A 72089-nucleotide genomic window follows, 5' to 3' on the forward strand; every position below is an offset into this window, starting at 1 on the left:
CACCTCTTACACCCTTTCAACATTCCAGTTTGTGCGAGCACCAAAATCTGCATGGATAATTTTGCTGTTCTTCTTGCCTTCTTTATCTCAAAAGTAAAAAAGGGAACCATGGGTCAAAAGCCAAAAAATAAATCACCATAAAGGTTGTTCCCTTGAAGGCTGAACTCTCTGGCTCTTCAAGAAATTATGAAGACGTTCTCTTTTACATTTCAGCCTATTGTGAAAATTAGCAGCACTAACTAAAATAGAGTGTTCTGGGAAAAACTTTCATATATCACAGATAATTGTGAGATGTCACAATCAAACCGAGACACCATATCCTATCCCTGTAGGAACCTCATAGCCTTTTAACAGAGAAATATAAGTGGAAACAGCAGGAATGTCATCATAATAAAACTAAAAGGAATACTTGAACTGAAACATCTATAGTACATAGTCTATATAAAATCTATACAAAACCTTATTTCTGTAAACAGCCTGATAAACAGACAAAAACAGTGTCTGCTTTATATTGCATTTTATATTTGCATATAATTTGAAGTGTGATTATTAAAAAGATATATATCAGCCGAAGATATATATGCTTTCTTAAAATAGAATAGAATAGAATTCTTTATTGGCAAAGTGTGATTGGACACACAAGGAATTTGTCTTTGGTGCATATGCTCTCAGTGTACATAAGACGACAAGATACACTCCAGTAGTGGCAGTGGTGGGTTCCTCCCAGTTCCGCCGAGCCGGTAGCGGTGACGATATGACGTCACTGAACCGGTTCTGCCCCCCCCGTGCCCCCTGCATTATTCTTACCTTTTATTTGGCCCCACCTCCAATCTATTGCTGCCTCCTCAGTCCCAGCTGATCGGATAGAGGGGAAAAAACTCTGTTTTAAACTCTGTTTAAACTCTTGCCGTGGGGCTTCAAAGGGCTGCTGATCAGTGTTAAAAGAAAATGAGTAGACCGATGCCTGCAAGAACAAATGAGTAGACCGGTACAGCTCTGCAAGCAGTTAAAAGCCTGGTAGACCAGTACCTCTGCTAAATCCTAAAGAATTGTCACATCACCATCAAGCCATGCCCACAAAATAAGCCACGCCTACAGAACCGGTAGTAAAAAAAATTAGAACCCACCCCTGAGTAGTGGGTTTCAAAAACTTTTACTACCGGTTCTGTGGGTATGGCTTGGTGGGCATGGCAGGGGAAGGATACTATAAAATCTCCATTCCCTCCCCACTCCAGGGGAAGGTTACTGCAAAATCCCCATTTCCTCCTGATCAGCTGGGACTCGGGAGGGAGAGAATAGATGGGGGATGAGGGCGGGGTCAGTCAGAGGTGGTATTTACGGTTCTCCAAACTACTCAAAATTTCCGCTACCGGTTCTCCAGAACTGGTCAGAACCTGCTGAAACCCACCTCTGATACACTCGTCAAGAATCATAGGGCACAACACCCAGTGACAGTCATAAGGTACAATAAGCAATCAAATCATACTAGGAAACAATATGAATAAAAATCACAAGGATACAAGCAACAAAATTACAGTCATACAGTCATAAGTGGGAGGAGATGGGTGATAGGAACGATGAGAAGATTAATAGAAATGCAGCCTAATGTGAATAGTTTGACAGTGTTGAGGGAATTATTTGTTTAGCAGAGTGATGGCGTTTGGGAAAAAACTGTTCTTGTGTCTAGTTGTTCTGGTGCGCAGTGCTCTATAGCGTTGTTTTGAGGGTAGGAGTTGAAACAATTTATGTCCAGGATGCAAGGAATCTGTAAAGGACCAACTTTCTTTAAAAAGTTATGTAAAAAGAGCAAAGCTGGTATTTTTTTCAAACTGGAGATCAAATGAAGTTCTCTAACCAAAACTTGTATTTTTCCTTTATAAAATCAGAACTATAATTAGGGGTTTAATACATCCACTGAAAATTTGTGAAGTTGATAAAAATTGCTTATGTTGATAAAAATTCAAACACAAAATTGTGCTTCTAAGTAGCAGTAAATTGAGAGAAAGTTATCTACCTTTGTATAAAATGTACAAAAATGTTTATATAATAGATGTAGAAACAAAAAAGGCCATTAAAAAAAACCTTACAGAATGGTAAACCTACTGTAAGCTTTAAAAAATCCATAAAAATAGAAGAAATTCTATTCTGTTGTTTTGTAACAGAACAAATGAAGATTTAGAAAACAGAACATCTGAAAAGAAAGTAAAACTAAGAAACTAGCATGCACTCATGGTGAATTTTCAGCATTTCACATTAATAAAATTAAAATTAGACTAAAATTAGCCAGGTTATATTATTAGAACAAAATTATTTATGCAGACAAGATTCAAAAATAGTTTTATAAATTATGCTGTTGCTAAACGTTTTCTGTTGATGTCTAGTTTTCTTTTGCTTTTAAAATCAACTCTCCCTTTTCCTGTTTGATTCATAATATACTATGTTTAAAAATGGGATTGTGGCTATCATGTTTAATGTGAACACAAGGCAGAATCTCCCATACAAATTTTTGTTTCTGAAAACATCCAAATGAACGAAGTATTTAATATACTTAAAAGAAGCAACGGATATTTCATTTTATATATATTTTATTTCAAAAAGGAGTCAAAGAAATGTTTTAAGAATACCTATATTCTTCCTTTTTACACTTTTTATTATTAACATTTACAAAAAACATTCAAACACTGAGGAAAAATTAAATAATTTTAGAAGCAGAACCCCTTTTGTTTTCTGCCTACATACATACAACAATTCTGAGCTGCTGACACAATCCCCCCCACATTCATAAAACCCTTAACAACTATTGTCAAACATAAATAAAGTAAATCATAGGCACTAGTTTATCATATTCATGTTTCCACACTTCAATATACCCAAACCTCTAAAACACAGAAAGTCATAGGATGTCATGGCAATCAAATAAACTGACAATGTGAAAGTCTCCTCTAAGTATCCCTTTTTCAGGAGTCTAAATTTGCTGGATGTTTATTGCAATGTGGCGGCCGGGGGGGCGATGCCCTTAAAACTTGATGCATTATCGAAGTAATGCAAGGATGAGCTTCATGGAAAACACATTTATAAATCAAGGTGATGTAGCTTGGTTAAAAAAGGCAACATCTGGATGTTTGAAGAAAATATTCAGTTTTTTTTCTTTTTTGTAGTAAAAGTAGAAATGAGAATGTTCCCACTTATAAAGACTGCTTTGCTAGAGCCCCATTTTAAAAATTAGGCTAGGTAAAAGTTACCTAAAAAATATTTAGATCTCTCATGTTTTCTGTTCGGCGCTTTAAATAGGCTGGACTAACAGTGCAACACAGCTCTGTTAGCTGCTTTTCCTACAATGATTGGCTACCCTGATTTAAGACAACGACCCCAGTTCAATTCTTCTTGTTCTGACTTGACTGTAAATTAGGATGTGTTGATAGTAACGTTCCCAGTTAAAGGAAAATCACTTTCCTCTGCAAAAATCTCCATGATGCCCATGTCTTATTTGCAGATGATCATTTACGTCTGAAAGACCTATGTTGTGCCTTCAGAACCCAGCAACTAAAGATCCCAGAATCCCATCCCTTACACAAGACCACAGAAGGGCCATTCCTTTAAATTTATAAAAAAGAAAAAGAAAAAAAGAAAAATTGCCTGAGTGCTAGGAACAGATGTCTAGTCCTATCCTCCCTTGGTCACATTTCCAATTCAAGTAAAAATTGCATGGCTTTTAATCCACTAATCTAGGAAGGCTACCTAAATAATCAAAGATCGGAATCCCCAAACCACTTAACTCTTCTTTTTTCTTTTTTTTGTAAAATTCAAAAGCACGCATTTTAAGAGGCAGGCATGAATGAGGTTTTCAAGCTGCAAACAGAACGTGTTTGGATGTTCAGTCCTTACCAAAATGGTATCCTAGCTAAAACTTTTTTTTTTTAAGCTCAGTACTTTAGACAGCAAAAGGAAATGTCATTCTTAAGAGACTGCCTTTTCTTTCCTTAAAAAGAAAAATAATTCTTGCAACCAACTTACTCCAAGTTTCTTTCTGGTGAGCTTACCTTCCGTCTTCCACTCCAACATAAAAGCAACTGAAAAGGGGAGCTGCAATCGATGGGGCTTTGAGTAGTAGTATTTTTCTACAGCATGAGGGGATACCCTGACAACAAGGACCGGCAAAATAGCGAAAAGCTGACAACTGTTAGAGGAACAAACCACTTTGTAAACATATGTGGCAGAGTTTTCTTTTCTTTTCTTTTCTTTTTTCTTTTCTTTTCCAAACTGTTACCAACAATGCAAAATACAAATATAAGGCAAAGTACATAGTTAAAATATTAATAGGGGCAATAACCTCAGTGGAAGTATTTACAATTTTAAACGCACCTCTAGGAAGCTGATCTTTTTTTTAAAAAAAAAAAAAAGAAGAAGAAGAAAGAAGACTCCCTCATACCATGAAACATTACCCACATGAATAAAGCATTTGGTATCAGCAGAACAACTGATTTACTTAGAACCTCTGGACAAGAGCTGCATAGTTGTTTTTCCCTTCATGTTAACTACAGGCCTGCTCAGTTGCACTCCAAGCATTAAGCACGCGGCGATATTTCTTCATCCATTCTCTTCCTTTCTCTTTCCAGGAAAGCTTGCTCTAAAAAAAGAACTCATACATTTAAAAAAGATCGCTGCAAAAGAGAGAGGGGGGGGAAGAAAGAAAGAAAGAAAGAAAGAAAGAAAGAAAGAAAGAAAGAAAGAAAGAAAGAAAGAAAGAAAGAAAGAAAGAAAGAAAGAAAGAAAGAAAGAAAGAAAGAAAGAAAGAGCTATTTTCCTGAGCCAGGAACAGCTAGTTTTGGGATTGTACAACTGAAAACGAGCCCTTTTGGCAATCGTAGCATTATACAAAAACCTGATATGACAAGTCAACATAAAAAAAGAAATGCAACCTATGCTTATCGAGTCTCAGAGGCCTAGGTTTGTTTTAAAAGAAAAAAATATGGTACGGACTCGCCTACCGCTCCCATAGTGAGACTCCAGAGACAAGGTTCTGTTGTGACTCGGTTTCTCCACGCACCTCTTCCACAATGGTCTCAAACAATTTCACCTAGCCCAGTAGCATTTTTTTACAATCCAATTTTCGCTTTGATCAACATCAATATTTCTCTTCTACGTGTTAAAAAAGAAAGCCTTGCTCTTTAAAATCCACTAACATGTGAGCTTTCAAGAATTATTATTTTTTGCTTAACATTTTTACGTGCTGCTTTTTTTCCAAAATGGATGTATCTTTGGCATATTAAGATATCTGCCCTGGATTGAATCCATGTGGGCTGTTTTAGCCATGTGAGAGCATTGATAACAATTTTAGGAAGCAAGGGAAGCAGAGCTTCAGAAATGATACGTGATTCACGTAAAAATGATTTTGAGTGATCACCAAGTATCTGATGTTAATGTCATTAAAGTGCTGTTTTATAATCTCTGCCAGCTTGTGCTAATTAAAGACAGAGAGATCTGGAGAGTTTCAACCCCTCCATCCCAAAGTATTTTCCATCAGTCTGTATGTTGATTTAGCCTGGTGAAGACGGGCGTGCTGAGTTACAAAAAGCTTTGCTGTTCAGTAGCAGCCATCCTTCCAGCTCTCGTCTTTTGTGCTGCTGTACGTTTTGGGAGTTGGCAGAGATCTGAAACAGAGAAAATGAGATTCATCAGAAAGTTTCTCCCAGACATTCTGATTCATTATAGCCTATTTGTCTATTTTTTTTTCTTTTGATGTAAAGAACAAAAATGAAAATCATCAAAGATTCTGTACTGCTCATCTCCTAATGCCAACAAACTTTAATAATATTCCACAGTGCCTTTTCTTAATTCCTCCTTTCGGTCCCTTAATTATTCCAGTAGTCTGGCACATGGAGATGACACACGTACATCTGCCTTATGCCCTTTATTGTATAATAATTTTTGTATTACTCTTTAAATTTAAATGATGAGCCTTGGTGGTGCAGCAGACTAAAGTGCTGTTAAATAGCACCAACTGCCTGCAATTACTGCAAGTTCAAATCTCACCAGGCTCAAGGTTGACTCAGCCTTCCATCCTTTCGAGGTAGGTAAAATGAGGACCCGGATTGTGGGGGCAATAAGATGACTTTGTATAAAAAAGAACACCGCTTAGGGGCCCCCAAAAGCCCTACTAAGCAGGTATATACAAAAGTATGAAGGCTATTGCTTAACGCATTGTAAGCCGCCCTGAGTCTCCGGAGAAGGGCGGCACAGAAATCGAACCAATAAATAAATAAATTTATCAGTTATTTAAATTTTGCCATTTTGAGGTTAGCTCTGTGCTTCCTTTCTTGCTTTCAGGGTTGACTTCTGTGTACATACAGAGCCCTCAAATGCACAGCTGCTTTGCCATGCTACCCCTACAGTCTGCCCTCAAGTTGTATCTTGAACATAGCCATGTTGTGCTACTATTTGTAATTCCTCCTAGCAACACAATAAGGCCAGCAATTGGTGGGTTTCTTTCTGGCTAAGATTTAAGGGTCCTGAACTGTGGAAAAGCCACTACCTATCACCATACAGAATGTGGCTGGAATTGTGCCTGGTAGGGTCAGGAATTCCATTCCATCCACTTTTTCCCCTAAAGGAATCACTAGATGGCAGCAAAAGAGCAAAAATTGTGCAGATCCACAGCAGCTGCTGCCAAGTGCTTTTCCACAGAAGAGTTTAGATCCGTGATGGCGAACCCATGGCACATGAGCCACAGGTGGCACACTGCGCCCTCTCTGTGGGCACGCGAGCCGTCGCCCCAGTTCAGCTCTGCTGTGCATGTGCACGCGCCTCCCACCGGCTAGCTGGTCGTCGGGTCTCTGCTGCATTTAACACTGAATTCTGTGGCAGAGAGAATGCTAACTTTTCTCCGTCCATTCAGAACAGAGCTGCTGCTCCCTTTGTGGTTCCCTCCTGGCCCCCTCCCTCCTGGGGACTACCTTAAAGGGACAGGCTGCAGCAATCCGTTCTGAATGGAGAGAGAAAAGTTAGCATTGTCCCTGCTGCATTTAACATTGGATTCTGTGGAATATCAAGCGGCCACAAGAGGTGAGCGGCGACCGGCCGGGTGTGGGTGGGGCCAAGGAGGGGTAATTACTACCGGTTTGGCGAACTGATGCCAATAATCCCTAGCAGTTCGCCCAAACCTGTCCGAACCAGTAGGATTTCACCCCTGGTCTAACATTGTCATGAGCCAGAAAATGTCTTTGCAGTGAAGAATCTATGTAGGATTCCTCAAAATTAGAAAGACAGTGATATAATAGAGTAAGAAAAAAAAACCTTCAAGTATAGATTTAAGTCAAAATGTACACATGGTAATGATTATTTAAAATTAATAGTTACTTCATTCAAAAGCAGTAGTGTAAAAAATGTTAAATTTCTCCCAAAATCTGAACCATAAGAGTTAAGTATGAGACAAAGGTAACAAGTTAAAATGGATGTTTCAGCCATGAAATCACAAACTACCTAATAAAACACCCAAAATTACTTTCCGCCTTCGTTGATATAAAAACTGCAGTGTCCATAAAACATTCAGCTCTTTCAAGTCTACCCATACTCCGCCCCATCTTATCCCAAAATACTTATCCAAAGGCAGAAAAGTAGATTTAAGTCCCCCTCCACCAGATTACACACAAAATAACATTCCTCTCTATTACCCGCTTCTCAGAAGTACCAGATATGCACCACTGAAAATACATTATTTTTGATAGAGAAAAGTGTTTCGTTTTCAGAATAAATACATAAGAGACACAATCATTCTGGTTATGTAAGGCTAGGCTTACTGAGTCATTAAAAAACACAATTAGTCCCAAAAAACTCTATTTTATTGCAACAGTTGAAAATTACTTTCATTCTCAGCGGAGTCTCAATTAGTTGCAAAAAAGTCCTTAGGAAGAAGTCCTTCGGGATAATCACCAACCTTTATCTTCTTTGACACGTTGCCAAAGGCCTTACTTGGCAAAGCCCCACGGAGTTCAGAAACAAATAAGAGATGCTGACTGGAAATAGAGTTAGCAACGTTGCTTTCCTGCAAAAGGCCCAAGTGCCTTTGTTTTTCTTTTAAGCCTTATGGGAGGGGCCAATCATCTCCTGGCCTTACTCCCGAGTTGTCCCTTTTGCTTTAGCTGCACTTGCCTTCTGGCAGCTCTGCGCATGCATGCACTAGGAACAGGTCCCTCCTGTTCCTCTGCCTCTCTGCTGCCCGACTCTGAGGGCTCCAGAGTCCACGCATCACTCCCAGATGGCCCTGGCCCCATCTCTGCCTCCGATGCAGAGCCTTCATCCGGGCCTTCTCCAGACTCCAGGACTGGCCCATGTTCCTCCCCTGCCTCCTCACTGTCCGACTTCGCTGCCAGCTCCACAGGCTGCTGGCAGACCACAACAGTAAGACAATGCTACCCAAGACATGGGGGTTTCTCCCAAATGATAGTTTTCGCAAAGTAAAAAGAGAAAGTGGCGGACTCACCTGCGAACGGGCTGTGTGAGTTTGCTGCGAGGCACTGGAATGCCCCCGGAGGAGGGAGCACTAGGTCTTGGCAAGCCACTCCTTAACCCTGTGGTTCCTGCAGGTCTGGTAAGCGTAGCACTGTTGATGCCGCTGGCTGGACTTGCAGAGGCAGAACCGGGAGCCGCTAAAGGCAGCTGCGTGGCTTCGGGAACAGAGTTAGGTCCATGGGTATTAAATGCTTTTACTGGCTGTCTCAGAGCCAGAGGTGAGGGTGCTGCTGGAGACCGGAATTTACTGGGAGACGGAACTGGAATAGCACAAAAAAAAAGACAGTCACGTTCAAGGTTCAGAGCAGTAAAATGGCCGCAGCTTAAAATCAGGCAGAACCTAAAAGCCGCAGCGATGTACCATGTTTCTTCGAAAATAAGACCCTGTCTTATATTTTTTTGAACCCTGAAATAAGCGCTTGGCCTTATTGCCCTGCGCTCAAAAGCCCGATTGGGCTTATTATCAGGGGATGTCTTATTTTGGGGGAAACAGGGCAGAGGTGGGTTTCAGCAGGTTCTGACCAGTTCTGGAGAACCGGTAGCGGAAATTTTAAGTAGTCTGAGAACCGGTAAATACCACCTCTGACTGGCCCCGCCCCAATTTATTGTCTGCCTCCCGAGTGCTAGCTGATCGGGAGGAAATGCAGTAACCTTCCTCTGGAGTGCAGTAGGAATGGAGATTTTACAGTATCTTCCCCCTGCCAGGCCCACCAAGCCACACCCACAGAACTGGTAGTAAAAAATTTTGAAACCCACCACTGAAACAGGGTAGTAGTACAGCTGCCAATACATATTATTTCACAATAACCAATATTTCTGAATGTTTTTGAGAGAAGCAGATAGGTCAAGTTTAAACGACAATGTATTTTCAATATTCTACCAGAAAAGATGAGCAACTGAATGAGAAGCAGTTGAAATAAAAACAGCTGCAATGACAAGTAACCGTGTAGCTAATTCATTCAGCAGACAACCACTTTTCATGGATGTCTAAATTTTGCTAATTCCTTACTGAAAAAGGAAGTTTAGGAGTCCTCAAATTTAAATTTATTTTAATTATTACCTTTCTACGACATCAGAAAATGAGGGTAATATATTCGGCAAACTAAGAATGTAGCTCTTCCAGTCAGGTGTACAATATACAGCGAAAACAACATTAATATGTTACAATACTTTAAATTGTGTACGCATGCGCCAGATTGAAATTTAACAAGTATTAACGTCAATTAAATGAGTCGTATTCAAACTCTGAATTTGCAAGGGAAAGTACATTCAAAGAGTGTGTGATGTGTAAATATGGGCCTGCCTCATGGACCAAATATACTATAGCTCAAAGTACGAACATAGTTGATGATAAACCACCCCAATAGGAATGTTATGGTCTATAACGGGTCTCCAACCTTGGCAACTTTAAGCCTGGCGGACTTCAACTCCCAGAATTCTGGGAGTTGAAGTCCACCAGGGTTAAAGTTGCCAAGGTTGGATACCCCTGGTCTATAATCATGCAAACAATGTAAGCATTTCAAATTTAAGAGATTCAGGAAGAATTACCTTTCAAGAAAACTTCGAGATTTGATACTTAACAGTTCAGTTATATGTTACAGATTGTTATAATCTTTTTCAGCTGATCCTTCATACATTTATGTTGTGCAATGATTCTATTAAAATACAAAAGGATCTTTCTGTCAAGAATATTTCTAGGGGAATTACCAAGGTGGCATCGTGAAGACATTTTGAGGAGCAGACAATCGGTACAGCGGGGGATGGGTGGGGTGGGGGACAGAGACTCGGTTTGAAAAGGATCAACATAATGAATTACAAAAACTGCTAAATAAAGATAGAGGGATATTTGAGAAGCATTAAACATAACTACAGATCCTGAAAGCTCAGAAATAAATAAAACGCAATTCCAGCATAGTGTCGGGAAATCTTTCTGAAAAACACAATAGTAAATTCAAGGATGAAAGTCCCTTTTTTTATATATATTCCAAGAGCCATTAAATTAAGAAAACATAATAGTTTCTCTTTAAATGCATTAAGACAGGGGTGTTAAACTCGCGTCGTCACGGCGGCATCACGTGACATATCGGGACTTCCCCCCCTTCGCTAAACTGGGTATGGGCGTGGCCAGCGCGTGATGCATCCAGCCGGCGGCCAGGAGTTTGACAATCCTGCTCTAAGATATCCTATGAACAAGGCATACCAAGCTGACTTTATAAAAAAAAAAACTTCATTTGCCTGCAAAACACACTGCCCACAGATGGTGATTTTGCAGTAACAACAAAAAGGCCTTTACAAGAGAAAGCACATGGCTCTGAAAAGGGTTTCTTTGTCTGCAAAAAATCATTTGCAATCTGATGTAAGTATTAATGGACTGGCGTCTTTGTTCCATTCTCAAATAAGTCTTTAGTTCAAAGATGTTTATTTGTAACCACACTTCTATACTGCCCACTTTCAACACCAATAGCAATAATTCAGCACACAAATTAGAAGTTATCCCTTAATGGGGCCACGCTAATTAGAATCCTCTCAAGGCCTCAAAAATGAATCCCTCTAGTAAAGAAATAACAAACTTACAAATCTTGAGCGACACTAACCCAATAGGCAAAAATGTTGTATATACGTGTAAATATGGGCATGCAACACATATCCAGTCTTCGGCAGGCAATAGGCTAATTTTATGAATTGTAAGTTCTTGCATGAAAATACAGATGGAACTATACAGTATACCGAGGAAATGAAACTGGTCTTCTACTATATGGTGCAAAATCAAAAGTATTAATTATGAAATACTGTAAATTCTTGATCTGTGTAATAGATTACTAGATGCATGCCTATGCATGCCATAGATTACCTAGGAGTGTGTGGCAGAAGAATCTTAAGGCAAAAAATTAATGATGTTTCTCTTTTTTTCCCAATCAAAACCCCAGATAACTGTTTACATTTTAAATTTGACACCTGAAGTCATTTATAAACTATAGAAAGAAACTGAAGCTCAATCTAAGCAAGACTTCTAAAATAACTACGTTTGATGTGATATGGTTTTTGAGGTTTTAGGTAGCTAGGATTGTTGCAATAATCTTGACATATGTGAAGCAGAAATTCACAATGCGTGATTTCTGCTGCTCACCAATAGCTATCTACCAGGTTTCTAAAGCTTTTAGTGAACATTATTTGGGTGTTTTTTGTATTGTGAGATCTGCATAAATATCTTCACTACTTCAATCAATGTTTGGTATCCTGAGCTTTCCAATAATGTGGACAAGCTTTTTTTTTAAAAAAATGCCAAGGCTTTTTTTAAAATACTGTGATTAAGCTTAGCTTTCTCAAAGACTCCATATATTATCCTGATAATATTAAGTTCCATAGCTATTCTGTTTTTGTTTTGTTTTTTTTAGCAGAAAAGTACAAAACTATTTTAAACAGTTGTCCCATGACTTCTTTAAAAGCACGACATAAGAAAACCAAAAGTAATTAGTCTGGTTGAAAATAGTGAGTTTTAAAAAGTAATTTTCCTTCACCAACCATGAATTTCAGAGATACCAAACTTGAATAATATTAATCGGTACAAGTGTCGCTTAAATACAACACAGTGAAGTTGTCTCAAACTTGAACAAAAAAAAAAAAACCTCAAAAAAAAAAAAACTGTTGATTTCCGAAGATACTCAGGCTAGAAGAATTTTTATCCTGCTATCTTAAAGCAGCGTATGAAGATGACTGAATGGCCCGAAGAGCCAACCAAAGAAGCAATGATAGATTCTGTCTGGAAAGGATGACAATCAATGACAGCCTTAGAATTCCACCCAAGGATGTTGAGTTGACTTAAGGCAAAGTCAACCGAATTCAATTAGTGTAACTAATGGGAGTTTCTTCTTAGGAAGCGAGAAGGAAGTTCATTTGTACAATCTTCTCACCAAGAGTTAATCCTTTTCTGACAGCTCTGGCTGGGCTGAATCTTGTACCAAGCTTCAAATATTCAGCATCTGCTGACAGCTTGTGCCCCAAATGTACAGTTCAAAATACAGTGAGGTTCTTACAGAGGAGCAAGTGTTAACAATGAAGATGAATATCTCCTGGTGAATACATCAAGAGCAAAGTTGAACACAAAAAGAAACAACTTTCTGACTTTAGCTGGAGCGCAGAAAGAGCCTGGAAGCTAATTACCTCCTTTGGCAGCTGGAGTATGTAGTTGTTGTTTGGTTTTGAAGGCAACACGGTGCAAATTTTTCTGCTTTTGCAGAGCTGTTGAAACAAAGACGTGTTATCTCTGTCTAAACAAAGGCGATAAGAACTTTGAACTACATTCAAAAGTTTCACTTAAGATTCTAAGGTTGTAATTTTCATCTAAAACGTTAGAAAACAAATGAACAAAATTGGCAAAATAGCTTTTCAAAAGCTGTTATGGCTCCAGTAATAGTAGCAGCAGTAGCAGCGAAGTGTTTTATTTTAAAGACGTGATGCTCACCGCAGTAAGAGCTGTCAGAAAACTTGTAGAATAAAATGCATTGTGTGTTTTAGCAGGCAAAGGTGTTTTTTTTTGCAGGCCAAAATAATATTAATAATAAATATCTGCACACCTAGAAGTGAAAACAAACCACCAGCCAATCATGCAAAGCCATATCAGTGCAAGGTTAAACTTAAAGAAGGCAACTGTCTCATTTAACTCCAAAGGTTTATAAACTTTCACATCAGTCAACTCTTTTCAGAGCAGTTTCTTTTTCCCAAAGGTGCTTTTTTCAGGAGGCAACTGGATTTTCTTTGTTTTTTTCTTTCGAAGATGTTTCGCTTCTCATCCAAGAAGCTTCTTCAGCTCTGATGGGATAGTGGGGAATGGAATTCCTTGCAGAATCCTTCCGGTCCGCACCATCCTGTCAGAGTTGAAGAAGCTTCTTGGATGAGAAGCGAAACATCTTCAAAAGAAAAAACAAAGGAAGTCCAGTTGCTTCTGGAAAAAAGCACCTTTGGGACAACCATGACCTGAATGACTAAGAATCTCCGTAGACTTTTTGGTATGTGCATTTTAAAGAATATTTATTTCTGAAGCGAAATTGCTAACTATTCTCTTTCCTCTTTCAAACTGGCATTTCTTCATTCCAAATTGGGCTACTCAACTATTACGCTGATACAGGGGTGAAATCCAGCAGGTTCTGGAGAACCGGTAGCGGAAATTTTGAGTAGTTTGGAGAACCGGCAAATACCACCTCTGGCTGGCCCCAGAGTGGGGTGGGAATGGAGATTTTGCAATATCCTTCCCCCCCCCGAGTGGGGAGAGAATGGGGATTTTGCAGTATCCTTCCCCTGCCATGCCCACCAAGCCACGCCCACAGAACCGGTAGTAAAAAAAAAATTGGATTTCACTATTGCACTGGTAGTTATTTAACAAACCATCCCTATTATATAGAAAAGGCAAACACCAACAGTAATCTCTGTGGTAAAGCAGCTCTGAAGTGAACATGGAAGGGAGGGAAAGAAAACATAGGATGCCACGTTTTGAAGCTGATGTATGAGGATCAATATAAGCCACTACAATCTGTCCAGTACAACGGTCATCCCCAGAAACAGAATTCTGCATCATAACACGGAATACTCTTTAGAATCTTCTGTCTTACTTCAGTGTGTAAAAGCCCTTGCTCTTTTCTAAACAGATAATCGCTCTTAACATACTTTAGATCAGACGGACATAATTAAACTCATTTTGAGAATAATTTTAAAAGTCAATTGCTTGATAAGCATTTAGGAGAATACCCCGTTTCCCCCAAAATAAGACATCCCTTGATAATAAGCCCAATCGGGTTTTTGAGGCCAAGTGCTTATTTCAGGGTTCAAAAAAAATAAAATAAGACAGGGTCTTATTTTCGGGGAAACACGGTAGAGAAGATTTTTTATTATTTTGTGCTTCATGCGTGTGCAGCCATTAAGACGACACTTTCTCCCAAAGGCCAGAGGAACCTGAAACTGATCCTATTTGCTTTTATGGATCGCTCTTTTTCACAGATAGAGACACTCACGCATAATACCACTGCTTGTTTCCTTTTGCTCCATATGCAAAATCAACAAAGAATCAGCAGCAGCAGCAGCAATGGAAAGAGCATGAGGGAAGAGTTACCTGCTCTGGGACAAAAAAAAAAACCTAGAAGATGATGAGGGTAAGGAAGAGGCATTTGGAGACAAAGAAATAAAAAGGGGAAAGCCTGTTTGATATTTAGATAAGGTAACCTTTATTGTCATATATGCGGATAATACATTATTTTGTATTTATTTATTTTCTCATGTTTATGTAGTGTATATTGGAAGGGGTGACCCTTTAAGACCCGTATGCAACGAAATTTCATTTTAATGTATGCCGATTAGTGTACATTCAAAGTGACAATAATGTTATTATTCTATTCTATTCTATTCTGTTCTATTCTATTCTATTCTATTCGTCATTTTTTATACTGTGGGCACACTGGCACACATTAAAAATGGATATTACAGAAATGGTCAAATTAAGCAGGCAAAACAGCCTCTGCCAAGCAATAGCTAAATTTCAAACTCTTCAAAGCCATAAAATTCACATTAATCTGCATCTCTGCTATTCACTTGTTTTCTTCCATTCTTCTGAGCAACAACTCCTTTCCCTAAATTCACAAATAATTACAATGAGTCTTCCTCTTAGGTAATATGCTATATAATTATCTACATTTAGTTTAATTGGCACTTATTTAATTTTAAATTAGTTTAATGAAATTTGGTAAATGGCTCGGTTATTCCCTGACCTTAATAATGGGTGTTTTAATTTTTAGTCATCCAAATAAATTGTCCTATATTATAAATATATCTTTAAAATTATTTACTGAAACAATGTTATGTCCTCTGCTCGATCCTAAACAAGAGAGATTTTTTTCCCTCTGGCCTCCCATTCCAGAAAATGTAAAACAGCACGAAATAGCTATTTTGACATACACAATATTCAGTTAAGAGGGAAAAGCACATAAAGTATTTCAACTAGATTTAAGAATGTGAATTTGGAAAAAGCAAAAAAACCCACAACAAAATTATCAGCGTTAAGAGAGTATTATGGATTTAAATGTAATGATATTTCAAAGTGAATGCAAACTAGGATTTTTTAAAAAATAATTTAGGTGAGGATTGATCTGCTGAAAACAAAGCATAAACTATGGGTAAAGGATTACCTAATGCTAATAAAATTTTAACTCATGATTTGTCTAGATGAATTGAAGTTTGATTCTGACTCTTAATCTAAATATAGTTTATGCTTTGTTTTCAGCAGAGCAACCCTCATCGGAATTATTTTTTTTAAAAAATCCTAGTTGTGTTAACTTTGAAATATCATTACATTTGAACCCATAATACTCTCTTTAACGCTGATAATTTTGTTTTGGGTTTTTTTGCTTTTCCAGATTCACATTTTTTCGGTGGCTGCATGATTCTTTTTTTTCTCAAATAATTCACCTCTCCTGCCAAATCTAGCAGTCTAGTGTAACAGCAACTCTGGGATGAAAGCTTAATAATAATAGAAGATTATACTTAGGTAGTTAAAAATTGAGATTGAAGTTCTTTCTTGCGCCACTTGAAGATCTTACTTATTCATTTTTTTTTCTTTTAACAACTCTGCAATCCCTTGCATCGGGGTGGAGTCAGGGCAACTGATTGGAGCTGAGCGTTTACTGGCTGGATGCCCTTCCTGACACCTACGTGGAGCTCACAGCAGATATTTTTTCTTTGCGCCTCCTACCTAGGATCGAACTCAGAGGCAAGAGCTCCGTCTCTAGGCTCCCACGCCACTCTCTTATTCACATATTCAAATATATAGCCTGAAAATGGCAGCTGATATCAAATAAATTATACTAAAAATGTGGGCGGAAAATCCACCTGGAATCATTTCTCCCAATTATCTGTTATCTATCCCCAAAAACATATTCCCAAGAGAGCTCTCATTATGCACAACTTCTTTCCTCCACCATTTCTTTTCTGCTGTAACAAAATACTGCTTTTGTTTGCTAACAATCAAAGTTTCTCATGAATCAAAAAATATATTTATTGATGAACAAGTGCTGGTTATGGAGAAAAAATCTTCGGAAGCTGGGAGCCCATAACAAAGTATATAGCTTTTCTGGACAAGATTTGTGTAAAATATACTGGGTATTAATCTGCAAAACAAAAATTATCCATGAAAGCAAAATGAGTAAGCGCTGATCTTTTTGGGAGGAGAATTCTAAGGAACAACTGTAAACAGATTTTTTCTATTTTGCTGAAAATGAAAATGATGTTAGGTAAATTTCTACCAAAGCCAGTGTGGGTTAAGAATTAACTCTTTGCTGTTGATTATGCAAATAAATTCATAGCAATCCACTGAGGCAAGAGTTTCAATTATGTTCCTGTCAGGAAACGACTATCCTGGTCATGTTTAGGAACAGAAGATGTCTGTTTTACAGTGTACCCCTAAATGGCCAAAAATGATTAGAGTCCCCTGAAGCATTCTGCAGCTGGATAATGTTAAGTACAATGGTACTGTAGTACTCATTGTTAACTGGTTCCGGAAGGGGTGATGAGTATCAAAAATGATGAGTGCCAAACAAATTTTCCTCATAAAGGAATAATAAAATGAGCCACAAGGTGTTCTGCCTCAGCTACGGACCCCACAGAACGCAGCACACACAAGTCTATACAAACCTTAGTTTACTAAATTAAATCAGTCTTTTACAAAGGCTGTTAATTAACTTTATTAACAGCCTACAAGAATCCAAAGAATAAATAATCGCAATCTTACTATGGTTGGCAGAATGCCCAGAAGCAATTTGTAGGAAACTAATAAGAGAACTAAGATGCAGACGCGAAGGAATGTGAACGAAGTTATTCCCTGCAAATTGCCTCAGTCGTTGACCTTCCTTAAATAGGCTAAGGGAGTGGCCAATTAGCCCCAAGCCTTACTCTCGAGGAGACCTCCTCCTGAGGAGCCACTCCTGCCTTTTGGCAGCTCTGCGCGCCCGTGCATCAAGAAGAGGCTCCTCCTCTTCTTCCTCTTCACCCATGGAAGCTTCTGGAGGTTCTGAAGGCCCTGGCTGAATCCCCGCCTCTGGCACCACATCTTCTCCAGCCTCATTGTCTGACTCGAGTGCCAGCTGCACAGGCTGCTGGCGCAGCACCACACCAGCCTCCTCGCTGTCGGAATCAACTACTAGCTGCACAGGCCGCTGACGGGCTACAACACAAGGCAGCCAACAATGATAAGTTCAACTTATGCATTGAGTACCAAACAAACAATGAGTACCGGGACAAAATTTTCACATCAAAATGTACCGAGTATTACATTTGATGAGTTTCAAAACAGTCGAATACCAAGGTACCACTGTAAGTAGTATTGAGTCTATGCTAATTCAGGAATGTCAGCAAAATTTTCAGGATCTATTTTGCAGAAAAGTGAGGGCAGGATTAAGCCAATACTGAGCAAAGAAGCAACTAAAGGTAAAGGTAAAGGTTCCCCTCGCACATATGTGCTAGTTGTTCCCAACTCTAGGGGGTGGTGCTCATTTCTGTTTCTAAGCCGAAGAGCCAGCGCTGTGCAAAGATGTTTCCGTAGTCATGTGGCCGGCATGACTCAGCGCCAAAGGCGCATGGAGCACTGTTACCTTCCCACCAAAGGTGGTCCCTATTTTTCTACTTGCATTTTTTACGTGCTTTCGAACTGCTAGGTTGGCAGAAGCTGGGACAAGTAACGGGAGCTCACCCTGTTGCACAGCACTAGGGATTCCAACCGCTGAACTGCCAACCTTTCGATTGACAAGCTCAGCGTCTTAGCCAGAGCCACCGCGTCCCTAAGAAGCAACTATAGGATGTGAAAACTAACCTGATTACTGGACAAACCATGACTGAAGCTTATTGTTACACACTAACAAAGCTGTCAGCTCTGAACTTGGTATAAAAATACATTTTTTTCAATATAGGTATCAAAATCTGTCAATGCTCTGACAGTGAGATATATGTATATTAATGATATATACTGAAATTTATACCAGTTTGGATACAATGTTTATATTTCCAATGTGTTTTTCAATACTAATATAGTAGGCATGCAGTTGTGAAAGCTAACTTGTGGAATGAAAAAGGCAATAGTTTTAAATCAAAGTAACCGTGTCAAGTTAAGCCCATGCAGAACAACAATTTGAAGTGGAAAAGCCATTATAATGGGACAGTGTTTTGTAAAGGAAAATCCAAAGAAAACATGGAAAGGTAAATCACAAACACCGAAAAGCATATAAGAAGATGATTTCTGCATATCAAATTTAAGAATACAGTAGGTACAAACCACATACAATGTGTCAGCACTAGAATAAATGCAGCTTGAAGTGCTACAGGTGTGGGGGGATTGGTCACCTGGCAGCAGCGTGTGGAACCCCGAGGCTGAGGTCAGACCCACCGCCCAAGGCACGACCGGAACGACGGCCCAAGCGCGCCACGGAAAATCCCCCAGGGTCCAGAGGTCTTCGCTCACCTAACCAAAACAAGGGGGATCCCAGATGATGGAAATCAATCCCCCGAATTGTATGACAGCGAGGACGAGGGTGAAGACGACCCAATAGTGAGTGGACCCATCCAACCTTTTCTCTTCCCTATACGCCTAACGGCCCCAAAAACAGGGACCCAAGGGATTTTCCAAGCCCTAATAGATTCAGGCTGCACGAGGTGCCTGATTAACCTACCCACAGTTCTAAAATTGGGGATCCGAGTCAAAAAGCTCAACCACCCAATCCGATTTGAACAAATTGATGGATCTCTAGTGGGGGGAACTTACGCCACACACCTGACCGAACCAGTGAAGCTGGAGCTAGCAGATCACTGGGAAACGATTCGGTTCATAATAGCCCCCAAAATGACAGATCCAGTCATACTGGGACTCTCTTGGCTAGACAAATGGGGCCCCATCATCTGGGGCCCCATCGAAACGTGACACGATGCACATACTGTACAATATCCTTAAATGCATCTTTGTTTAGTTGCAAATTGCTTTGGCAATTGGGCTGACGGATGGAAATGCGTTCTTCCAAATTAAAGATCCCAGTTCATGTGAACCTCAAGAAAACATGTTAACAGTGACTAAGCAAGATATTAATATCCTTTCTCCCTACAAGCACTATGGACTTGATTCTGAATGAACAGCTATTACTTAACAGTTAAGCAACAATATATGCTATGTTAAGCTTCAATGTTTTCTACCAAGTGTAATTTAACCCTTAGCTTCTGAAGGTTATGCCAGATAAGTTTCCATCTTCCTTCCAAATTTGAAAACCATGGTTCTACAATACATAATAGTATGTATTTTATATCCATGTATTAGAGCCCCTTCTAGACGTATATCCTAACATACAAGGCAATTAATAATATTCTCTTATTTTTATAATACATCCTCCCATTGCCCTAGGGCGGCTCCATAGCAAAAGGGATGCAAAGCAAATCAGCATGCTCAAACGATGGCTACGTAATTAATCACATTATCGTGTTCAGCATATTGTGCTACTTTTAAGCTCTTTGCAGGCATATAGATGGTAGATGTAAGCATAAAAGCACCGAGGGTAAGAAAAAGCGAGTAAGCCCTGCCCCAAACATCTGCATACCTCTGCAGACATCTATGCACTGAGCATGGAAATCGTGAATACGTTCAGTTTGAGTTAGCTGATCAGGGACACTGGTAAGACAGTTTCTAACTGCAGAAAAATGCAAACTTGTGCAGTTCTTAGAGCTCAGCGCATAAAGATCTGCAGAGACCACAAAGATGTTTGTGAAATCAGCAACATTAAATTTTGCGTTTATTCAGGTAAACATTTTAGGAACCCAGTCTCAAGTATGAAATGAGAATGACTGTACTTTTAATCTGTTTAGCAGAATCCACACAGAGAACAATGCGCTGTCTTTAACTTAAGGTAAAGGTAAAGGCTCCCCTCGCATATATGTGCTAGTCGTTCACGACTCTAGGGGGCAGTGCTCATCTCCCTTTCAAAGCCGAAGAACCAGCGCTGTCTGAAGAAGTCTCCGTGGTCGTGTGACCGGCATCACTAAATGCCAAAGGCACACGGAGAACTGTGACCTTCCCACCAAAGGTGGTCGCTATTTTTCTACTTGCATTTTTTACCTGCTTTCGAACTGCGAGGTTGGCAGAAGCTGGGACAAGTAGCAGGAGCTCACCCAGTTAACGCGGCACTAAGGATTCAAATCGCTGAACTGCCGACCTTTTGATCGACGAGCTCAGCATCTTAGCCACTGAGCCACCGCGTCCCTTTAAGATCTTATTGTTCCCCCAAAACAGTATTGAGGCATAACTTTTCAATATGTTTTGTATTATATTGAAAATATCACAGCTGCAAATTGCAAGAACACCTGTAGCATTATTTTAAACCCTAGGTAGGATGCATGTGTGATAATAAATTAAATATGGACATTATATTTGCTGATAATATTGAATGCTTAAAGAATCGCTAAAGTTCTCTGCGTAAACCTGGAAAGAAAGGAATACATATCAATATTTTTTAAAAAGCAACTTGGGTCAATATATATTTATATATATATATATATATGTTTTCAATGGTGGGATAGAAAAAATAATTTCATTCATTCAACATACATTAGATCTGGCTAGGTTAGCGTTAGCCACATGAAACATCTAATCCCTTTACCATGAAACTGTAAACACGCAGCTACAATTTTCAGTCTTCTTTCAGAAGCTGCGTTTACAGCATCACTGTAAAGATACTTACTGGCTGAGGACTGAGGCTGAATACGAGGTATTCCTCCGTTTGGCACTTGAAAGTTTGAGTCACTTCTACTGTTTTTCACAGACTCAACATGGATGTTAGATGTCCTGGAGAGGTTTGGAAGACTACGCCTTAGTTTTTCTGTATTAAAGAAAGATAACAACATACCATCTAATGCAGGAGACGGCACTCTTCTACCCCCCAGAGCAACCCTGGAGTACAGAGGCCCTGAGGCAGGGGGAAAAGACTAAGTACAAATCTTCAGAGAAACATACTTTAGCTGTCAAGCAATACATTAACAATTAAAGCATTAAAAAGCACATATTTTATCTAAAATACTACATTTTAGAAAACTCTGAGCCCTCACATAGAGCAAAAAATACCGTATTTTTCGGAGTATAAGACGCACCTACCTTTTTTGGTGAGGAAAAGAAGAAAAAGAAATCTCCCTCTGCCTCTGAGCAATTTTGCCTGGGTTGCAGCAAACAGCAAACAGCCTGCTTTACTTTCATTTTCGTTTTCAGCATAGCTTGATTAGCACAAGGAAAAAAAAAATCTGCTCCAGCAATTTACCTCTTTGCAGCAAGCAGCAGAGCCCTGCGCAAAACAGCTGAGAGCAAATCAGTTGGGAGGCCGATCCAATCAACTTGTGCTAATTAGGCTGTGCTGAAGCTGAAAGGAGCTGTTTTTTTCTTGCTGTTTGCTTGCAAGGAGGTAACTGCTGCGAGGCAGAGGCCAAAGGGTGGGGGCCAGTGGGTGGGCGGGGCTACATTCAGTGTATAAGACGCACCTAAATTTTCACCCCCTTTTAGGGGGAAAAAGGTGCGTCTTATACTCTGAAAAATACGGTATTTATCGATTTGAATTCCAGTGTCTGCATAAAATTATGTAGAACTAGTTCTAAGTCAGAATATTGATACCAAAATAAATAAGAAACAAATCCGCAATATACAACTGGACAAAAAGAAAGGTTTAGTGAGTTGGGGGCTTCACAATAATTTCCTCACACTCCCATAATTGCTCCAAATCTGTTTTTGATACTACACTACACTTGATCTTAGCCAAAAGGCCGAGAAGTTGATGATCGGATTTGATTTTATTTAATACTGTATTTAGAGAACACAGAGAAGATTCAGAAATTCACAATGTGTTTTCTGGTGGAATAGCTTTTACCAGCTGATACCATTGTACAAAACCCTATTTATTTCAAAAATGCGTATCAAAAATGCTATAATTTTAAGAAGAAACAATGGGAAACAATTTAGATTAGCAGTTTTCAGAAACCCTACAGTGATGAACAGATTCCATAGCTTTGAACAAATATGGGCTTATAGTCAAAATGTCTTCTCCATCATCCTAGCAGTATTGGTTTACATATAGAAGGATCATCACTACAGATTTGGGGAAAAATCAGCTTTATTAGCTAAATGATGTGCTTGCTAGGCAATATTGAGCCTTATGAATCTTAATAAGAAAAAAATCAACACTGATATTCATCATAACAGTGTAATAGCCCAATAAATTAAACATGAATTTAATTTTTTTAAAAAAATGTGGAATGCATTATGTTGTGGACTTTGTTTCTTCTGCTATGATGTAATACAGGGGTCCCCAACCCCGGCTCACAGCCCACAACTGGGCTGCGGCCTATTTCCAACCGGGTCACATGCATACACAACTCAACTTGTGCAAGTCAAGCTGTGCGCGTCAGCCCGCCACTCGCACAAGTCGAGCTGTGGATGCGTGTGCCGGGCCACTACTCGCAAAGCCCAGTTTCCCTTCCCCCCCCCCCCCGGCCAGGCTGCCAAGCCGCAAAGGTTGGGGACTGCTGATGTAATATATAACCAACCAATCTGCGTCATCTTAATTTTTCATTCTTTAGTGATATAAATCAAATGGTGTTCTCTGTATATCATTTTCACCTGTTATTTCTCTGAAAAGGAAACACTCTCAAGTGCGATAATTGTATGACATCGTGATTTAAAGCAGATTTGGGAATTTCGAAGATTTATGGGATTTATGGGCCTGCATGAAATGACAATGAGCATTTTGTCTGAAACACTGTTGGAAACTAGATTGAACCGTAAACTGAGATATATAACAATTTGGAGGTGCACTGGAACTAGTGCGCAACTAGAAATAATAGGCCAATGCAAAAAAAATTCCTATATTTGTAGAATATAGAAACCTGAGCTCTTGGATTGAGTAATACTATAAATCATGTGAACTTAACTTTCTCAGCTGTCACCAAATCAGCATCCTGACTAAGAAACAACGCAAATAATTTCTTAAATTTAATGGAATTAACTATGCTGAGTTTCCTTGACCGCTTTTGCTATACCCACAGAATGCACAGTTTTAAGTAAAAATAGGCTTAAAATATATTTCACTGATCACAACATATAATCTACTTTATTTTTATTTTATTTTTTTTGAGTTAGAGAATATTTCTTGTTGTTGGTTGGTGTATCCCATTTTAAGATCAATGCAAGAGAAGCAAGAGCAAAAGCAAAAGCTCAAAGGATGAAAAATAATGCAAACAGGGATAAAGATGAACAGAGCTATTCAAATTAAGTTTAGCGCCGCCTGCTTATGAACTATGCCGAGAATCATTATTTTAGTCCGATATACAAATACTGTACATACTTTGATACTGCTGTGTATCTATCCCTCAATTCCACCCAGTAGTAATTACTATAGGGAATAATTGGATTACTGCCCCCCCCTCCCCCAATTATGACTTGGCAGTCTGAGATTATATAGAGACTGGAACTTAATTACAGAAATATAGAATCACTATGAACAGCTACAACATATTGCTATTTTGACTTTTGTCTATTGTGTAAACCAATCTAATAGCAGCTCCCAGCTTCCTAATCGGTACAGAGGAAAATAGATGGGGCCACCATCTCTTACAAATAAAGACAGACCCTCCCCTAATCCATTACTGAGCATATTAGATAATCCCTCAATCTAGCTCAGAGATGCAGTAACCATGTATATTTTAAATTTGTTATTAGGCAAGTTACTCAGACTAATTTTCCTGATCCCTTTAGGAATTTTTCAACCTACTTCTAATAAGACGTCTCCTTTCCTTTCAACCAGCTGCTCATTCATGGCGCAAGGATGTCATGCATGCAGGGAAACATGAGGTATGCCAACATAATTTAAAAGGAAGGACAGGTTAGGTTTTCAGCCACAGCGTTACTTTTGCTACAGCAAGATTACCAAGAACCAATAAAAAGCTGTATACAAAAGTGGTCCTGATCCCGTGCTGCGTGGAACAGGTGTGCCGTCACTTGCCATTCCAGCCGAGCGCCCTCATTGCTGTTACTCACCTTCCCAAGTGCCTATCTAGCTTACAGGTTTCCACCCACCTGTATAGTTTTTCCATTGAGATTAAATCCTATTTAAGAGTTAGTGGCAGACAGAGCCACAGGGGAGGAGAACAGCAGAGTTCAGCACCAGGGGATGAACAAGCCTGTCAGTACAAAACACAGAATAGAGTATTTTCCAGCCTGGCATTTTCCACACCACTTGTAGGTATGTGAAAAGGGGCAGGTGCAAGTCACAAAAGAGTAAATTGACAAAGAGTGTCACCCTCAATATTTCAGACAAACAGGCATATGCACTTCCTCTGGGAACTACACATTATTTTCTGTTGGGACTTTAGAAGAAATTTCCGCTATATTTTTTGAAATTGTCCCATTTAAGGTACAAGCCATGCATTTTTTTTTTTTTTTAATTTTGATTTATATGCCGTCCTTCTCCGGAGACTCAGGGCGGCTTACAATGTGCTCAGCAATAGCCTTCATCCTTTTGTATATTTATACAAAGTCAGCTTATTGCCCCCATAACTGGGTCCTCAATTTACCTACCTTAGAAAGGATGGAAGGCTGAGTCAACCTTGAGCCTTGGCGAGATTCGAACCTGCAGTAATTGCAGGCAGCTGGTCTTAATAACCAGCTTAATAACAGGGTGCCTTAGACCACTGTACTACCAAGGCATTGCTTCACTTGATTTATATTTATCGTATATTCCCATGATGGTGAACCTATGGCACGCGTGCCACAGGTGGCACATGGAGCCATATCAGTGGGCACACAAGGGTTGCCCTAGCTCAGCTCCAGTGCGCATGTGCACTGGCCAGCTGATTTTCGGGCCTTCTGGGCCCACTGGAAGTCGGGAAACAGGCTGTTTCCAGCCTCCGGAGAGCCTCGGGGGGGGGGAGGCCGTTTTCACCCTCCCCAGGCTCCTAGAAAGGCTCTGGAGCCTGGGGAGAGTGAAAAATGGGCCTTCCAGTCCCACCGGAAGTCAGCAAACGGGCTGCTCCCGGCCTCCGGAGGGCCTCCGTGAGGGTGGGGAAGGCTGCTTTCCCCCTCACCAGGCTCCAACAAAGCCTCTGGAGCCTGGGGAGGGCGAAAAACTGGTCTACTGGGCTCATCGTGCCATTGCATGCCAAAAGAAGGGGAAGCATGGGAGGATCACGTGCGCATGTGTGGGGGGTGGGTGAGGCACATTGAATTATGGGTGTGGGCATGCGCGCGCACAACACCCCGTGCTCCCCCCGTTTTTGGCACCTGACGGCAAAAAGGTTAGCCATCACTGGTCTATTCAAACGTTTGAAACAGTAAGATCTGCTTAGAAAAACATACGCTTCAGATATTCTGTATTACTATTTTTGATCAGTCTCCTGTTAATGGATGTAACAGGAATTATAGTGCTAGAATAACTGAGTTCAAATTGCTTCCTAGAGCTCAAGTTTCGTAATTTCCAAGTCAAAGAATTGCATTTTCAAAACGCTAATAACTGGTTGATGAGAAAGATGGAATTCTTTCATTCAACTTTCTCAGATCTTAAGTCTACCTGGTAACAAAACAGTTAGCTGGAATTTCACTTGCTGCAGAGAATGTAGGGAACTGAAAGAAAGCTTTAAAGCAAGCAATGAAAGGGAGCAAAACGGGAAGATGAAATTTTTTTTAAATGCAATCGTTTTTAAACAGTGCTATACAATGTGCAGTCTGATAGGTCTCCTTTCACAAAGTAGAATTAGCAATGCAACATGCCCGAAGAGATTTAAAAAGAACTGGGAAGCAGCAGGAACATCCAACAACAACAGAAAAATAAGCTTGTTGAGTCTGTTTGTGGTCTCTTAGCAACACTTTAGTTTATGCATCTCATTGAATTCCATTAAAAAAAAAAGAGAGAGACTAACTTTTAAAGGAAAATGTTAATAGAAGAAACATCCTAGTTATTCTGTACTGTAATGAGATTATTAGGAAATATACTGTATATAGCTCACCCTCTAACAGTACCTTTCTTACTTTGAACTTTGAAAAAAATACTATTTAGTTTCTGTATACAGTATTTTTCCTTCAGGTATAACATATATACGACTAGATCTTAGAAACAGAAGCAAGAATAAAATGAACTAAATCCCAATATAATAAAATCTCAGTTGTTCTTTTAAAATGTATACTTTCTTCCTCCTTCCATATATTCTCATGAGTCCAGTGGCTTTGTTCCGTTTCTTTATTTCAAACTAATGTTGACTGATTCGATTCAAAGGGCAAACCATTTTACTTTGTGGCATGTGGTATTTAATTTTTTTTCTCTCAAGTAAACAGTTCTGGCTTCATCCATCAAGCAAGTTAAGGTTGAAGTTAAGAATAAGCACTTTATTTTTTAAAAAATAATGGCAGATAACCTACCATGCAAGGAATAATTGAAAACTGAAAATTGAATAAATGCATGCTTACAGAAAAGGAAATTTACTTTTCCTTTCTCATGTATATATTTGCTAAGAATAATTAATCCTACTTGCAGTAATTCAGCATCTCAAGAGGTTTTTTTTTATATGACATATATTTAAAACTATCACCTCTTTGAAGCAACAATTTTCATTTTGCCATTAATTCTATTTCCTTTAGGGAAAAAAAATTACAATAGTCGTTTGTCACTATTTTGGCCTGGTTAACCTTTTTTTTTTTCCTAATGGGCATTCTTCTTGATGGAGTTCTCAATATGAGAATTGGATGACAATGTTGTTGTTATTATTATTTGAAAAATTACATGGCCACAAAACAAAATTATTTTCAGAGCTTACGGATTTCTAATCATCCTAATGAAAAAAAAAAGACCAACAACCACCTATCACAAAACTTATTCTACCTTTCCTTGTATCTTTGGCTGTAAGGCCAAATACATAGCACATTTTTAATTTTATTATATTTGGATAATTTACAGGGCTGCTGATTTCACAACCAGAGTTTTAAATGCTCCTGTACCACCGGGGCCACACCCACAGCCCCTAGCTGAATGTTTCGTATGTAAAACTGAAGACAAAGTCTTTTACCTTCATTTTTGACAGTGGTGGTTTGTAAATCAGGGGGATGTCCTTGAAGTGAAAGGCGGGGTTGCTGCAGGCGGCTAAGCATGGGCTGAGGCGACACTCTGCTGTACTCTATTCCTCTAGCGGGGGATCGAGACCTGGGAGAATTCCTCGGGGACTGCTTTGGCGAAGGCCGGGGTGAATTGCGAGGTGATGGAGAGAACCTATTCATAGCTGGGTGCACTGCATGGTGGCAGCTGTCTTCTTCGTCTTCTAAGCTCTGGGCATCAAGTTCCTGGTCGCTAAACGTTCCACGCCGCATAGAACTACATGAAGAACCAGAGCTACGCCGAGAAGTAGTTGCTGCGTATTCTTGCCGAAGGCCTAAGGACAGAAAGAACATTGCCCTGAAGTACAATCTCCTTTTTGATGAGTACAAACAAGGAACATGTCATAAAACAATTCCCATGCTGGCGTTTGACCGGGGCTGTTTTCAAGGCAGAAACGCCACTGAATGCATCTCAGCTTTTCCAGTAAAGGCAGTACATTATTAGCTGTCATTGCTGAAGGCATTGAAGAATCTGGGAAGCAAATACATCCGAAGCATGGGTGTCGAACTCAATCACGCCACGTGACGTATCGCGACGGTTTTTGCCTTTGCGGAGCCGGGGTGGGCGTGGCCTGCACATGATGCATCCGGCCCGCAGGCTGCCAGTTTGACCCCCCCCCCCTGGTCTGAAGCAATGGCCCAATGCAGCATGGGTTATCTAGAATTAACCAAAGTTAAGTTATGCACCAGTTATTCTAGATCTAGACCTTAGCATCCAGGATTTGAAAGCAAGCGATAAGCATGGACTAGCAATGTGGATCTGACATCAGTTCCAAATTTATCATTTTAACCAATACTACGTTTTTCTTGTCAATATTTAACCACACTTTGAGGCCAGCTCTTAATAAATTCTAGAAATCAAATGTTTCACCGCTTCCACAGCAGCAGATGGAAAGACAAAGCTAGGCATTATTCACATCTTAATGACACGCAACGCCAAATGGCTACAATATGCCTCCACGTTATCCAGCCAGAAAACAACACACTAGCTTGATTGTTATGCCTACAACATCTCAAACCAGAATCTGTTGGCAGTATTGACTGTATGCTACTATATACTGAAAGATTAATTCTGTGGAGAAATTGTATTATAGGACCTCTGAGCTAAACAGAAACGTAATAAATAGACACAAACAAAAGCTGGATATCATCTACTGGCAAAAAGTAAACAGAAGAGAATAGAATTCTTTATTGGCCAAGTGTGATCGGACACGCAAGGAATTTGTCTCCGGTGCAAACGTCCAGAAGTGTACATATAAACAGCAAGTAATAGGTCACAGGTCATAAATCATAGTTATAATCATAAATCATAAGTTACAAACAACAATTGATAAATCATAAGAATCCAATAGGAGAAGATAGTAGGAAAGATGAGAAATGTGACAGTACTGAGGGAATTAAGTGTTCAGCAGAGTTGTGGCACGGGGGAAAAAACTATCTTTATGTCTAGTTGTTTTGGCATACAATGCCCTATTATAGTGGCGTTCTGAGGGGAGAAGTTGAAATAGATTGTGTCAAGATGTGAGGGGTCTGTTAATATTTTCTCAGCGCTCCTTCTGGCTCGTGCAGTATACAAAACCTAACTTTAACATGTCATAATTTATTTTCTTCTATGGTAGGGAGGTGGGGACATTTTTCTGACATCTTGCAGGAACTCTCCAATTCCTGTCCCTCTTCCCTTTGGCTTTAGATTAGGTTGGGCCACCCTATAATTACAACGCCAAAGTAATTGATATTATAACTAATACATTTTTCTCCGATGAATATGCAGCTTTACATTTTATCCAGCAGACATAATGAAGACTTAGGTTTTCAGTGAAGTTTGCATCAAGAAACACATTTTAGTTGAAATATTCCCACAAGTCCTTTGTTTTATTCTGGGTAAGTTACTAAATGCAATAAACATGAAATCACAACCTTTTATAAAACTAGTTTCAGTTATGTGGCCTCGATGGCAATCACTGAAGGAAAATTGTTCTGTAAATCCGAATTGAACTCATGCCTGGTAATGCTGTCCCCAGTGCAGCTCTCTAAGAGGACTGTAACCAAGAAACATAAAGATTATAGTATTAACTCTGATTTAATTCCCAGTCTGTCACAAAAGATAATGCAATGATAGCTCATACATAGAGTTTTCCATCCTTCTTGGTAAATGTACTGGGAGATGGAGGTGGTGCTTTTAAGAACTGTCTATTCAAATCCAGATCATGTCTTCAACTACAACCAGCATGTCATCTGAGTTTCCAACAATGTTTTGGGTGATTAGAAGCCAAGAAACCTGTCAAATTTCCAAAATGTTCCCACTTTCCTACTGGTTTATAACCTCAGCACTATAGCAATTATTTAAAACTGCATCTAGAAAGAGTTGCTATGCAGAAACATAAATGGACACATTTCAATGTTGAATTTTTCCCTATTTTTTTATTCACCTCTTAGTCTTTCCTATTATTTTCCATTTCTTTTGGCCAATTATTTCTCAAACCTTTTTGTTTCTTAACATGTGGCCTTCATGTTGAATCCCTGAAGTTTACCAACAAAAGCAAACATGTTAAAAATAACAGTAAAAAAACTCAGATTTTTACTTTTTATGATGTTTAAACTACTTACTCTCTTCTTGCATTCGGGCTAAAATTTGCACATCGGTTAAGTCGTTTAGTTTGTAATTAGATCCTATTGAGTCTTCATCCATTTCTGAAGCACTTAATTCACTGTCTATAGAGGATTGTGGGCTGAGTGGAGGATTTCGATCAGAACTTTTGAAATGACCTATAAGAACAGAAAAACAAATTAATAAAGACATCCTTATCATCCCTATAAATCAGCATGATTTATAGAACACTGAAGGCAGAAAGAAAAAACTTCCAAGAACTCAAATAAACTCATGAAATGAAATAAACTCATTTCTCTTCAAGTTAGGTACCAATCTACAATGTGGTGGATTTAAGTGAACTTCTAAATATTGAAACTCTTAAAAGTGCTTTAAAGGAAAGTTGAAACAAGTCTTTATTGTTTTAAGACTTCTGCAACTCTCCATTCACCACTTCCATAATAATTGTATCTTAATTTCAATGTTTTGCTATTAAGGAAAAATAATTCTGGCACTCAAAATTGTACCTCCACTACAAAAGATGAATTTATAAATTCCAAATAGAATAAATGTAAAAATAACTTTAACCTGTTTGTAAGTATAGTAGCCTACCTTGACCAGGATTTGGGCATACTCTGGTCTGTAGGAAGTTGACTACATAAAGGAAGGAAGGAAGGAAGGAAGGAAGGAAGGAAGGAAGGAAGGAAGGAAGGAAGGAAGGAAGGAAGGAAGGAAGGAAATGTACACAGCAATATAAGGATTACAGCTCAAAATTATTCAGATATCATTAAAAATTGCTAATATAGTGCTTTATCTGCATAAACTGTAAAAGCAGAAATAGATTCAAACGTCTGAAATAACTGAAAATATTAAGAGCGAATACGTTTTTCTTGGTGTCTATCATGTGCCGCTTAGATCTGAGGCTCTTACCTGAGTTGTTAGGATATATGAGCTGTTTTACTAAAGGAGCTTTCGCTGGTGTAGGGGAAGAAGAACTGAAGCTAGTGCTGTAGGGACTGCCAGCACTGTGGCTATAGGAGTTTGTGTAGTTGACAGTGTTGAATGGATTACTATATAGGCTGTGTCTCTTGAGAGCTGTAAAAAAAAAAAAAAACAGCGGGGAAAAAAGTCATATACTGTTTCACAGCACTTAAAATTGCATTTCTGGTTTTAATTTCATATAGTATGTTATGAGGTACAGAATGTGGGTACAAAGTAGAACAAGGGTTTTTTTTAAAAAAAAAACATATCTCTTCACCTTAATAGCATAAACTCTCTACAGTAGAATCCCATCAATTTTAAATTTTTAAATTTAATTTGGCAAACACTAATATTAAATTTTGATAATGTAACAGTCCAGAAAATACCATCTCATCACTTATTTCAGTTATTTAATGTCCCTGAAATTTTTTTTTGCAAAAAAACAATTGCAGATTATTATTTTTTAAAAATAAATTTTATTAAATTTTCCAAGTTAAAATCAACATAAGACAAAAACATTGATTATACATAACAAAAATCATACATTCCCCTCCCTCCCTCCCCCATTCATAACACTAGACACACAAACACATCCATCCCGGCAGATAATATTCCTGCCCTCATTAATAAATAATTGTGCCCACAACACAGAATAAAGTAAATAATCCCTAAATATGGTTTTCAAACAATTGTCTTTCAATCTAGGTAAGTATATCTCTCCTCATATTGACTTAGGCCTTCACTTCATCTCAATCCTTTTATTCAACCACCGGTACCAACTGTCCCAACTTTGAAAAAATTCAGAATCCTTTTTTTCTTTCAACCTATATGTCATTCTGTCCGCTTCAGCGCACTCTTTATAATTTGGACACTGGCCGGTATCTCTTTTTCTTTCCATTGTTGGGCTAACACTATTCTAGCTGCGACTAAAATATGTAGAGTGAGATACCATTTTTTCTTACTTAGCCCCTCTGGGCAAATACCTAGCAAATATATCTCAGGTTTCCATTGGAGGTCCACATTAGTAATTTCCTTAATCCAATTCCTAATCCTTCTCCAATACCTCTTTGCCATTATACAAGTCCACCATTGATGGAAATACGTACCTCTGGTTTCCCACATTTCCAACATAACTCTGATGTACCCGGAAACATTTTAGTAATTCTTGCTGGTGGGAGACGTTGCCGTAGTCATTTTAATATTTTCCCCCCACATTTGTTGCCAACAAATGGCAGATTATTATTTTATATGCCGTTTCTCAGATACCAATTCATTTAAAATAAAATGATACCATACAAAACAGCTGCCGTGCTGGCATACTTATTAGACAATAACTACAACATAGCTGGACACTTGTCTCCCATGAATTTTTAATATAAGAAAGCATATCATAATCTTCCTATTAATGTAAATTGGATTTAAAACAGGCTAACTTTCACTGGAATATAACTATTTTTTAAAAATACTACCTGTTTAAAACAAGTTAGCATAAAAAAAAAAAATCAGAAGCTCACCTGACATGGTCTGTTCAAGCCTATGGATCAATGACTGTTTAGCACATTCAATATCTGGAGTTGGATAATCCAGTATTTGCCTGCACCAAATGAGTGGACTGATTGATTTTTGCACTGGGGTCACTTTCTTCTTTGGTGACATATACAACCTGGTGGAAATTAAAAGACCCGAACATTACATAGGGATATACAGACAAATTAGAACTTCAATATATTGTTCTTTTTAACAAAAAGCACAAGACAACAGAGTTTTATTTTAAGTGCATTTTTTTCTCAGCTTCCTGGAAATTAAAGAGACTGCCTTTCCCTGATTGAATGTGCCCACCTAACCCAGTTAGTGCCTTCATGGGATCTCCAGATACTAGGGGAAAGAGACTCTGAAGGCACGCACTCTTCGTAGGGCTCCCCTCTGGGACACATTATCTTCGGGAAGTAATAAGGGCCCTTCTTCTTATACTCTAGTCTTCTGGAGAGCTGTAAAGATCCAGCTTTTGGGGAATTGATTCGGGAACCATTACGTAACTTTTTCGTTGCATTATCGTACTACAAAGTTTATATTTTATATTGTTTAATTATAGTTGGCTTTATGATGCACATTGTAATCACCTAGAGCAGGGGTCTGCAACCCGCGGCTCTAGAGCCGCATGTGGCTCTTTCATCCCTCTGCTGCGGCTCCGTCGCTCAAAATATGTGTCACAACCGTCAATGTGCGACACCCGCCGGCACATTTATTTATTGAGCTGTTCGACCCATCTTTTTTTTTTTTCTGGAGTTCAAAATGTTTTTGTTGCATGCAGAAATAAAAATGTGTTTTCTCTGTAGCAGGTCACTGATTTCCTAAATGCAACACACTACAGTTTTTTTATACATAGCATAAAGGTAAAAAATGATATATGCAATGTTATTTTCATTTTAGATGTCAAAAGGGTTTTGTGGCTCCTGGTATTTTCTTTTCTGTGGGAAACAGATCCAAATGGCTCTTTGAGTGTTTAAAGTTGCCGACCCCTGACCTAGAGTCCAGCGAGGCAATGTGATTGATTGATTGATTGATGGGCAGATTGCCTGCCCTCCAGGAAAAAAAAAATCAGATGAATGTTAATTTCAGTATGCAAAAACAGAGTTTATTAGTTCAATATAAAGCATGGGAACTGTCAAAACAGTTTATACAACAAAACAACCTCTTAGATATCCACCAGCCTTTTCTGTGCATAAATAAACACTCAGAAATGATATGGAATATGGTTTAGGAAATTGAGGTGGGATGGTAGGAAACTTTAAAAAGAAGCAGCTCTTGTCCATTTTTGGGGGGGTGGGGGGAAATTTTCCAACATGCAGGGAAGTTTTGCTTTGTTAAGGGGGCATAGGAGCTGAAAGATGAACATTACAAAAAGGGGATGGGAAGACAAAATTAAAGGCAAACAGTGTAAGTCTAAAATCAAGCTTACACAATAAACTGAAAGCCCAAATAATTTGACTCCAATTCAAAACTGCTTGCAAAATAAACTGCAAGATAATATATTATATGAAGTATTTTAATACTTTAAACATTTTAGGGCTTGACTGTAAAGCTTCAATCTAGTGTTTTCAGATAGTTTATGAAACATATTCAACATCCAAAGAATGGGCAGGTACTTAATGAACTGACTTGTTAAGTTTTAAAATACCTTTAAAGTCTCAGTTAATAAAAATGTCTTTAATTGGACCTTATGTCAAAAAAAATAAAAAGCACAAAATCAGTCATCCTGTTCCAAAGAGTCTACCACCAAGGCAACACTTATTCATTTCAATAAGGAGGGTGGAGAACTAACATAGGAAAAAGACTTACAAGAACTGTATACATTGTTCATTGAAAGTGTAGGCATAAACAATTAATACAGAAATGCTATTCTGTATTCTGCATTATATTTGTAACTTTTTGTCATTCTACAATTGTAACTAGTTATGAAATATCATTTCCCCATATTTAACACTCATATAGCAATAGCACTTAGACTTATATGCCGCTTTACAGTGCTTTACAGCCCTCTCTAAGCGGTTTACAGAGTCAGCCTATTGCCCCCAACAAGCTGGGTCCTCATATGCACACTTTACAGGGACGTGATGGCTCAGCGGTTAAGAATCTGAGTTCGACACCTGAGTGCCACGTGATGGCATGAACACCCATTCTTGCCCCAGCTCCTGTCCACCTAGCAATTCAAAAGCATATAAATGCAAGTAGATAAATAGGTACCACTTTGGTGGGAAAGTAACAGCGGTCGGTGTTTCTCTGCACGCTCTGCATTGCAGCGCGATGTCATGATGGCCACATGACTATGGAAACATCTTCAGGGGTGTCAAACTCAAGGTCCACGGGCCGCATCTGGGCCGCAAGGTGCTTAGATCTGGCCTGCAGGGCCATACTGGAAACAGCGAAGAACCAGCCTGCAGTGCCTCTGCCAGCAAAAACGGAGCTGTCACAGACAAAACCGAAGCTCATGAAGGCAGCGGGCGGCACTCCCAACTCCGTTTTCTCTGGCAGAGGGCAGCAGGAAGCCGTCGCAGCTGAAATGGAACTCGGGAGCCCATATTCGCTGGCAAAGCTCTCGGGTCATCACAGGCGCCCCTGACATGAGTGACATCGAGCTGGCCATGCCCCTCCTGGCCCCCCAAGGTCAAACACAACCCTGATGCGGCCCTCAATGAAATCGAGTTTGACATCCCTGCTGTAGGGAATGCCAGCTGTGGACTAGACTATGAAAACAATAAAACAGCACGCCACCACCACAATATTGCCAAAATATCTTCACTGATTTAAGCAAGAATTAATGAAAAGTTGATTAAGGAAATAATGCATTTCGTAAAATAGTTCATCAACTTTTTTTTTCCATTATCAAAACACTGGAAATTATCTACAGGAGAGTGTACATAGCTCAATAGCAAAATATCAGGCTGCAGAGAGAAAATGACACTTTTTATGAAGTTTTGCTGTACTTCAGAGAAGAGAATGAACACAGTCAAATGAATTAAACATGTGGAAAAGAGTTAAACTAATCAATCAGCAGCTAATGACCTTAGGATAGTATTTTTATTCAGAAATTTTATTCTGCTTATTTGAGAATTAATACTGAGAAGTACATACATGACTGTACCATCGAAGAAAAATAAATTTAAAACGAGTTTATCTGTGTTCAGTTCACAATTATAAAATTAGCCTAATGAATCACACTGCAGATGAATGAGATAGGAGAGTGGTTCCCATGCTTCTAAATATATGCTTGAATATATATATTTTAATTACTTAAATGTACTTGGGCTGTGCCTGTCAAGAATGAAGCAAATATAATGCATGGGAGGGAGGAGAAGCATTTACAGTACTCAATCATACAAGCAATACATAGAAAAGGACGAAATCGCTCGACACCCCAATTTTAAGTGAAAAAGTCTTGCTTTGTTCCTTTAAGCTACCACAATCAAATGACATCATGCATCCTTAATATATCATCTCCTATTCTATTATCTAATTTTGGCGCTAATGAACACATCCACCCTGACTCACCATAATAGAAAAATAATTGAAATGTACCCTATTATTTGTGTGTGTGAGACTGTGTATAGAAAGCAATATACAAATAAATATCAGGTGAAAGAGAATTGGGAGAGAATTCAAGGCTGAGAGAAAAAGGCATTCAAAGTCACTATGATCTAATTTTTTTTCAAAATTGGCAATTTTAAGACCATTAAAACTTCAACTCCCAGAACTGACAAACACTGATCTAATTCAGTCCAGCCCAACCCAACCCACCCCGTTGTCCAACCAGAGTTAGACCATACAAACCTCACCAGTTCTAAAAATCTGTGTGTGAATTTACCATCACACACATGTATGAGATAATGGAATGAGAAAAGGCGCAACCCGCCCATTCCACACCCCAGTGTAGAAATAGGCTGATTCAAGGCATCACCCAACCCAATTGTGTTTTTTCCCAGTTAACCAAAGTGTGTCAAGGCCCAGCAAGGAAGCTCCCCAACCATCTTTCCTGCTCCCCTTAAGCACTTGTGCAAAGAAGGGAAAGGCTGTGGGGAGATTCCTTATGGAAGACCCTTGTAGGGAGATTCCCAGCTTTGGGAATCCTTGCTCCCCACAGGGATACCTAGAGTTAGCCAGGCTTTGAGGGTACACCAATATTTGCAGGAGGATCCTTCCTTCCTTCCTTCCTTCCTTCCTCTATTCATCTCATTCCTTCTATCCATGTCCTTCTTCCCTTCCTCTATTCATCTCCTTCTACCCATGTCCATCATTCCTTCCTTTCCTTCCTTCTTCTATTCTTCTTTCTACCCATGTCCATCATTCCTTCCTCTATTCATCTCCTTCCTTCTATCCACGTCCCTCCTTCCTTCCTTCCTTCATTCCATCCTTTATTTATCTCCTTCCTTCTATCTATGTCCCTCCCTCCTTCCTTCATTCCTTCATTCCTTCCTCTATTCATCTCCTTCCTTCCTTCCTCCATCTCCTTCCTTCTATCCATGTCCCTCCTTCCTTCCTTCGTTCCTTCATTCCTTCCTCTATTCATCTCCTTCCTTCTATCCACATCCCTCCTTCCTTCATCCTTCCTTCCTCTATTCATCTCCTTCCTTCCTCTATTCATCTCCTTCCATGTCCCTCCTTCCTTCCTTCCTTCTTTCGTCTATTCATCTCCTTCCTTCTCTCCATGTTCCTCCTTCCTTCCTTTACTTCCTTCGTCTACTCATCTCCTTTCTACCCATGTCTATCTGTCCTTTCTTTCTTCTCTCCTTCCTTCCTTCTTTCCTTCCATCCTTCCTCTATTCTTCTTCCTTCTATCCATGTCCCTCCCTACTTACTTACTTACTTCCTCTATTCATCTCCTTCCTTCTGTCCCTCCCTCCTCCCTCCTTCCTTCGTCCTTCATCCTTCCTTCCTTTCTTCATCTATTCATCTCCTTCCTTCTATCCATGTCCTTCCTTTCTTTTCTTCTTTCTACCAATGTCTGTCTGTCCTTTCTTCCTTCTCTCCTTCCTTCCTTCCTCTATTCATCTCCTTCCTTCCTCTATTCATCTCCTTCCTTCTATTATGTCCCTCCTTCCTTTGTCCTTCCTTCCTTCGTCTATTCATCTCCTTCCTTCTCTCCATGTCCCTCCTTCCTTCCTTTTCTTTCTTCGTCTATTCATCTCCTTCTTTCTACCCATGTCTGTCCTTTCTTCCTTCTTTCCTTCCTTCCTCTATTCATCTCCTTCCTTCTGTCCCTCCTTCCTTCATCCTTCCTTCCTTCCTTCCGTCTATTCATCTCCTTCCTTCTATCCATGTCCTTCCTTCCTTTCTTTCCTTTCTTTTTACCAATGTCTGTCTGTCCTTCCTTCCTTTCTCTATTCATCTCCTTCCTTCTCTCCATGTCCCTCCTTCCTTCCTTTTCTTTCTTCGTCTATTCATCTCCTCCTTTCTACCCATGTCTGTCCTTTCTTCCTTCTTTCCTTCCTTCCTTCCTCTATTCAACTCCTTCCTTCTGTCCCTCCTTCCTTCATCCTTCCTTTCGTCTATTCATCTCCTTCCTTCTATCCATGTCCTTCCTTCCTTCCTTTCTTTCTACCAATGTCTGTCTGTCCTTCCTTCCTTCCTTCCTTCCTTCCTCCCTTCCCTTCCTTCCTTTCTTTCCCTTCCCTGTTCAGGTGTGGCGGCCTCCCTCCCCTCAGCGCTAACGCCCCAGCCGGCCCAAAGCCACCCTTGGCCCGCTCTCCTCCTCCCCTCACCAGCCCGTCTCGTCCTCTTCGCAGCCGGCCAGCCGCTCCAGCTCGTCGGGCCTCAGCGGCTCCACCTCGTCTAGCAGGCCGCTCTTCTCGGCGGTCCCCCGCGCCGCCTCGGCACCTCGCTCGTCATCCGGGGGAGGCCGGCGCGTCGGCCCGGCCTTGGAGTTGAGGCCGCGGCTCTCCAGCCCCAGGGGCGACGGCGAAGGGGACGGCGAGGGCTGGGCGGCGGGAGGCGTCAAGAGCAGCGGCGGCGTGCAGGCGCCCGACCCTCCTCCGCCGCCGCTGAGGAGCCTCTTGGGGCTGCCGCCGGGCGCCCCGGCCGCGCTGCGGATGCGGAGCTGCTCGTTCTGCTTCTCCAGCTTCTTCACCAGCTCCTGCAGCTTCCTCACTTCGGCGTCGGCGTTCACGTTGGAGTTGATGTCCTCCATGGCGCCGCCGCCGCCGCCTCTGGCCTCTTGTCAGGCGGCGTCTGCCGCTCCTCAAGAGGCCGAGGCCGCCCGCTTGCTTGCCGAGGCCGACGGGCCCCCCCTACACGGCCGGGCGGGGAAGCGCAGCCTCGCCGCTTTCCCGCCTCCGCCTCGTCGGTTGGCGGCGCCGGGCCCGCCTCAGCTGCGGCCCCGCGCGGCGGAGGGAACCGACACGTAGATCCGGCCGCCGCGGGCCTGGCTGAACCCCCGGCCGGACAATCGGGAGGTGGAGCGTTTTCTCCCTGGAAACCCTCCCCGCGAGGGCGGCCTCCGTGGCTGGGCAGGCGCGCCGGCCTCGGGTTGACGGTGGCCTTCCCCGTGAGGGAGGAAAAAAATTGCCTTGTCCCTCTGAAAAGAACCGGCAGACAGCCATCAGGATAGGCACGAAAGGCCCTTTCTTTCCCCCCCCCCAGAGGCGGTGGGGAAATCTTTGGGAGGTTTATGACCCGCTTTGTGACCAAGTGGTCCTCGACTTACAACAGTCCCTTTTTAGTGACCTCTCGAAGTTAACAATGGCAACAGCCGCAAGGATTGTCTGTGCACAAAATTGGAAAGCAGAGAAAATAACCTTTGGAGGAAGAAGTAGTAATAATTTTTTTTTTTTTTTTTTAAGATAGTGCAGAAATGAACGGGTTAACTTTGATGATTAAGGATAGAGAATATTTTAAAATGTGGAATTATTTTTATTATTGGTTGGAGAAGAGGTATAAATGATTAATTATGTAAGTATGTATAAAATACCTGATGAGTAGAATATTATGTTAGTGATGAATTGATAGGGTGGATTGGATAAGGATCGAGATAGAAGAAATAATACATATACAGAAGAAGAAAGAAATTTTGGAAGATAACACCGAGAAGATGTCACAGGGAAGAGCTAACTGATGTATTAAATGTTTGTCTAAAAAATAAAAAAAACTTTTTTTAAAAAAAAAAGTTAACAATGGCAACAGCTGTAAGGATTGTCAATGCACAAAATTGGAAAGCGGAGAAAATAACCTTTGGAAGAAGAAGTAATAAAAAAAATTTTTTTTAAGATAGTGCAGAAATGAACAGATTAACTTTGATGATTAAGGATAGAGAAGACTCAGAATATTTTAAAATGTGGAATTATTTTTATTATTGATTGGAGAAGAGATATAAATGATTAATTATATAAGTATGTATAAATAAATACCTGATGAGTAGAATATTACGTTAGCGATGAATTGATACTGTGGATTGGATAAGGATCGAGATAGAAGAAATAATACATATACAGAAGAAGAAAGAAAATTTGGAAGATAACAGAGAAGATGTCACAGGGAAGAGATAAACTGATGTATTAAATGTTTGTCTAAAAAAATAAAAAACTTGAAAAAAGTTAACAATGGCGCTGAATAAAAGTGACTTATGACCATTGATCACCTTTGTAGCCTCCCTATGAGATCATGTGATCAGAATTCAGATGCTTGACAACTTGGGTTCATATTTATGACGGTGGCAGAGTCCCAACATCCTGTGATCCCCCTTTTGCGACCGTCTGACGAGCCAAGATTGTCAGACGGTCAATCTGACGCCCCAATGGGGAAGCCGGTTCCCCTTAACAACCAGGTGACTAATTTGTCAATCGCAGTGATTCACTTAACAACTGCGGCCAGAAAGGTCGTAAAGTGGGGCAAAACTCACTTAACAAACATCTCACTTAGCAACAGGAATGTTGGGCTCTATTGCAGTCGTAAATCGATGGCTACCTGTGGTTCGGTTTGAGATTGAAGACAGGCTGGGAGAACTTGCTCTGGGGAAAAGCTGGGTTACCATGCGTGTTTCGTGGGTAGGAGAATCCCCATTGCTGCAAATTCAGTGTCTCATCCCAGTGCAAAGCTTAGTTTAGGCTGATTTCAGATATCATGCATTTTAAACGTGTGTAATTTACTTCTGTCCTCCTCATTTAGAAATAATTCCTGATAATTCTAGACACAAGAACAGTTTTTTTTTTCGAACGCTATCACTCTGCTAAACAAATAATTCCCTCAACCCTGTCAAACTACTTACTAAATCTGCACTACTATTAATCTCATCATTCCCATCATACATCTCCTCCCACTTATGATTGTATGACTGTAACTTGTTGCTGGTATCCTGAAGATTTATATTGACTGTTTCCTAGTATGATTTGATTGCTTATTTGTACCCTATGACTATCATTAAGTGTTGTACCTTATGGTTCTTGATGAGTGTATCTTGTCTTTTTATGTACACTGAGAGCGTATTGACCAGGACAAAATCTTTGTGTGTCCAATCACACTTGGCCAATAAAGAATTCTGTTCTGTTCTATTCTATTCTATTCTATTCTATTCTATTCTATTCTATTCTATTCTATTCTATTCTATTCTATTCTATTCAGATGCTTGGCAAATGGTTCTTACTTATGATGGTTGCAGTGTCCCGGGTCATGTGATCCCCTTTTGCGACCACCTAACAAGCCAAGTCAATGGGGAAGTCAGATTCACTTAACAACTGTGTTATTAACTTAACAACTGCAATGATTCACTTAACACTGGTGAGAAAGGTCGTAAATTGTCTCACTTAGCAACAGAAACATTGGGCTCAATTGTGGTCATAAGTCGAGAACTACCTGTAACCAATAGAATTTCTTTAAAAATGGCACGTTATAGGCCTCCCCAGGCCTAAGGTTCTAAGTTTCTGAGAGAAGTTGCCCAATCCAAATTATTCATTATTTTAACCAATTTGGTTGCACTGCTTATTATGTTATCTTCATTTATGATCAAGATCTGACAGCATGTGAGCATAAATAATTGCCCTTTAATATCAAGGCAAGGGGAGCAATCATACCTACGTTTAATGTAGGTAGAATCCAAACTCCATAGGTAAGTAATACCTTTCATGCCCAGAGATAGAATCCAGTGATTACTGCTATCTGTTGTTGGGATGAAAGGCCTCCATCAGGTTAAAGCCATGCAAAAAAAATACATAAATCCTAGATATTTTGTTTTGCTGTTAGGAATTGAAATCCCTATTTGAGTCCAACATCTGGCATTTTCTGCTGAATTCAGGGCAGTGGTGAAATCCAACTTTTTTTACTACCGGTTCTGTGGGCGTGGCTTGGTGGGCATGGCAGGGGAAGGATACTGCAAAATCTCCATTCCCACCCCATTCCAGGGGAAGGATACTGCAAAATCCCCATTCCCTCCCTACTCCTGGGGGAAGGATACTGCAAAATCCCCATTCCCAGCCCATTCCAGGAGAAGGATACTGCAAAATCCCCATTCCCACCCCACTCCAGGGGGAGGATACTGCAAAATCTCCATTTCCACCCAACTCGGGGGCCAGCCAGAGGTGGCATTTGCCGGTTCTCCGAACTACTCAAAATTTCCGCTACCGGTTCTCCAGAACCTGTTAGAACCTGCTGGATTTCACCCTGATTCGGGGGTGGGGGTGGGGTGAATTAGCTAATAGGGTTCAAGGTTAATTTTTTTAAAAAAGTTTGGTCTGAAGGTTTCATGTAATAACATGTTTCAGTGACATGCTGAGCCATGTCTCTGGTACAAAATATAGCTAACCTAATGAAACAGACCATAGGCTGGGGAGCAGCTTTCTTGGCTGGTATCCCAGTCCCATTTGCAGTAGCTGGCTGGAAGAAATGTTGAATTGAGACCAAGACCAGAACAAGTTTGACGAGAATAAGAGCCAGATGAAAATGGGTAGATCTAGAGAGACAAAGTTCACATTTAAAAAAAGCTGCAGCTTTTGTGGAGTTCCAAGAGCGAAACAAGATGTCTCGCTTCTGGAGAACGGAGACAAACCACTTTTAAAAAACCTTGTCATAAAACTGTGGGGACTAATCTAGATAATCATCAGGAGTCAACACTAGGATTCAAAACGGGAGGAGAGAAAGAAGAGAAAGAGCCCTTATTCTTATTGCGTCATCAGATAATCGCCCGGCCACCCTGTTTAGGGTGACCCGCTCCCTGCTCCACCAGGAAGCGTGGGAGGACCCCTTGGAGGGAAGAGCTGAGGATTTTGTTCAGTATCTGTATGACAAAATCACTCAGATTCGGGCAGGTCTGGACTCCGACGGGATAGATCCAGTGAGGGTGACGGAGACAGGTCTTGAGACTGTTATCTGGGATGAGTTTGATCCTGTGACCCCAGATGACGTGGACAGGATTCTGGGTAGATTGAACGCGACCACATGTTTGTTGGACCCGTGTCCCTCCTGGTTAGTGCTGGCTTCCCGGGAGGTGACGCGAGGCTGGCTCCAGGGGATTATAAATGCTTCGTTGGGTGAGGGTGTCTTTCCCGCCGCCTTGAAAGAGGCGGTGGTAAGGCCTCTCCTCAAGAAGCCTTCCCTGGACCCGGCAGTATTGGCTAATTATCGTCCAGTCTCCAACCTTTGCTTCGTTGCGAAGGTTGTTGAGAGTGTGGTTGCGCGACAGCTACCCCAGTACCTGGATGAAGCATCGTATCTAGATCCGTTCCAGTCGGGCTTCAGGCCTGGGTACAGCACGGAAACGGCATTGGTCGCGTTGGTTGATGATCTCTGGAGGGCTCGGGACAGGGGGTGCTCCTCTGTCCTGGTCCTGTTAGACCTCTCAGCGGCTTTTGATACCATCGACCATGGTATCATGCTGCACCGGCTGGAAGGGTTGGGGGTGGGAGGCACCGTTTTACGGTGGTTCTCCTCCTTTCTCTCTGACCGGTCGCAGTCTGTGTTGACAGGGGGGGCAGAGATCGACCCCGAGGCCCCTTATATGTGGGGTGCCGCAGGGATCGGTTCTCTCGCCCCTTCTGTTCAACATTTATGTAAAGCCGCTGGGTGAGATCATCCGTGGTTTCGGGGTGAAGTACCATCTGTACGCTGATGACACCCAGCTGTACATCTCCACCCCGGACCACCCCAACGATGCCCTTGAAGTGATGTCCCAGTGCCTGGAGGCCGTACGGATCTGGATGGGGAGAAACGGGCTCAGGCTCAACCCATCCAAGACCGAGTGGCTGTGGTTTCCGACGTCCCGATATAGTCAGCTGGTGCCATCGCTGGCTATTGGGGGCGAATCATTGGCCCCCACGGAAAGGGCTCGTAACTTGGGCGTCCTCCTGGACTCACGGCTGTCTTTAGAAGAGCACTTGACGGCCGTGACCGGGAGGATTTTTCATCAGGTTCGCCTGATTCGCCAGTTGCGTCCCTTTCTAGATCGGGACTCGTTACGCACAGTCACTCATGCCCTCGTCACCTCTCGTCTGGACTATTGTAATGCTCTCTACATGGGGCTCCCCTTGAGGTGCACCCGGAGGCTCCAACTGGCGCAGAGTGCGGCCGCGCGGGTGGTTATGGGAGCAACATGGAGCTCCCATGTAACACCTCTCCTGCGCGAGCTGCACTGGCTCCCGGTGGTCTTCCGGGTGCGCTTCAAGGTTTTGGTTACCACCTTTAAAGCGCTCCATGGCTTGGGACCTGGTTACTTACGGGACCGCCTACTACCATCATCAGCCTCCCACCGACCAGTACGCTCCCACAGAGAGGGGCTCCTCCAGGTGCCGTCGGCCAAACAATGTCGGCTGTCAGCCCCTAGGGGGAGAGCCTTCTCTGTGGGGGCACCGACGATCTGGAATGAGCTCCCCCCAGAGATACGGAGGATTCCGGATCTGCGCACCTTCCGCCGCGAGTTGAAGACGCTTTTATTTCATCAAGCTGGCCTCGCCTAAATCTTCTCCCTTTTAAGTGTAAATTCTAAATTTTAATGGATTTTAAAATATGGGTATTTTTAAATTATGGGTATTAATTCAGCCAAATTTATTCAATCCATTTTATTCGATTTTAAATTTTGTATATTTATGTGTTTTATTTCATGGCTGTGCACTGCCCTGAGTCCTTCGGGAGTAGGGCGGTATAGAAATTCAATAAAAAAAAAAAAAATTATCCAGGATGTAATTTATCTGATTTAGTGTAATCTTCCAAACAAGTATTGTTCTTCCAAACCAGCACATTTCTTTCTTACAATAATGTGAATAAGGAGGCCCCTTCAGTGTTCATATAGCTGTTCCTGCATCATTCACATTACTATGAAGACTATTTTCATGCTGTTTCCTCTTTCTCCTCAAGCAGACTTCTGCTTTCTGGTTCTTGCATTTGTAATTAAAGCTCCCATATTTTGGGAGATTGCAATATTGTTAAAGTCGTTGCTTTCCTTTTGTCACATAATACACTAACATCAGTGTAATAAATTCATGCTCCAATATCTAATATGGAAACAAGAGTGAGAGGAGAATGGTGGAATAAGCCTTGCCTGGAATTCCTCCTTACTTCCCCCCTCAAAACAGCCTTTTTTAATTTTATTTTTGAGGAAGTTTTATAAATATTGCTAAAAACATTTAATTAGGTTAATCTTATTTGAATCCCGGTCAGAAGCAGAGGAGACCCAACACAGAGACCTGTTGGAGAGCAACTGGATTTTAGCAGAAGAAAAGCAAAATTAGGTCCCCTTGTTTCTGGTGGCAGGAAAAGTCACAAAATGGGGCAAAACGCACTTGTCTAGGTGAACTTTAGCTGTTGGACAAAGCTTTAAATTTTGCACATCTCAATTTCATCACCAGTGCCTTTACTCATTTAAATTTGCATAGTCAACAACTTCATTAATTTCATCAAGGATGAAATTAATATCTCGACAATACCTTTGTGTAAATGGCCTAGCTGAGGCTTCAAACACTATGCTGTTCTACTAAGAAAATCTCATTGACGTTACAGATTTGTGGTATAATAAGAGTCTATTAGGATTCGAATGACTTTTTTTTTTTTTTTAAATTTGATTTATATGCCGCCCTTCTCCGAAGACTCAGGGCGGCTTACAATGTGCTCAGCAATAGCCTTCATCCTTTTGTATATTTTATACAAAGTCAGCTTATTGCCCCCACAACTGGGTCCTCAGTTTATCTACCTTAGAAAGGATGGAAGGCTGAGTCAACCTTGAGCCTTGGCGAGATTCGAACCCTGCAGTAATTGCAGGCAGCTGGTCTTAATAACCAGCTTAATAACAGGGTGCCTTAAACCCCTGTACTACCAAGGCTCTTTTTCATCCGAGCGCGTTCCTGTATTGATCCATTGGGTTGGGATAGGACTTAAATCTACCAGATTGTTGCCTGAGCCTGACATCTGGGCTAAAGGAGAGAGAGACCCCAACTTTTACAAACTTTTTGCCATGGTTGTTAAGTGGATCATTGGTGTTAAGTAAACCATAACATTGTTAAGCAAAACTGGCTTTCCCCTCCCCCCCCCCTCCCCCACCATTGACTTTGCTTGTTGGAAATTCGTCTGGCAAGATCGCAAATGCCAATCCTGTGGTCTGAGGATGCTGCAACCGGCGGTGGGTTTCCAATATTCTTATTACCAGTTCGCCCCGCCCGCGCGCGCTTGCTTCCCGCCTTCTGTGCATGCGCCCGGCCTCGAAAACATGCCTAAATAGGATGGCATAGAGAAGTGATGGCTAACCTTTTTGCTGTCATGTGCCAAAAGCGGGGGGAGCACGGGGAAGTCGCCCACGTGCGTGCCCACACCCATAATTCAATGCGCCCCACGCATGTGTGCACACCTCCCCCCCCGCTTTTAACACATGATGGCACGGTGGGCCCAGTAGGCCTGTTTTATACCCTCCCCAGGCTCCAGAGGCTTTCTAGGAGCCTGGGGAGGGCGAAAACGGCCTTCCCCACCCACCCTGGAGGCCCTCCGGAGGCGGGAAACAGCTCATTTCCCAAATTCCGGCGGGACCAGAAGGCCCAAAAATCAGCTGGCCAGCAAACGCATGTGTGCTGGAGCTGAGCTATGGCAATGCTCGCGTGCCTACTGATATGGTTCCGTGTGCCACTGTCACACCCGTGCCGTAAGTTCACCATCACGGGCATAGAGCCTCGGAGGGCCCAACCGTGATCTCTGCTACCAGTACCGGTACGAACCAGCTGAATAACTCTGGCTGCAACCATTGCAAATACACACTGGTTGCCAAGCGCCTGAATTTTGATTGTGCGACTGGGGTGATGCTGTGATGGTCATAAGTGTGCGGACGGGATGTAAGTCGCCTTTTTCAGTGTCGTAACTGCTAGGTGAGAGAGTGGTGAAACTAATTTTGCCTCCATTTTATGGCCTTTCTTGACACAGTTGTTGAGTGAAGCACTGCAGTTGTTAAGTTAGTAACACGGTTGTTAAGTGAATCTGGCTTCCCTCATTGACTTTGCTTGTCAAAAGGTCACAAAAGTTGATCACATGACCCCGGGATACTGTAGCGCTCATAAGTACGAGTCAATTGCCAAGCATCCAAATTTTGATCACGTTTCCATGCTGTAATGGTTGGAAAGCTGAAAAACGGTCATAAGTCACTTTTTTCAATGCTGTTGTAACTTTGAAGGACACTAAATTAACAGTTGCAAGTCAAGGACTACCTCTATTCCCCCTTGAAAGCTGTACACAATGAAGTTTGCTGGAATTTTCAACCAAGAACATTCCTCTTAACGGCTGAGACTGCAATAAAACCACCCATTTTAAATGTCCGCATATCTTATTCCCAGAATGCCAAACCGACAGCTCAAAAGTGAAAATGTATGCATGATGTAAAACTTTTGTGAACTACCCAGACACCTTAAGTATAAATAATCAACGTCTTGAATTACACTTCAATAATAGCATAGTAGGACTGAATAGCCTACATAGTCACAGTTGACTAAGCACATCAAATCATTTGCTACAGGCAAATCTGCTCTGCATCTAATTTCCAAGATGCGCAAATAATTTTGTCATACCATCCTTTCTCTTTTTACAAGGAATTTTCTTGATGTGGAACCATCCGTTGTTTAGAAATGTGGATTGTATCTCATCTGACATCATAACCTGACTTCATTGGACCACTTTATGTGTATAGAGTTATTAAATAACTAAATACATAAATAAATAAAGATGTATCAATATGTACCAAAATTGTATGTATGTATATAGTTAAATATGAAGAAAGGATTAGGCTACAGTTCATTTACAGCAGAGCTGGGTTTCAGCAGGTTCTAACCAGTTCTGGAGAACCGGTAGTGGAAATTGAGTAGTTCAGAGAACAGGTAGTAAAAATTCTGACTGGCCCCACCCCAATCTATTCTCTGCCTCCCGAGTCACAGCTGATCGGGAGGAAATGGGGATTTTGCAGTAACCTTCCCCTAGATTGGGGAGGGAATGGAGATTTTACAGTAGCCTTCCCCTGCCATGCCCACCAAGCCACACCCATCAAGCCACGCCACGCCCACCAAGCTGCGCCCACAGAACTGGTAGTAAAATTTTTTGAAACCCACCAATTTACAGGCAGCTTCTCAGCCTTGGCAATTTTAAGATGTATGGACTTCAGTTTCCAGAATTCTCCAGTCAGCGTGGGCTCTCTGGAGAATTCTGTAAACTGAAGTCCACACAACTTAAAGTGAGAAACCCTGCATTTCAGGAATTATGGTTCCATTGCCACAGCCATCTACTTCTATTTTTTATTATTATTTGAATTTATTGGCCACCTGACTCCATGTAGACTTCACACAAAAACTGATGATTCTGAGGTAAAAACTTTACACATCTTTGAAAAACACAGTTATGGAAAAAGTACACTTGGAAACCTTGTACAATCTGCTTTACATTCCCAATTGACAGTTGCCTCTCTGCTCTAGAGGTTTGACAAGCTCATACATGCCTTGTTATGTATACAGTTGTTAAGCTAAACCTTTAGATGAAATCTTATAAAATTAGTGCCATGGGAGCCTTTACTTTGAAATTATTTAATTCCAAATAATTAATATTTGGAATTATACTATCCACTAATAATTCTGGCTTTTTTCAAAAAAAATTGTATTGTTTCCATTCATTTTTTACATCCTAACATTATATTTATCCAGCCAACTTTGGATACAACTGGGAGAAGAAATCAGTTCTCACTAGAACTGAATGCAAAGGTGCTTAAGAAATAGCTGGCAAGCAAATGTTAAATGTGGTGCAAGAAATTATTATGCTTTGAATAGTTGAGTAAATATCACTGATATGTTCTGGATTTATCAGCAAGTAGTATGTTGTCTTTTAGTAAACATTCAGTATTATTCACATTCTTTTCCCCCCCTTTGTTGCTGGCTTCTAAATCTTTTACATTTGTAATGGGATTTAATGATAAAGATTTGATTCCACCCATATTTGTCTTTGTCTTTGTTAAATGCCATTTGGCTTTCAACAGTTTTGTATTCTGTTGAGGGTTTTATAACAGAGTACACAGAGATCAGCTAAAATTATTTTCAATCATTTATCTAATATTAAAAATTACCAAATAGACAACATTTCCTATTATTTCATGGGAACACTTATGAGCACTTAGATACTGTTTATAAATAGAGTAGTTCTTTAATACTCTGTAGTGATGTTGCAGTCAGGAGCAGACCACTATCCTGCAAAGTAGAAAAAACTGGCTGTGTCTCACAACTCCGTTAGTATCTTAGATTGCAGTTTATCTGTTTATGAAGTTCAGAACTGATTGAAGGTAGCCAGGTCTTTCTCAACACTTCTTATCAACGGTAAACCCAAGCCATGACAGCTTTCCAATCAGATTACTTACATCTATGTTGTAGAAGGCGGCAAGATTACAGCTGAATAGTTCCACTTAACTATTAAGTCCAACCCTCTACACCGGGGGTGTCAAACTCGAGGCCGTGGGGTGCTTAAATCTGGCCCATGGGCCCGGCCTGGAAATAGCAAAGGATTGGCCCACGGTGCTTCTGGCAGACAAAATGGGCCACTCCCCATTTTCAGTCTGGATGATCTCCTGCAGCACACTGCTGGCCAAAACGCAGGGCCCCCCTGCCCCATTTTCAGCCTGGACGGCCTCCTGCAGCACACTGCTGGCCAAAACGCAGGGCCCCCCTGCCCCATGTTCAGCCTGGACAGCCTCCTGCAGCACCTGCTGGCCAAAACGCAGCCTCCCCATGCCCCATTTTCAGCCTGGACGGCCTCCTGCAGTACCTGCTGGCCAAAATGCAGGCCCCCACCCCATTTTTGGCATGGACGGCCTCCTGCAGCACTTTGCCAGCCAAATCACAGTCCCCCATGCCCTGTTTTCACTCTGGACTCCCTCCTGCAGCATTCTGCCATCCAAGATAGTCCCCCCACGCCCCATTTTAGCCGGTAAGGTGCTGCAGGAGGCCATTCAGGCTGAAAACAGGGCGCGGGGGCCCAGAAAACGTTTGATTTGGTTCTTGTTGCTCTCTTATCAGTTTTCCTGCAAATTGCTTCTGAGCATTCTGCCAACCACAGTAAAATTATGGTTATCTGAAATACTGTGCCTCAGAACTGAGTTCTTTGAATTCTTGTCAGCTGTTAATGAAGTTAAATTTGTTTTGTTCAGAAAAGACTGATTTATTGTACTTGTGTTCGAACAACTACTAAGAAAGCTCATTAGTAATCTTTAATTAGTAAATTAAGGTTTGTACGGACTTTGTGTTTGCTGCATTCTTTGGGGTCTGTAGCTGGGGCAGAACAGAATCTTGTGGTACTCCACTGTGTACTTCAATGGGCTATTGATCAGTGTTTGTGCTTAATTTTCTGTTCTCTCGTAAACATCCCTTTTTATGTTTTCAGGTCCTTAATAAGTATCCTCTGAGAGAACTCACATTTCTTTGTTTTGCCTTACCTGACACCTCACACAAGGGAACAGCGTGGGCACTTAACAACATGCCTTCTCAGGCTGATCCACTTTGTATCCTTAAATGGTTGCTACTGAAATTCCTAGAAAAAGAATTCCAGAAGGAGATTCTAGCCAAGAATGGCTACTACACTGAGTCAACCCTTCTTAATTCCATTATTTGTCCCTTAAACTGAGATGCTAGCAAAATGAGGACCCAAATTGTTGGGGGGCAATATGCTGACCAGGGGTGGGTTCTACTTACCTTTACTACCGGTTCGCAGCGGGGCCATTGACTTTGCTTGCCAGAAGATCGCAAAAAAATGATCACATGATCCGGGACACTGCACCTGTCATAAATATGAGTCAGTTGCCAAGTGTCTGAATTTCGATCACATGACCATGAGGATGCTGCAACGATCATGTGTAAACTGGTCATAAGTCGCTTGTTTCCAGGGTGGAGTTGATTTAAATCACTAGTAAAACGGCTTGATTTAAATCAACTTGATTTAAATCGTAATTTTGAAAGAGCAACTGTCATCTCTGTCAACTCCTTCTCTGACCTGCTGCTGACTCACAGAAGTCCCAATATTGCAGAACAGACCGCCTCCTGCTACATAACTAAGCTCCATTTCATGCTGAATAAACTAAATTATTAATGCATCTTAAATAGAAAACTACCTTCAGATAGATTTTTTACTCTGAAAGCATTTTATTAAAATAAATTTGATAAAAATTAAAAAAATCCTATTTAAATTAAAAAAAATCCGATTTAAATAAAACAATTCCGATTTAAATTTAAAAAAAAAATCCAATTTAAATAAAAACAAATCCGATTTTTATCCACCTGCTTGTTTCCATGCCATTGTAACTTTGAATGGTCACTAAATGAATTGTTGTAAGCAGTGGTGAAATCCTAATTTTTTTACTACTGGTTCTGTAGGTGTGGCTTGGGGGCATGGCAGAGGAAGAATACTGCAAAATCTCCATTCCCACCCCTCTCCAGGGGAAGGATACTGCAAAATCCCCATTCCCTCCCCACTCCTGGGGGAAGGATATTGCAAAATCTCCATTCCCACCCAACTCTGGGGCCAGCCAGAGGTGGTATTTGCCAGTTCTACAAACTACTCAAAATTTCTCCTACCGGTTCGCCGAACTGCTCAAAATTTCCGCTACCGGTTCTCCAGAACCTGTCAGAACTTGCTGGATTTCACCCCTGGTTGTAAGTTGAGGAATATCTGTATTCCAGATCCTGTGATACCCCCAGCCCCCTTCTCCCAAGGAGACCTGCCTAGGTTGGAGGCATCAAAACCAGGTAGATGCCCAATCATTGAGCAAAACCTTTGGCCTTTGCTAGTTAAAAGTTGGAAACGATGCCAGAAGCGATACTGTTCATCTTTTTCCTATGTTTCTCTTATGTTAACAGTACACATAAACAAGAATCACTTGTTTTAACCCAGGGCTCTGCAACCTTAAACACTCAAGAGCCATTTGGACCCATTTTCCACAGAAAAGAAAATACCGGGAGCCACAAAACCCGTCCCATGCCTGACTATTTCTTGAGCGGCCACAAAACTAGCATATGTAGTTGAATTAAATGTTCTGTTTTCTTCTGAAACTTTTCTTTTCTTGGATTTATCCATGGTTGGCCTACCAGGGGTTGAAAAGCTCAATATATCACATTCTGGTGGGTGTCACACATTAGCGGTTTGTGACGCATATTTTGAGTGACAGGGAACCGCAGCAGAGGGGTGAAAGAGCCACATGCGGCTCCAGAGCCACAGATTGCTGACTCCTGTTCTAACCTTTTTCTGACTTTATTTTAAACAAAAACAAAGTTGTGCTGTAGTTGACCAATCTTTTGATTGTTGCCTCTGCTATGCAAACTTCATAGTTGTGGATAGTATATCATAGTTGATGCCTTAATATGGTGAATGCCAAGAACTGTCTATGATTCAACAAAACACAATTAAAACAATGTAGTGTGTGGACACACCCAAAACTGCACTTAAATTGTCTCAGGAATATGTCACTAGAGGGCAGACTGTGACCAGGACAGGACAGGGCTGTTCATTTAGTAGATTAAACCTGTTTAACTGCAATATAAAACCGTGTTGGTTTTTAGTTATTAAATCTGGATATATATAAAAGTCTTAAGGTGCAGTTTGGAGAATTCTGGGAGATGAAGCCCACACATCTTTAGGCTGCCAAATTTGAGAAATGGGGATCTATGTCCTGAATGGACTTTGTAATCCAGAGATTTATATACATTCTCTTGTTATGCAACACCCTTCTGTAAAGGAAATGTAAACCTGAAGTTTGCTCCATGTATGTAATTGAGATTCAAACTCTATCTTTATAGAAGATATAGAAAGCTGGCCTTATGCAATAGCAGATCATATCAATGTAAGTCTCCTACGGGTTTAATTTTGATTGTAATGTCTTATATTTTCAGCAGGAAAGTTCACACAATACTAGTTACATCTAATAAATCAGTAAAGATGCATGCAGTGTATTATATACCCCAAACTATACAGTTGTAATATCCCTAGTAAATACAGGTAGTCCTCTACTTACGACCCCAATTGAACCCAGAATATATGTTGGTAAATGAGAGGAGCTTACAATCAACAAGTAGAACAAACCGGGGAAGGCACTGCCTCTCGTTTTGGGTGGGTGGGAGGCAAGGGACTCAGCCGAAGTGCTGGGCCTCCTTAGAGAGGCAAAGGAGTAAGGTTTATGTCTACTCCAGAACCTGGAAACAGGAACCCCTCAGCAGCAACCTCCCACATATTTGGGACTGTTCCTTGGCCAAGTCCCCCAACCAGCACAGGCTCCTTTTGCTCTCTCTCCACTGCTACTCAGTGCTGGAACAGACAAGAAGGAAAAGAGGTGCTTCTCCTTTGTGCTTGATTCCTCTGCCCCCTCCCCAATAGCTCCCTTGCCAAGATTGTGGCTGAAGCAGCAGCCGTGAGACGCAGGCAAGGGCTTCCTCTGCCTTCCTGGGCTGAGCTAGACTACCAATTATAGTAGCCTGCCTGCCCCCTTAATTGGTGGGGGAAGGAAAATGTAGAATTACTGCACTGGCCTGCCTTCCCAGAAAGCGCTGCCTCTCTCTCCCCCTCCCCATCCCAGCCCCCAAGAGTGCGAGGTTGATGCTTCTGTGACGAGGGGAGCCGGAAAGCATCTGGGTCTCCCCCGACCTCTCTTCCTCTCGCAGCCATATATGCTCCCACTGCCGTTCCAGAGGGCTTTCCTTGGGAGCCAGGGGGAATAAAGAGGCCAGCCGGCAGGCTGGAGGTTCACTCGCTTGCTTTGTTCTCCCGTCTCCGCGCTTGCAAGTTTCACTGCCTTTTCTCTTCCCGCATGGTCCTCCCAATCTTTGAGACTGTGGCCAGAGTGGCAGCGGGGAGGGGAGTGCGTGGGAGATGGCAGCATCAGAGCCCTCCCTGGCTCTTCCCCGAAGTTGCCCTGGCCTAAGCGGGCGATCCCGTATGAAGCTGCCGGGCAATCCCATGTGAAGAAGGAGGCGGCTGCCAGAAGGGAGGTCCTGAAGTCGGTTCTTCTCTGGGACAAGGGGAGCCGGCCGCAGCTGTTCACCCACCCACCCTCCAGCCCGGGAGCACGTGGCTGTGCCGGTGGCAACACCCGTCCTCCTGTGGGCCGTCCCCCACCCAATCGCGCCCTTCGGCCTTACCTTCGCTGCAGCAGCAGTGTGGTGAGCATTGAAATGTTGAAATGAGCAGAAGTGAGATGTGCGGCTGGACAGTGAAAGATAAGAGCGGCAGCTGGAGGAGGGGTGATGTGGGCAGCGCAGCCTCGTGGTAGGCGAGGCACCTCCTCTCCAGCCACGCGGGGAGTGGTTGGGAGAGGCGGGGCCAAACCCCACCACTCCACGGGCCAGATAAATTGGGTCGGTGGGCCGTATCCGTCCCGCGGGCCGTAGTTTGAGGATGTCTGTTGTAAAAGATTCAACTTCTCCCCTTATCAGGGAGTTCGTCCCAAATTCTCCAGTTGGGGCAAAAAGCCGCAACTCAACTCTCTGCATGACTGCACTCACGACAACTGTACTTGAACCTCTGCAGATGGTCTTATACAAGAATTCTCTCAAGTAGTCTGGTCTTTCAAGATAATAACTTAACTTTTTTGTATTTAACCAGGATGCACTTACTCAAGAGGGTAATGAACTCTGTGTTTTTTCCAGAGACCAATCTGGAATTGACCAGCGGAGTGGGGGGGAAGCGGGAAAGTTAGAGAGAGAGAGGGAGGGAGAGCGAGCGAGCAGTCAGGAATCTCTCTCCTTACTGGACAGTGATAGATGGCATCTGTCACACATCAGCTCTGCCAGGACTGTAGCACGTTGTTTCCGGAACACTTTTGAAAATAGTTCCAAAACTTTAATCAACCCAAAGCAGAACTGCAAGGTGACTCCCAGGCTGACCGATCAGATGGTATCATGCTGTATTGTTTGCTGCTCCAAATGCCAGACTGTTTCTAAGACTAGTTCTACATGAGGCTCTCTATCTTAAGTATTCAGAGTCCAGAAATACTTCCTCCATGAGGATTCACTGAGGTGTTTGTTGGCCTTCCACTGGTGCCCCTCCAAGAGAAGAGAGGATAATGGCTATAAGGGTGTTAGCCCTTTGAGGTAATCCAGGCAAGAAGCACACTGTTGTGACCTAGGCTTCCTGAGTCATTACAACACATGAGTAGTCCCAAAAACCTCTTTTATTGCAACAGCTGTGAATTATGTTCATTCACGGCTGAGTTCCAATTAGTTGCAAAAAGTCCTTCGGGAGAAGTCCTTTGGGATAATCACCAACCTTTATCTCCCTTGACACGCTGCCGAAGACCTATTTGGCAAAGCTACAGGGAGTCCAGAATCAAACAGAGATGCCGATTGGGAACGGAATTAACGATGTTGCTTTCCTGCAAAGGGCCCACGTGCCTTTGCTCCTCTTTTAAGCCTTATGAGAGGGGCCAATCATCTCCAGGCCTTACTCCTGAGTCGTCCCTTTAGTTTTAACTGTTCTTGCCTTCTGGCAGCTCTGCGCATGCACGCACTGGGAACAGGCTCCTCCTGTTCCTCTGCCTCTCTGATGTCCGACTCTGGAGGCTCTGGAGTCCATGCATAACTCCCAGATGGCCCAAGCCTCATCTCTGCCTCCGACACAGAGCCCTTGTCCGAGCCTTCCCCAGACTCCAGGACAGGCCCATGTTCTTCCCCAGCCTCCTCCCTGTCTGACTCTGCTGCCAGCTCCACAGGCTGCTGGCGGACCACAACACACAACTGTGAATATTATTAACCTTCTGTTCATTAAGATAGTTATTAAGTATTAACAGTGTCTTGAAAGATGGAGTTTTTACTCCTGTTTTTCTTTTACACTCTACAACCGAGTTCCCCAACCTTTTCGGCTTTGCGGATTGGCTATAATTCTATAATTCTAAGATTCTATGATTCTAAAATGTATGATTTTAAGATATTATGATTCTAAGATTCAATGATTCTCTGATTCTAAGATTCTCTGATCCTATGATTCTAAAATATGATTCTTCTATGATTCTAAAATGTATGATTCTAAGGTTCTATGATTGTAAGATTCTATGGTTTAAATTCTCTGATTTCAGCTGGCTGAAAGCTTCCTGAGCCCCCCTTCCCATCTTTCTCCTCCTTTTCTCTTCCTTTCATTAGACCACAGCTGACTTTTTTTTGCTGGTGAAGCTGGTGGCCTTGCTGGGCCTGCACATTGGCGACACTAGCAAAGAAGTTGGCCAGATGTCCGCAGAGGCCGCCTACCACCTCTACTACGTCATTAGCAAAATGGGTGAGAAATTTGGACTCCAAGGGTTGCCATGCCGCAGGGAGCCTAGGGATGCCCACTGCCCAGGAGAGCACTTGGTGGCACAGCCTGGGGCCTGACCAAGACCCTGGACATTGGGCTTGGTGGAGTTGCCTGGAATTTGCAGTTCATATTGGCACCACTCAGGGCCAGGGCTCGTTTTAAGACTGAGTTTCTCAAGTTAAGTGAGTCAGTTAGGCCAAGCATCTGCAGTCACCCAGCCTGGGCTTGTTAGTGTTGGCACATGGATTGTGCCTTGGCGTGTTTTGCAAAGCCACATTTTAGTCATTGGACGGCTGGATATATTGTGGGAAACGAGAAAATGTGTTAACAAAGTTACTGGTTGTATGGACACATCAGGCAAATGTAGGAAGGGTTCAATCTGGTTAGATTCGTTAGTTCATTCATTTATATAATTTCTCTTATGTAACCCTAATTTTTCCCTCTATTTCAGGTCCAACCTATTGTCTTAACCTAGAAAAGGGATTACAGGTAGTCCTCGATTTACAACAGTTCGTGTAGTGACTGTTCAAAGTTACAACAGCACTGAAAAAAGTGACTTATGACCATTTTTCACACTTAACAACCATTGCAGCATCCCCATGGTCACGTGATCAAAATTCAGGCGCTTGGCAACTGATTCATATTTACGATGGTTGCAATGTCCTGGGGTCACGTGATCCCCTTTTTGCGACCTTCTGACAAGCCAAGTCAAGGGGGGAGCCAGATTCACTTAACAACCGTGTTGCTAACTTAACAACGGCAGCGATCCGCTTAACAAATGTGGCAAGAAGAAAAATCGTAACGTGGGGCTAAACTTGCTTAAAAAATGTCTTGCTTAGCAACAGAAATTTGGGGCCCAATTGTGGTCGTAAGTCAAGGACTACCTGTAATTGGGCAAGTAAAGTAGTCATTGTTACTGTTTTATACCTGATCACTTAGATAAGAGAAGGGAGTAGCAGTGTTTGATCCAAAGAATTATGTTACGGTTTTAACAAATATATTTTTTTTAAAGCATACTTTGTGGGCATCCCTAAATGAAAATGCCCTGATGCCTTGTGAAGTGTGCTTGTGCATGCATGCATGCGTGTGTGTGTGTGTGTGTGTGTGTGTGTGTGTGTGTGTGTGTGGAGTTTCTCTACTGAGGTTGCTTCTCCTTTCTAGCAAGAATTTTTGCCACTCTACACAGCATGGCTGAGTTCGGCCTGCCATTTTTTCCTTTGCAAACGTTTCTTTAGCAAAGCCATCAGAAGAAGGCAATATGCACCCCCACACACACAAACACCCCCCCCCCCAACACACTGGGCCTGATCACGATGCCAGGCAATACCAGATGGGTGGGGTTCTTAGTGCTCTCTGAACTTGGCTGATTGCTTGCAGATGTTTCATTACCCAGCTAGGTAACATAAGTGCTAGGAGGGAATAGGGTTTGCAGATAGGAGGAGAGAGGGAGAAGGAGGAGAGGGGAGAGGGAGAGAGAGAGGGATTTGGGAAAGGAGGGAGTAGGAAGAGGAGAAGAGAGTGGGGAGAAAGAAAAGGGAGATGGGGAGGAGGAGAGGAAGGAAGACTGTGGAGTCCTTGGTGCTCCCTGAGCTTTGTTATTTTCTTGCAGACATTTCATGACCCAACTAGGTAACATCATTGGTACTAGGAGGGAGGGAGCTTTTCTCTATGTTTTTATGCAAGTGGTTTGCCTGTCAGTATTGATGGTCATCATCACTGATGATGTTACCTAGTTGGGCAATGAAATGTCTGCAAGAAAACCACTAAGCTCAGAGAGAACCAAGGACCCCTCATTTCAACCCTGAGCTACAAATGTTCTCTTCTATTGGAACTGCGACACCAGCAGTCAGACGAAGGAGGTTCAGAAGTTCCAAAGGCCAAAATCTTAACATTGTGTTTTTTTACCTCACTACAAAGCTAAAGAGACGCAGAAAAAGCCAAAGAACAAGAAGGGGAATAATGTCAAATGGCTCACAGAAGATTTCTTAATTTCGGGTCCGGCCACTTTTCACTGCAACATCCACAAAATGGCTAAGGTATGTTTTAGTTCAGCATTTTGCCTTGCTTCTTGTTGACCTTCCTTTCGGTCTTCCTCATGACCTGGAAATGGTCAAAAAAGTCAATATAACAGTGGGGATGGCATGATCCAAAGGCTGGAGTTTGGACATCCGTCTGGCACAATGTCTAGGAGCAGGCAATTGCAGCTGCCATGTTGGCTTCTTTTGACCTGTAAGGTCCCATAATGTACTTGAGTCACCAGAATGCGAAAGAGAGAGACCCAAGAAGAGGCTTGGAAAAAATATCAGCTTTTATTTGTACAAAAAAGAATTGGGTAGACCATTCCACAACATATAGACAAAGAGCATGCAGTGAAAGGCCACACCTTGGGGAAGGTATGGTGTCCTTCTATAACTTCAGAGACATCAGCATAGTACCCAATTCTGGCCCCCTGGCCCATGCCTTCCTTGTAGCCCTGCATCGGCTGTGCAGCAAGGAACACGGGGGCTGAGTGCTTGGCAACACAGGTATATGCCCGATGTAACCCTGCCAGGCCATGACATACCCCGCACCAGGCACTGATTTGTACACAAAAACAAGATAACAGGAGTTAGATCACTGATAGAAGCAAATGGCAGAGGCAATTCTAATTCTTACAGGAGCAAAACAATTCTTACAGAAGTGAAATAGCAAGTTATTATAATGTCCCAGTAATTCTACCTATTCCACTATTACTATGTCCCTTCAGACCCACATCCGAATATCACATGATGGATGACATGGAACAGGGTGTCAAACTCAATTTCATTCAGGGCCACATCAGGGCTGTGGTTGACCTCGGGGAGGGGATGGGGGGGTGGCCGGCTGGATAAGTGTGGCCATCTTGATGCCACTCACTGGGCGTGGCCAATAGGGTGGGATGTGGCCATCTTACACCACTCCCCAAACTGCTGGCATGTTTCCTCTTCGCATTGGGTAGACTGGGCCAAAGACAGCCTTGCCCGATGTTTCCTCTTCACACTGGGTAGACCGGGCTGAAGTGACGCAGGCCGTCCCCTTATATTTTCCAGGATGGCCCTGTGGGCCGGATCCGACCACGTCGCGGACCAGATGAGGCCCACAAGCCTTGTGTTTGACACCCCTGACATGGAATAAGTCTTGGCTCTCTGCATGGTGTCCTTTCTCCAAATCTGGGTCAAAAGCTCTTAAGGGCACCCTTGGCTAAGGGGGAGAAGGGAGTCAAAACCCTGATGCATCTCTGCATGGTCTCCTTTTCTTCTCTCCGATAGGCCTTTGGTGAGCATCTCATACATCCCCCCCCACTCCCCGCAGATCACAGACCTGATGATGAAAGCCCTCAAGGCTCTCACAAATAAAAACAACAACATTTCTCAGGATGCTGGACTGCTGCTGAACTGTTTTCTACAGGAATGTGGAATGGACATGGAGGAAGTAAGAAAATGTAGGGTTCTGAGCAAAAGGGATATGGGAGATTTTGTAGAAAACAAAGGTGAGAATGGGTGAGACCTTGTTGTCGTGGTGACAAGACTTCAAATGGTTTTAAGAGAGCTAGGGCTGAATGGGAGACCACCAGGTGATCTTAGGGCTGTTGATCAAGTTGGGTAAATTTTCCAGAAGAAGGTAAGGGCAAAACAAAATAACCATATTGTTTTCATGAAAACTACGTTTGGAGAGCCAGTTTGACCATGGTTAAGGCAGCAGGAGAAGTTCAAGTCCTACCTTAAGCCATGAAAGCCTCACGGGTGACTTTGGGCCTCTCTCTCTCTCAGCCCCACTTCACCTCACAGGGTTGTTGTTGTGAGGAAAAGAGGAGGGGGATGGTACATGTTAGATATACTCTCCATTTTGAATTATTTGTAAAAAGAATAAAGGCGGGATATAAGTAAATAAATAAAAATGTTGCCTTCAGGCATCACATCTGGACTTGACTGGGGATAATGGAGGTGGTAGTCCAAGATACCAGAAGACAGCAACTCAGAAAAAACACAGAACTGGGGAATTAGCAGCTATCCAAAATTTGAACTATGAACCGCAGGATTTCTTGCCAGTGGCTGAGGCGGTCATGAGTTCCAGATCAGCCTTTTTGGATGTTCCTCATCTTTTCCTGGATCCATTCCAGTTGACATTAAAAAACAAATGCCAAGCAGGGTTATAGAATCCTCGGTTTGGAAGACCTCTTGAGGCTATCCAAACTCACCCTCTGCTCAGGGAAGGCCCAGTTCAACCATTTCAAACAGAAATCATCATAGTCATCTTTCAACGACCCGATAATCCCTTGTGGGATGGAGTCTGGGCAACTGAATGGAGCTAGCAGAGGGTTTACTGGCCAGATGCCCTTCCTGTCCCCAATGCGGAGTTTTGTTCAGCAGATAAATTCTCACTGTGCCCTGAGAGAGAAATATCTGCCTGTACCTAGGATCGAACTCACAGCCTCCTGATTTGTGAGGCAACAGTTCCACTTCTAGACCACTGCATCACTCCGAACTATTTCAAACAGAAATATATGAAGATATTAAGCATCCCCATGGTCACGTGATAAAATTCAGGTGCTTGGCAACTTGTTCATATTATGACGGTTACAGTGTCCCAGGGTCATGTGACACTCATCCCCTTTGCGACCTTCTGACAAGCAAAGACAATGTGGAAGCCAAGTTCATTTAACAATTGTATTACTAACTTAACAACTGCACTGATTTGCTTAATAACCATAGCAAGAAAGATCATAACATGGAGCAAAGCTCACTGAATGGCTGTCTTGCTTAGCAACAGAAATGTTGGGTTCAATTGTCAAGGACTACCTGTATATGTCAGATAGATTGTTTTTGGAGCTCGCAGTCACAATTTGGTGATGATATTTTGCCCCATTTATAGAGGGCATCTGAGCATCTACCACGGCCGGTGTGAATTGGGTTCAGTGTTGTCCAGACCGAGTGGCTCTGGGGTTCTTTGGCCCAGGGAGAACTGCCACCTTTACTCTTGGATGGGGTGGCACTACACCAAACAGATCCTGTGTGTAATCTGCGGGTTCTCCTGGACTCATGACTCCTGCTTGAAGAGCAGGTGGTGGTCGTGGCCAGGAGGCCCTTTGCACAACTGCAGGTTATGTGCCAGTTACGCCCTTTCCTGGACTGACAATCCCTACTCACGGTCACTCATGCCCTAGTCACTTCCCGTCTTGACTATTGCAAAGCGCTCTACATGAGGTTGCCCTTGAAGAGTATCTGGAAGCTCCAGTTGGTGCAAAATGCAAGGGCCCGCATGGTTTTGTGCAGACTTCGGTATGCACATGTATCACACCTCTCCTGCAGGAGCTGTGCTGGTTGCCGATTTGCTTCTGGGTCCAATTCAAGGTGCTGGTTGTCACCTTTAAAGCCCTTCATGGCTTGGGACCAGGTTATCTGAGGGACCGTCTTTTGCCAGTTATATCTACCCGACCCAGCGGGCATGGGGAACGCAAAGTGGAATTGAGCCCATTAAATGGTTCGTATGAGGTGTTGTCGCCGGGGTGGGGGGTTATTTTATTTTATTATATATGGTTCTTTTAATAGATTCATGAGATGTTTTTATATTTTTGTAATCTGCCTTGAGTTGCCATGTGCAAATAGGAGGCAACAAAATTCTCCAAAAATAAATAAACAAATAAAATATCACAAGGGGCTGGACAAATCAGGTAGGGTTCTTTTTGAAAATGTAAGGCAAACTTTGACATTGTGGGGGCCAATTTTTTTCCGTAATGGGTTGGAGTCATCAACCCCACCCCAACCCCATCTCCAGTGGAGACCAACATTGGATCCCAACCCTCTGGTTTCTGTTTTGACTTTAACTGCCCATGACTCTCAGAGAAAAGGAAGAGACACTGAAATCCGTCTGTCACCTGACCACAAAATGGGTGACTAGTATGGTGGACATTCTGCTGGAGTGCTCAGTGGACTATGATGGGTAAGAACGTCAAGGAGATTGACCGTCTCTTGCAGGTCACATCTACCTGACCCATCAGAGGGGGGAGGCAGGGAATGTTGCAGGTCCCATCCCTGAGGGAGATACACCTGGTGGGACCCAGAAGAAGGGCCTCCTCCGTGGTGGCTCCCTCTCTCTGGAACATCATTCCTCCAGAGATTAGAATGGCCCCAGTCTAGCACTCTTCCAGAAGGCACTGAAGCCCTGGTTCTGCCAGCGGACATGGGGAACCCAGAGCAGGATGGGGCCCATTAAATGGCTCGTGTGAGGTGTTGTTGCTGCGGTAGGGGGTTATTTCATTTTATTATTTTATTATATCTGATTCTTTTATTAGTTTTATGTGCTGTTTTTATATTTTTGTAAGCCGCCTTGAGTCGCCAGGTGCGAATAGGAGGCAACATAAATCTTCAAAAATAAATGAATGAATGAATGAATGAATGAATGAATGAATGAATGAATAAATAAATAAATAAATAAAATCTATCATACAGGGCTGGACAAATCAGGTGGGTTTTTTTGAAAATCTAAGGCAAACTTCGACATTGTGGAGGGCAATTTTTTTCCCAAATGGGTGGGAGTCATCAACTCCACAGCATCTCCAATGGAGACCAACGCTGGATCTCAACCCTCTCATCTGTTTTGCCATTACCTCCAGGAAATGAACCAGTCTCTCCCAAAGATTGCTGAAGCAACTACAAAGGAAGAGATGCTCAAAGTCATCTGCCACCTGGCCACAAAATGGGTGGTCAGTGTGGTCGATGTGCTTCTGAAGAGCTCGGAGGACTGCGATGGGTAAGAACCTCAAGGAGATGTGCCTCCTGTTTTCTTGCAGTCTACGGAGTTTCTCAATCATTTGTGATAGTGGTGAATAGCTGTAGCTCGGGTGGAGGATGAGGGTGGAGGTTGGTTCTCCGAGCTTGTGGGTTGGTTTCCAAACGTTCCATTACTAGGCTAGGTAATATCTTCGGCAGTGTTTAGGGAATGCCAGTGTTAGTGTTCTGCTTGTAAGGGTTTTGTGTGGTCAGTAGGTCTTGTGATGAGAATGTCACATCAGGTGAGGATCTTGTGATGGGTCAGGTGCAGGTCACATCAGGTGAGGATCTTGTATTGGGGAGTCATGTCAGGTGAAGGTTGTGTCAGGTGAGGGTTTTGTGATAGATCAGGTGTGGGTTATATCAGGATCTTGTGATTGGTCAGGTGAGGGTCACATCAAGTGAGTCTAATGACAGGTTTTGTGATGGGTTAAGTGTGGCTCACATCAGATGAGGAGCTTGGGATGGGTCTTGTGGGGAGGACACGTCAAGTGAGGGTTGCGTGAGGTGGGGATCTTGTGGGTCTTTTGATGGGTCATATGTGGGTCACAGGTGAAGATCTTGTGATGGGAAGGTCATGTGATGGTTGAGCTGCTGGGAAATGCTATTGACCCCTGACAGTTTATTTGAGACCATTTCCCACCTGGTCCGGTAAGAAATTAAGTCAAAAGAGCTTGGTGACAAGTGGCAGTGGGTGAGAGAGAGGGGGAAGGGAGAGGCAGAGAGAGAGAAAAAGAGGGACGGTGAAAGGGAGAGGCGGAAGGAAGGGGAGAAAGAGAGATGGGGTGAGAGGGAGAGAGAGAGGGAGGGAGAAAGAGAGGGGACGTGAGATAGAGGGGAGGAGAGGGAAGGAAGGGGAGAGAAAGAGAGAGGGTGGGTGAGAGAGAGAGAGGGAAAGGAATGGGAGAGGAAGAAATAGAGAGAGAGGCAGAAGCAGAGAGGGGAAGAGGGAGATAGAGAATGAGAGAGAGAAGGAGGGCGAGAAGGCAGGGAGAGGAAGGCGAGAGGAGGAGAGGGAGAAAGATAGAGAGGAAGATGAAGAAAAAGAGGGAGGATGAGAGAGAGAGAGGAAGGGGAGAGGGAGAGACAGAGGGAGAGAGATAAATTGAGGGAGAGTGAAGGGAGGGGGAGAAAGAGAGGGAGGGAGGGGAAAGGAATAGAGAGAGAAGGGGATTAACAGGGGGTCAGATAGCCACTAACATTTCCTGTGATTTCCATTCATTCGTCTAAACTTTGCAAGATCCAGACTTCTGTAGCCCATTCAATAGCCACAAGGATATTCAATAACTGCATGATTATTTTTATCCACATTGAATATCCACCTGGTTATTTTTGTGTTTTGGATTTGTGTTTTGAGGCTTGCTTTATTTATGAACTGTTGTTAAAAACCCCGGGTTTAAATGGAAGGTGGGCAGCCATAGAAATTTTCTAAATGGAGTAACTCGTTCAATCTCTTTATTGATAATTCAGATAATGATTTCTCTAGCTTGGTGATTTTCTTCTCACTAACCAGCAGATCGTGGCTGAACTCTTCATATTTGACCTTTTAGGAGCTTGTTCACATTCTCTAAAGAATTCGATATCATGGTTCAAGAGGCCCATGCATACCTGCACCATCCCGAAATGAGGGAGAAGATCATCGGGATGGCTTTCTTCTCAGAAGTGAGGAGACATTGTGGTGCACCTCAACATTCTTGAGGTCAAGGAAAGTTACCCCAGGGCTCACGAGAACTTTATGGTTAGAAAAGTTGTAGGTGCTCCATCACTGGAGGTCTTGAAGAAGAGGCTGGACAGCCATTTCTCTGAAATGATACAGGTTCTCCTGCTGGAGCAGAGGGTTGGACTAGAAGGCTTCCAAGGTCTTCTGTAATTTTGTTAATCAGTGAAATGGCTTGCCTCCAGAAGTTGTGGGAGGAAGAAAGGACAGATGAAGGCAGGGAGGAGGAGGGAAGGGGGAAGGAAGGAAAGGGAGGGAGGGAGAGAGTGAGAGTGGGAAGGAGGGAGGGAAGAAGCAAGCAACCAGAGGGAGGGAGGGACGGAGAAAGACACTGCTTGTCAGAAAATCACAAGGGGATCACATGACCCCGGGACACTGCGACCATCATAAATACAAACCAGCAAATACCTAAATTTTGATCACATGACTGTGAGGATGCTACAATCGTCATACATCTGAAAAATGGGCATGTCCCTTTTGTCTGTGTCATTGTGACTTTCAGCAGTCACTAAACGAGGCCTGTATTTTCTTTTTCCTTCCCCTTAATGACTGAATATGGCATCTCTTAGTAGAGGCTCTCATGAAACTTCCTTTCTTTTGCTTTGCTAATGCCTAGTATCTCTACTCTTCTTCCTCAGCTTTTGTATCATCCAGAAGTTGGAAAAATCTTCATGACTTACGAGATTCTAAATGTTCTAAGCGAATGGATGATACAACCGTACCCTCTGATACAAAGATTTATTATTTGAGATCTGGGTTACCTTCTGCAGCAGCCCTTCAAGATAAGAGATGGGGTGGAGGAAGTGAGTGACTTTCAAGATAGTAGCAGGTGTAACCTCACTCTCTTGGAAGTCTACAAGGAAGGAAGGATAGAAGAAGGAGAAGAAGACAACCACCAGAAAGAGGATGGATTCAGCTGGAGTGGTATCTCTTCTACAAAGATGGGTGCACCCTGGAAGATCTGAAGTTGAGAACAGAACCTCTTGGAGATCTTCTGAAAACAGAACAAGAAGCAATGGATGGAAACTAATCAAGGAGAGAACCAACCTAGAACTAGGAAGAGATTTCCTGACAGTGAGAACAATTAGTCATTGGAATGACTTGCTTCCAGAAGTTATGGATGCTCCAAAACTGGAGGTTTTTAAGATGAGATTGGACCAGCCATTGCTACTAGTTTTCTGAGTAGTAATGTATGGCTGTGAGAGATGGACCATAAGGAAGGCTGAGTGCCGAAGAATTGATGCTTTCAAATTGTGGTGCTGGAGAAAACTCTTGAGAGTCCTTTGGACTATAAGGAGATCCAGTCAGTCAACCCTAAAGGAAGTCAACCCTGACTCTTCTTTGGAAGGACAGATCCTAAAACTGAAGCTCAAATACTTGGCCACCTAATGAGAAGAGAGGACTCACTGGAGAAAAGACCCCAATGTTGGGAAAGACTACTGAAGGCCAAAGGAGAAGGGGGCAGCAGAGGGTGAGATGGTTTAGATGGTGTTATCAACACAGCAAACATGACTTTGGGTAAAGTCTGGGATGTTCTGGTCCTTGGGGTGGCAAAGAGTAGGACATGACTTAGCAACTGAACAACAAAATCAAACATACCTTATTTCCCTGAAAATAAGACAGGGTCTTATTTTCTTTTGATCCCCAAAATAAGGGTGTGGCCTTATTATCGTGTGTGTGTGTGTGTGTGTGTGTGTGTGTGTGTGTGTTATTATTTTGGGGGTGCAGGAGGCATGAGCATGGGACTGGATGTCCCGTCGCTGCTGTCGCCTCCTCTTCCTGTTCTTCGCGCTGGCTGAGCGGCTGGCCGCTGCTCCCCTGGCTTGTCCTGTCATTGCCGCCGCTGCCTCCCCCTTGCCTCCCCCTTGTGGAGCAGGACTCTGAAAGGCTTGTTGCACCGTTGCACACATGAACTGTAGCACTGCTGCAAGCTTCATCATACTGGCACAGCTGGCGTCCTGAAGCTTGCAACATGCAACAACATAAGCCTTGCAGAGTCCTGCTCCTTGAGGCAGCCCCGGCGGCGCAACGAGTCTCAAAAAGACTCATTCCTTGCAGGTGGCAGGTGGGGCGGGCGAGAAGTGAGACGCGCATCTTACCTTTCCAGCTCCGTCACATTCCTTGCGGTTGTGTCCAGGGAAACCATCTCGCAAGTTCAATCAAACTTCTTGAACTCGCGAGGTTTTTTTTATGTGTTTCCCTGGACACAACGGCAAGTAACGTGACGGAGCTGCAAGTCTCCGATAAGATGTGCATCTCAAGATGGGGGTGGCAGATGGGCCGAGCCACAAGACGCACGTTTTACCGGAGACTGATAGCTCCGTTGCGTCTCTCATCCGGTCTCTGCTGGGAAACACCTTGCATGGTAAAGAAAAACTTCTTGCGAGTGCAAACAATTAACAACTTCTTGAACTCATGAGAAGTTATTATTTACCATGCAAGGTGTTTCCCGGCACAGACTGGCTGAGAGACGCGACGGAGCTATCAATCTCTGGTAAGATGTGTGTCTTGCGGTGGGGTTCAACTTGGGGGTGGCAGGTAGGGTGGGGGATGGGGCGGGCCACAAGACATAAACCCTGGCTGGAAGCCGCTGGAAGCAGAGAAGAGGCTGCTCGGGCCAGCCACCTGCTGCCGTGTTTTCTGGCAGCCGAGGCAGAGAGGCAGTGAAGGCAGCTGCAGCCGCTCATGGAGCTGGAACCATAGAGTGGGAAACGCGCTCCCAGAGCAGCCGCTACCAGAAGACTCTCTGCCCTGGCTCCTGGAAGACTTGGCAGCAGGCGGCTGGCCTGACCGGCCTCTTACTGCTCAGTTGGTAAGTAGTGCTCTGTCCAGCCGGAGAGGGGGGCGTTCTCCGCTGGGTGAGCACTACGTGGCAAGAGGTGCCGGGTGCTGCTCTCTTGCGAGTGGGGCAGGAGTTTTCAGGCAAGGGGGAAGGATGGATGGGAGGCGTGCGAGCTCCAAGAACACTGGGGAGAAATAGAACAAAGGCAGCTCCCGATCAGCTCAGCTGATCCCTGGGTTGTGATTAAGGGACCCAGCTGCCAATAGCTGACCGGGAAGGGAAGGGCTGCCTCCTGTGCTGCCCACGCCCACCCCTTCACTAGGGCTTATTTTCGAGGGAGGGCGTATATTTACACCCACCCCAAAAATCAGGCTTGGCTTTATTTTCAGAACATGTTGTATTTTCGGGGAAACATGGTAGCTATTTATTTTTGAATAATCTTTTCAAAAGTCAAGTGAGATAAGGAGCTGATGGACACAAAAGACGACCAATTGTACCCAGATACATCACACTGCCTGCATTTGTCCAACCAAGGACTAATTTTGTTCCTTGTAGCAACCATAACTGAATTCCCGTATATCTGCAATAAAAACAGACAGGTTCATCTCCTGAAGACTGAACAGAGGGAGGGAGAGATGCTGTATTTCATGCCTCAAAAAAGGTCCTTAGATGTTCCTCAAAGTATCTTCAGAAGAAGCCTGGTTCTTCTGGTTGAAATCTACCTATGGGTCTACAATGAGCAGAAATTATTCCAGTCTGTCAACGTGAGGTCTCCCCAGCTATTGCATTCCTATGGCTTTGAAGCTAGAATAGAATAGAACTGGAAGAGACCTTGGAGGTCTTCCAGTCCAGCCCCCTGCTCCAGCAGGAAAATCTATGCTATTTCAGATAAGTGACTGTGTAGTCTCTTTTGGAAAATCTCCAGTGATGGGAGTGTTTTGCTTCAAGCGAAAATGTCTTTTCTAACTTCTGGGAAGAGGAAGCAACTGAGCTGATCTAAAAAACCATCCAGCTTCTTCATTTCCAGGTTTTTCATGGGGAACGTCCACCTGGGATGCTGGCTGTTATGGTTATTTTTATTTATGCATCTTATCCAGATTTCTCATAATTACAACCAACCCCAAAGAACATACAAAGAATTGTATGTTACAGGAATTGGGAATGTCTAGTCTAATGAAAAGAAGGAGTAGGGGTGCTAATAGCACCTGTTCCAATATTTGAGGGGCTTCTAGAAAGATGAGGGGGTCAAATTGTTTTCCAAAACACCAAAAGGCAAGAGAAGAAACAATGGATGGAAACTAATCAAGGCAACAAGCACCCGGGAACTAAGGAGAAATGTCCTAATGGTGAGAGCAATCAGGCAACGGAACAATTTGCCTTCAAAAATTGTGGGTGCGCTATCACTACAGGTTTTCAAAAAGAGTCTGGAAAATCATTATCTGGAGTAGTATAGCGTCTCCTGCTTGAGAAGGGGTTGAACCAGAAGACCTCCAAGGTCCCTTCCAACTCTATTAATCCATGTTCTACGTTCTAAGTGCATATGTTTATGTGCTTGAAATGGGGCATATTATGGTATGTTTAACTGTGTAAGGTGAAGTGTTTCCCTTCGGTTTGCTTTAGCTGGAGGCAAACCATATGATGAACAATTGGGGTACTAGGTAGTTCTAGTCTAACAAAAAAAAAGGGGGGGGAGGTAGGATGACATGCGTCTTTTAATATTTGAGGGCTGCTTCAAAGAAAAGGGGGTCCACCTATTCTCCAAAGCCATTTGTCCAGAATAGTATGGGGCCGTGATGGTGAACCTATGGCATGTGTGCCATAGGAGGCATGTAGAGCCCTCTTTGTGGGCATGCGCACCATCACCAGCTGTTCTACAGGTTTCCAGAGTGTGCATGCTTGCCAGACAGTTGGTCTTCGCATGCGCTGGAGCACCAAAAACCTGAATACCAGCTGGCTGGTGCGCCTATGCACCAGCCAGCTGATCTTTAGGTTTGAAGTCTGCACATGTGCACACACGTTCCAGTTTGGGCACTCGGTGCCAAAAAGGTTCGCCAACACTGGTATAGGGTCTCCTGCTTGAGCAGCAAGTCGGACTAGAAGATCACTAAGTTCCTTTTCAAGCCTGTTATTCTATGTTCTGTGGCTTTCTATGTGTTTGTCATTCTCGCTACTAGACCCAGAGAACTCCAGTGACCTTGTTTCATTGCTTGTTTCTTTCCCTGCTTCCTCCAGGATAAGAATTTAAAGCTGCTTTTAATGCCTTTGATAAACTGTGCTAGTCAACTAGACAAGACTGGTGTGAAAGAATCTCTGAGGACACTTCATTTCATGTTCCGACAGTTGGATGTCGAGAAATATGGATACAAGGCAGTCAAATTTATTCCGCTGCTGCTAAAATATTTTCCTGACGTAAGTCAAACAAATCACGACAACTGGTTCTCTCTCTCTCTCATCTGCAGAATTCTAATTTTAACAAAAATGCTTTGAAATAGTTCAACAACAACTGTGTTATGGTAATATAAAATAGTGTGTAAGCTTCTAGATGATCCTTGAGCTCTTCTAGAGAGCTGGAGAAGTGCCAGATGAGATGGAAGAGAATGAAGGTTGCCACTCTCTTCAGCTCCACCAAACCACACATCAGTCTAGAAAATCTAGAATATCATGCACCATATCGAGAAAAAATCCAATCATGCTCCATGTCTATTAGTTGCTTTATCTCAGATGTTTTAAGATATGTGGACTTCAACTCTGCTGGCTGGAGAACTCCAGGAGTTGAAATCCTCACATCTTAAAGCTGCTAAGATTGAAAAACAGCACCCTAGATCATACCATAAAGGTTGATTTGCAAGCATTTTACCACAATTGCCAACAAGTAGAATGGAATTGTCAAGATAAGCAATTGCCAAACTACTCTTACTTTTTTTCTTGAGGGGGTAACTGAGGCAGATCAGATTAAGATGATAGAAGTTATGAATGGTTTTATTATAGGGTTAATGGAACCCTCCCTGCCTTTATCTTTAAGAAAACAAAGGAGAATGTTTTCTCACATTAAATTTCTGCCCTGGTCTCAGATTTTGTTTAGCTGACTGTCATGTAGATTGCAGTCTGTTCTTCTAGGTTCTCACAACACATCACACTTCCTTAATAGAAAAACAGTTTGGTGTAGAGGTTAAAGACTAGAACCCTGAAAGCATAAATCCTAGTCTTTCATTAGGTTTGATGGCAGTTGGGTGACCTTAGTCAGTCATACACTCTCTCTGTCCTAGGAAGCAAAAAATGACAAACCAGTTCCAAAATATTCCTGGCCCAAAAAAACCCCCCAAAACCCTGTGGACGCTATTGCAGGCAGTTGCCAGAAGTCCAAAGTACCAAAGCAAACAAATAAAAAATCCCCCAAAATGTCCGTAATAGATTGTGGGAATGTGGTAGACATAATATATCTTCATTTCAGCAAAGCGTTTGACAAAGCACCCAATGATGTGCGGATTATCAAGCTAGCTAAATGAAGACTGGACAGTATTATAATCAAACAGACATGTTTAAGGAGATTCTCAGTCATCCAGGTGATGGTTGTCCCAAAGGTACTTTTCCCATAAGGCAACTGGACTTTCTTAGTGTTTTCTTTGAAAACATTTTGCTTTTCATCCAAGAAGCTTGAATGAAGTTTTGAAACGAAGAAGCTTCTTGAGTGAGAAACAGAACATTTTTAATGGAAAAAAGAAAACAAAAAAGTCCCATTGCTTTTTGGCACCTTTGGCAAACCACGATGTGGATGTTTGAGAATCACTAGACTTTTAACCAAGTGGACATGACAGTATTTTGTAAATACCGGATGTCATTTGAGCCATGCTCTCCTCAATTTGTGGGACACAAAACAATAGAGTTAAGTTATAGGAGGATAGAAAAGAAAGCAAGACCAGGGGTGTTTATGGAGGAGAGTTCACCACCGTTGGGTGGCCTCAAAGATCTTCCCAAATTCAAAGTTCAGCATTGAGCTACATAGATTTTCTGCTATTGGAGTGACAAACCTGTTTCTCTTCCTTCTTAGGAAGACCCTGAACTGCAACATATGGCCATGAACATTTTTGGGATGCTACTGAAAAGGGCGAAGGAGGTTCATAGGAGTTATATAAAAGAAAATATTCCGCAGAGCCTTGTTCCACTAAGAATTCTGCTAGCAGATGGACGGAGCGAAGCAGTGAGTTGGACTGGGTAACCTGAGCTCCTGGTCTGTTCATGCTTTCTTAATACCACTTGTACTCCGTCTTCACTCAGAGCAATGTGAATAAAAGAATGCAGAA

General features: G+C 42.3%; 1 protein-coding gene across 3 annotated transcripts; it reads right to left on the reverse strand.

Annotated features, from left to right (window-relative positions):
- Nucleotides 1-2567: 2567 nt before the first annotated feature.
- Nucleotides 2568-39178, reverse strand: SLAIN2 (SLAIN motif family member 2). Of its 3 annotated transcripts, XM_070948679.1 has the most exons (9): nt 38519-39178; nt 32777-32925; nt 31212-31376; nt 30302-30460; nt 27610-27969; nt 21258-21395; nt 12670-12747; nt 8480-8768; nt 2568-5651 (listed from the first exon to the last, which is right to left on the reverse strand). In XM_070948679.1, the coding sequence occupies exons 1-9, from the start codon at nt 38941-38943 to the stop codon at nt 5585-5587; spliced, it is 1830 nt and encodes a 609-aa protein (XP_070804780.1). In that variant the 5' UTR covers nt 38944-39178; the 3' UTR covers nt 2568-5584. The 3 variants fall into 3 exon arrangements, with proteins under 3 accessions (XP_070804780.1, XP_070804781.1, XP_070804782.1); XM_070948680.1 differs by lacking the exon at nt 12670-12747; XM_070948681.1 differs by lacking the exons at nt 12670-12747; nt 21258-21395.
- Nucleotides 39179-72089: the final 32911 nt, after the last annotated feature.

The sequence above is a fragment of the Pituophis catenifer genome, unplaced genomic scaffold (genome assembly GCF_029215685.1).
Source record: "Pituophis catenifer annectens isolate HBS135680 unplaced genomic scaffold, rPitCat1.0.hap2 SCAF_8, whole genome shotgun sequence".
NCBI lineage: Eukaryota > Metazoa > Chordata > Lepidosauria > Squamata > Colubridae > Pituophis > Pituophis catenifer.

What these genes read in the sequence shown, in the direction of transcription:
- SLAIN2 (XM_070948679.1), bottom strand. Translation starts at nt 38,943, where the DNA reads ATGGAGGACATCAACTCCAACGTGAACGCCGACGCCGAAGTGAGGAAG. An exon ending in AGCCCGAATGCAAGAAGAGA is followed by an intron (nt 27,970 to 30,301) that starts GTAAGTAGTTTA and finishes TTCTGTCCTTAG; the next exon opens with GCCTTCGGCAAGAATACGCA. An exon ending in CACCACTGTCAAAAATGAAG is followed by an intron (nt 21,396 to 27,609) that starts GTAAAAGACTTT and finishes TCTTTAATACAG; the next exon opens with AAAAACTAAGGCGTAGTCTT.